Raw genomic sequence first — 72,089 nt, forward strand, 5'->3', positions numbered from 1 at the left:
AAAGAAATGATGGCCTCTTTGGTGAAGACCTCGTAATGACGCAGAACTCAAAGTGACCTCCCCTTCAACACTCCCCATCGCCAACCAACCATATCAAAATATCCTGTGTATACTGAGAGATTTGGGGCCACTGGGAAATGAGGGAGCAAATGATCAGGGAGACGGAGCAACAAGTCCAATGTCTGAATGTGTCAGAATGAACCTTCCAGTAGGCACTGTGACACTAAGTCCTGAAATCTTTCTTTATTTCTGTAATATACTGCCTTTTCTTCTTCCAACAAAATTCACACGTACACATTTACCCATGTTCTAACCCATCTGTCAGATTGCCCATTCATTATCCATTTACAAATTATTTACCTCCTCTTCATATCTTCGTTCGCTGCCCATCTTCATGTCTTCGATAAATTTAGTAAACTGTATTTTTCCATTTATCTAAAACGTTTATACAAATCGTCAATAGTTGCAGATTCAGCACTTGTCAGTGTGTCATTGCCGTCCGTTAATTTCCGTTCAACTGATGAAGATTAATTAAGGCCAATTTTGTCCCTGCTTCCGGCACAGCAAGCCATTCACCGCTTGTTAAAACATCTGTTCCAATTACACAATAACATCCTTGAATGGCTCATTCTGTTCCTGCTTCAAACACTTGATGGGCTGAATAGACTGCTTTAGGAAATGTTTATTTGTGAATGCTGCTGAACATTTTGGAACCAAATATGAACAGCCTATTTATGACTTTAAGATGGTGCGAAGGCCATTTATGCTGTAGCTGCTGATGACCCACGGTGTCTCATGGATGCCCAATTTTCATTTGCTCAGTCCTACAGACATATGCCCCACATTACAAGATGTGGTGCCATATAACACAGTGGGCGGTATCTTCACGATGACCTAAGACTTTCCCTACACCAGGACTGTGCAACGGGAGCTCTTCCAGTTACTGGCAGGGAAATATACATCTGTAACAATTAGTTTCCTGAGAATGTTTCACCTTGTTGGGTCCCTCATCACTTCCCACATTCTGAATGCTATTTATTGGATACCTCGCCCTGCTCATCACTGGATGACATGTGGAGTCACACTTGGTGATGGATATTAAAGTCCCACACCCAGGGTAATTTTCGTGTCCCTGTCACCATCACTGCTTGTTCCGTTTTGTCAACAATATCGAGGAGAACGGAATTATCACCGAGGGATGATGTGGAGAGCATTAGGTTTCTATCATCAGATTTCCTTGACAACTTTTGACCTGCTACCATGAGATTTCCTGGGTTCTTGGAATCAACGTTGAGGAACTCCAAGTTACCCCTTTCCTGACTTCATACCACCGTGATCGCGCCGCTGGTGGGTCTGTCCTTCCAGAGGGACGGGATATACCCAGGGTGGTGATGGAGATTCATGAAACATTACCCATCTGGTTGGACGTTGCTCGTGTGACGATGTCAGCTTATTCATTGACCAGTCGAAAGTGAGGACTGCAGATGCTGGCGATCAGAATCAAAATGTGTAACGCTGAAAATGCTTGAAGCAGGTCAATCAGCATCCAAGGAGGTGGAGAATAGATGTTTTGCGCACAAGAACTTCACAAAGAATATTTCTTGACCAGCCAGTGTGCAGAATAAATATAATAGTGGAGCCGAGAATAGTGACTTAAAAACGGAATGACAGTTACTATATCTTAACGTGTGCTGCGTACCCAAAACAGATTCAAGAACTCAATGCACAGATTGAGGCAAATGATGAGAGAGTGACTATTATAGTGGAAACGAGGTGTGTCGAACATTTTACAGCTGGCAATTTTATGTAGAAGTAAAACGAGGATGGGGGGTATATCTAAATAAGGAATAGCATCCATATGCTCATGAAAGCTGTTCTTAATAAATGTTTAAAGTATTGTCTTCATCTTATTGTTTTTGTGTACTAAATGACAGTTGAGTTAAGTTTGGGGAGAGATTCCCACTGTGACGCTGAATGGATCTCAGCAGACTTAACGGGCAGAAGGGTATTTGTATAACCGATGGTCCCCAGAACATTCCATACCCGACATTCCCTGGAAAAATGCCCCATCTTATGTTATTTTTGAACAGCCAGATGTCAGTTAATTGAACAAAAGATAAAAACCCGAGGGAAGCGATTCCGTTATAGGAAGAAGGAGATATTGTTCAGTAGTCCTCAAGCATTTAAACGGGTAAATACCCTTTCCCTGCGTCGACAGTTATTCATTGCAGACAATTAACTATAAATAAAACTAAAAGATAGAATTCTCCAACATCCATTTGCACTCAAGGAAGTGGGAGAGAATCCTTTAGAATGACAATGCTTTTTCACCTGGAAAGAAGTGACCTGGGTCTGCTTTAGACTGGTCGAGTGTATGGAAGTATTCCACAACCCATCTGTTCTTATGCACGTGTGTCACTGTATTTAGGGAGGCAGGTTTTCTTGCGGTTTACGTCAGATTTTATCAGAAATGCAGAAATCTCCTATTATTATTTCACCTCAATTATTCCAACACATCTCTGAATACAGTGATTCATTTGAAAATCTGATAATTTGGAGATGCCGCTGTTGGACTGGGGTGTAGAAAGTTGAAAATCACACATCAGGTTATAGTCCAACAGGTTTAATCGGAAACACACTAGCTTTCGGAGCGACGCTCCTTCATCAGGTGATTGTGGAGGGCTCAATTGTATAACAGGTTGTATAGCAAAAATTTGCAGTGTGATGTAACTGAAATTATACATTGAAAAATTGATTGTATGTTAAGCCTTTCATCTGTTAGAATACAGTTATAGTTTTCATTGTTTTCTAACAGATGAAAGGCTTAATAGACGATCAATTTTTCAATGTATAATTTCAGTTGCATCACACTGCAAATTTTTGCTATAAATTCTGTGTTACAATCGAGCCCTCCACAATCACCTGATGAAGGAGCGTCGCTTCTAAAACTAGTGAAAATCCTTTAGATTGCTCAATGAAGCTGACACTTTGCCTCCAGGCTGACCTATAATGTATTTGTTTTCCATCCTCACAGTTAACATAGTGACGATCTACATCCTGCTTTATAAAGATTGTGGATTGTCTCCATGTATCATTCGTTACCTTGGGGCCATGGCAGTGGCGGATCTACTGGTCATTATCCTCGACCTGATATTGAGACATATTCCCATCATTTTTTGGCAACAGTTTCTTTTCATGTTGTTCATTCCTTTTTGTAATATCCATGCCGTCCTGCTTCATGCAGTCACTGACTGTTCTGTCTGGTTCACCGTCACTTTCACCTTTGATCGATTTGTGGCTATTTGTTGTCAGAAGCTGAGAAGTAAGTATTGCAGTGCGAAAACGGCGGCTGTGGTTTTGGGAACAGTGACTGTGCTGAGCTGTTTAAAGAACATTTTCTGGTATTTTTTTCTGACAGCTCGATATGGGCTGGGGAACGAGCCGTGGTTTTGTGATGCAGTCTACAATTTTCTAATCTCTCATGTCTGGGTCACAATTGAGTTCGTCCACCACCTTCTAACCCCGGCTCTCCCATTTCCCCTGATTTTGCTGTTAAATGTGTTCACCGTTAGGCACATTTTAGTGACGAGCAGAGCTCGCAGGCGACTCCGAGCTCACACCAATGGGAACGCTCTGTGTGACACAGAAATGCAAAATCGCAAGAAATCCATCATATTATTGTTTGTGATCTCTGCCAATTTTATCCTGTTATGGTCAACATTAATGCTGTTTTCTATATGGAACCGAATGTATGATCTTGGGTATCGATCTGTGCATCTGGATTGGATTGTGCAGGAATTTGGCTTCATGCTGCAGCTCCTCAGTTGCTGCACAAACACCGCAATTTATGCTGTGACCCAGAGTAAGTTCAGACAGCAGCTGAATAATGTGCTGAAATATCCCTTCACCCAAATTTATCAATCAGTCAAGTTCACTCATTAATTAATCCATTTCAGTTCAATCTTTCAGCAATAAATCAGCCTTTTGCTCTGGTAACAGGCTGAAGGAAGCGCTGCTTTTTCCAACCTTATCCCACAGAATGCTGTAGGGACACATTTCAATGCTCCTCTCACAACAGGGCGAGGGAGCAAAGAAGCCATTCACTGCCTGGATCTATACCTTTAATTTGTAACAATAAAAATGTTCTTTAAAAAATTCCAAGCAACAGAGTGAATTATACGATTCTTTGTCTTTGTGTTGAATGAGCTGAGCTGGAGTGAATCAGACTCGGCCCCAAGTCATGGTTCTCACGGGACGGGACAAAATAGCAATCGAGCTCAGGAGTTGGGTTTAAGTCAATCTGTCCTTGCTTTCACTTAAGGGTCACCCTCTTTCATTCCTGCCTCAAAATCATTCATATTTCTACCCCGTTCCTCTCAGTTCCATCCGATCGCAACCGACTCTCTCTCTTTTACACTACATTCCTCACTCTCCGTCCTCGGCCCTTGCCCCCTCTCTTACATTCTCCCCTTCAAACTCTTTCGCTCTGTCATTCTCTTTCTCACATTCTCTTTCTATCAATACTCTGCCTTTCTCCTCCTTCACACTCCTAAACCCTGTGCTCTTTAACTCTCTCTGTCTTCCCACTTTCTCACTCCCCAATCGCTCAATTCATCTCCTCTCTTCTGTCTCCCTCACCTTCTCTCCTACTCAACCTGCTGTCTCTGTCTCTCTTCATTATTTCTATCTTTCTCCCATTTGCTCCCTCTCATTGTCTCTGTCTCCCATGTCACTAACTCTGTATCTCCTCTCCACCACTCGTTCCTTCCAATCTCTAGATAGAGATGAGGGTGGAGCGAGAAATAGAGAACGTCAGGCGAGGAAGAGGGAGGGAGAGAGACAATGGGTCAGACACAGGGATGTAAGGAGAGGGGTGAAAGGCGGAAGCAAGAAATAGAGACAGTATGTCAAACAGAGGAAGAGGGAATGGAGGAAGATAGAGAGATAGAGTCAGACAGAGGGCGAGGGCAAGAATGACGGAGAGAGAGTCAGTCAGGTGGATGTAGGGTGAGAGAGAGAGTCAGACAGAGAGAGAGTGAGGGAACAAAACAGCTGGAGATATATTCAAACCAGGAAACTGACACAACGAGAGAAATTGAGAGTGAGAGAGAGAGAGACAGAGTGACAGAGAGACAGTTAGAAAAAGGGTAGAAAAGTGTTTATGAGAGAGACTGTCAGACAGAGGGAGAGGGAGGGACAGGGAGTGAGAAAGTCAAAGAAAGGGAGAGGCAAGGAGCTAGATAGTGAGAGCTAGAATTATGGACAGTAAGCGAGGGAGGGATGCAGTGAGTCAGAAAAAAGGAAGGATTGAGAGAGAGGAAGAAGGCATCAGACAAAGGTAGAGGGAGGGAGCGATAGAGAGAGAGAGAGTGAGAGAGTCAGACAGTGGGAAATTGTGTGAGGGAGCAAGAGAGAGGTGTGACAGATGTAGAAGAAGACAGTGAAAGGGAGAAAGATAGAACAAGACCGAAGGAGAAGAAGGGAGGAAATGAGCGAGAGAGCAAGTTAGCGTGCAAGAGATCAAGGCAGCAAGAGTGAGAGAATCAGATAGGGGGAGACCATGCGACCAAGAGAGTGACAGAGCACGACAGAGTTAGGGGGATGCAGGAATCCAAGCGGGCAGCGAGAGAGAGAGAGACAGAGAGAAAGGAAGAGAGAGTCAGGTGGCGGGGGGGGAGGCACAAAGTGACAGGGAGGGAAAGATCGAGAGAGAGAGGGAGGGCAGAGAAAGTGACAATGGGAGACAGGAGGTGCATGTGTGAGATATGGAGAGTCAAGCAGAGGGAGAGGGAGAAAGAGAAAAATAGAGGGAGTCAGAGGAATAGGAACGGACTGAAGGTCGAGACAGTCAGGGAGAGGGAGCAAGGGAGCAAGATAGTTTCGAAGTGTCAGACAGACCGAAGGGAAGAAGGCAGAGAGAGACTGGACCAGACACACAGAGAGACTGTGTGTGCGTATGCGCATGTATGTATGTCTGGGTGTCTGTGGATGTGTGTGTGACAGAGCATGTGGATGAGGGTAGAGCAGTGGATGTAGTGTACATGGATTTTAGTAAGGCATTTGATAAGGTTCCCCATGGTAGGGTTATGCGGAAAGTCAGGAGGCATGGGATAGAGGGAAATTTGGCCAATTGGATAGAAAACTGGCTAACCGGTCGAAGTCAGAGAGTGGTAGTAGATGGTAAATATTCAGCATGGAGTCCAGTTACAAGTGGAGTTCCGCAGGGATCAGTTCTGGGTCCTCTGCTGTTTGTAATTTTTATTAATGACTTAGATGAGGGAGTCGAAGGGTGGGTCAGTAAATTTGCAGATGATACAAAGATAGGTGGAGTTGTGGACAGTGAGGAGGGCTGTTGTCGGCTGCAGAGGGACTTAGATATGATGCAGAGCTGGGCTGAGGAGTGGCAGATGGAGTTCAACCCTGCCAAGTGTGAAGTTGTCCATTTTGGAAGAACAAATAAGAATGCGGAATACAGGGTTAATGGTAGGGTTCTTGGTCAGGTGGAGGAACAGAGGGATCTTGGGGTCTATGTACATAGATCTTTGAAGGTTGCCACTCAGGTGGATAGAGTTTGTAAGAAGGCCTATGGAGTATTATCGTTCATTAGCAGAGGGATTGAATTCAAGAGTCGTGAGGTGATGTTGCAGCTGTACAGGACTTTGGTTAGACCACATTTGGAGTACTGTGTGCAGTTCTGGTCGCCTCACTTTAGGAAAGATGTGGAAGCTTTGGAGAGGGTGCAGAGAAGATTTACCAGGATGTTGCCTGGAATGGAGAGTAGGTCGTACGAGGATAGGTTGAGAGTTCTCGGCCTTTTCTCGTTGGAACGGCGAAGGATGAGGGGTGACTTGATAGAGGTTTATAAGATGATCAGAGGAATAGATAGAGTAGACAGTCAGAAACTTTTTCCCCGGGTACAACAGAGTGTTACAAGGGGACATAAATTTAAGGTGAAGGGTGGAAGGTATAGGGGAGATGTCAGGGGTGGGTTCTTCACCCAGAGAGTGGTGGGGGCATGGAATACGCTGCCCGTGGGAGTGGTAGAGTCAGATTCATTGGCGACCTTTAAGCGGCATTTGGATAGGTACATGGGTGCTTAATCTAGGATAGAAGTTCGGCACAACATTGTGGGCCGAAGGGCCTGTTCTGTGCTGTATTGTTCTATGTTCTATGTTCTATGTTCTATTAAGGGTGAAAACAGAAAAAGAGGGAGGGAGGCTAAGTGATCGTGTCATATAGAGGGACAGGGAGATGGATGAACACGGTAAGGAATAGGGAGATTGAGGAAATGTGTACGTCAGACAAAGAGAAGAAGGGAAAGACGAAGAGACAGAGAGTCAGACAGAGTGACATGGAGCTTTGGGTTGGGCCTGATCGAGAGGGGAAAAGAGAGAATCAGACAATAGGAGAGGGAGTAAGGGATGGTGTGAGAGAGATTCAGGCATCAGGCAAGGGAGGGACAATCGACTAAGAGGAAGAAAGAGAGAGTCAGACACAGGGAGAGGAAGGGAGAGAGCGAGTGAGACAGAGGGTGGGAGGGTGTGGGCGTGTGTGTGAGAGTCAGACAAAGAGAGTGAGGAAGGAGAGAAAGGAGTAAGAGAAAGACTGGCCGAAAGAGGGTGGGGGAGGAGGTAAACGTGTTATAGACAACGAGAGAGCAAAGACTGTCAAACAGAAGGAGAGGTAGGGAGGGATTGAGGGAGAGGAAGAGAGAGAGAGAGAGAGAGAGAGAGAGAGAGAGAGAGAGAGAGAGAGAGAGAGAGAGAGAGAGAGAAAGCAAGAAAGAGCAAAGGACCGAGAGAGACAGACAGACAGACAGACAGGAAATGGGATTAAAGGAGTGAGAGAAAGTGAGGGACTGAGACAAAGGGAGTGGGAGGGACGGATAAAGCTTGTGGAAGAGAAAAGGTTGGAGACAGACAGACAAACTAAGTGTGGGAGAAAGAGAGTCATACGGAGGGAGATGGAGGGAACGAAACAGAGTAAGAAAAAAAGATAGTGAGGGAGGGCCTGAGAGAGAGGACGAGTCAGGCTGAGAAAAAGTGAGAGAGTGAGAGGGAGAGACAGAAAGGGATTGTCACGAAGAGGACGGGAGGGAGTCAGACACAATGAGGAATGGGAGGGAGTGGAAACCTTAGTCAGACGGAAAGTGAAGGAGATAGAGACAGAGTCAGGTAGACAGAGATAGAGAGGTAGGGATGAAGGGAGAAGGAGACAGTCGTGCAGAGGGAGAGGGAATATGGGAGCGACAGTGTCAAACAGAGGGAGAGGGCAGGAGAGAAAAAATAATTGAGAACCAAAGAGTGAGAATGAGAGAAAACGGGTCAGACAGATGAAGAGTTAGGGAGATAGTCAGAGAGTGAGGCGAAAATTGGGAGAGGGACTTTGGGAGCAGTCGAGTCAGACTAATGGAGCAGGAGTTAAGCAGCCACTAATAGAATGGAATCGAATGTCTACATTCTAACAAACATGCCCTTCAGCTAAACTAGTCCACACCGACCCAGCAAAGAGTAACGCAAACAGACCTATCCCCCTCCCATATTATTAGATACTTACGCATGACAAATGCAGCAAACCTACACATCCCTGAACACAATGGGCAATTTAACATGACCATTTCAACTAACCTGCACATTGTTGGGAAAGGAAACCAAATTTCCCGAAGGAAATACATGAAGACATGGGAGATGATGCAAACTCCACTCAAGCAGTCGCCCAAGGCTAGATTCGATCTGAAATCCTTGGCGTTGTGAAGCTGCACTGCTAAGCCTGAGCCATCGTGTAGCAGACGGAGCGATAGAGATAGGCAGGGAGAGGGTGGAAATGACCGAGAGAGGACAAGAGGGCCTCTTGCCGCCTGTCACGCGGGAGACGGGGGTTCAATTCCACGCGGGTGAGGTTGCAGTATTTTGAGCGGGCGGCATGGTGGCACAATGGTTCATTTCCCACCTCAGGCAACTGTCTGTGTGGAGTTTGCACATCCTCCCCGTGTCTGCGTGGGTTTCCTCCGGCTGCTCTCAAAATTGCTACTCTTGCCTCTCTTTCTATCCTTTCTATAACATCAAAAATTCGGAACATGGAGCTGCCAGACTTTTTTTTCCCTCAGCCAAGTTTCTGTAATAGCTATGATATCCCACTTCATGTTCCTTTACATGTCCTGAGTTCATCATCCTTATTGGAAAGATCTCTTGCATTAAAATAAGTAGTTTTTCTTAAAGTTAGTTTGTTCTCTAATATGTTCTTGTCTGTCTTTTCTAACTGACTTGCTGTTTTCTGACTGAGAACCTGAGTCATCTCTGCTGTTTTCACTGTTATGTAGAAAGCCGTATCCCAGATTTCTAATAGTTTATCAGCTCCCAAAAGAGAACTGGCAAAAATCCCCTTATAGTTCAGGTGGAATCCATCCTTTTTCGCAAATCATTTCTGTCCCAGAAGAGATGCCAATGATCGAAGAAACTGAATGCATGCACATTGCTCCATCTCTTCAAGTAGTGATTTATCTACCTTACCGTTTTATTCCTTCCCTCATTAAAACTTGTCTTTGGAACTAAACTAGAGATTCCAACTTTTCATATTCTGTTTTTTAAACTTGTCACAAAACTCTTTAATGCCTGCTTTAAAACCTTAACCCTTTCCCTCTCTTTGTCATTCCGACCATAGTGTACAGCAACTTCCAGCTTCTTACTCTCTCCTTTGAAATAGGCTTCAAACGTTTTGACACGTCCATCAACCTAGGACTAAAATAGCGGCATAATATGCTAGATTCAAGCTCACTGCTGCAGAATGTCCCATCTGTGCCCCTCGCAGGAGAGCTTGCACAAACAGTTATTCTTTTAAATCTTGCCAAAACTATTTCACATGAGATTCATTCTTAGTGCCCAAGATCAGACGACCCGAGGCTGTCAATCATGCAAATGTTTCAGCAAGGGACCCTGCGATCTTTTTCCATTCTCCCTCACAGTCTAACAGTTTTTACAAAAAGAGAATCATTTAATGCTGGACTGTGTGATGTGAAGTCAACAAGTAGCACTGCCTTCCATCTGATACAGACCTACGTTATTGCGATGACAGAAAATTGTCTATGGGAGGTACTGGTCAAATACTTATTCCTGGACAAACTTTTGAGAAGAATAAAAATTGCAGAAACAATAACTCAATGGATTGCATTTGTCTCTTTGGGATTCGATCTGCCCGTGGTACACAAGAGCATGACTCTGCCAACCAGCATGTCCGAATGCACGTATCATCACCCCGTTCATAAGTGGAAGCCGGGGGTGGGGGGAGGAAGAGAAAAGAACTGACATGGCTATATCTTTATCCCTGTCAAATGGGAAAGCAGACCCAGCACCACTGACCCCACTGTGTCCCTGTCCCTGACCCAAGGGAGAGCAGTGCAAACCCACCGTCTCTCTGTTGCTGACCAATGGGAGAGCAGGTTGCTCCCACTTTGTCTCTGTCATTGATGCAGGGGAGAAAGATGTTCTCTCTGTGTCTCTTTGACGGACCCGGGGGGGGGGGGGCAGAGTGACCCCACTGTTTTTCTGTTACTGGATTCCATATGTGGATGTTTCAATGTGAAAAGGAGCAAAACCTGACCTTTCCGTGGGAAATAAGGCAGAGCGCATTCCTGAGGTGTCAGTGGGGGAACCTTTTGGGGTCAGTGATCATAATCCTGCTGTTGGTTGTTTGACTTAAAATCCGTTTGCTGAAACAGGATTCTGTAAAACTGAGAATAATTGGCAATGGACGAGTTAATATGAAAACAACACGGAGAGAATTCATCCAGCATTAGAAAGTAAACCTGCATCCTGCAAACAGTGACTGGAGACATGAGAGATTATCTCACTTTGTGATCTCTGTCACCATATACTTTAATGTTGTTGTTTTTGGATGACAGTTAGTGAGGGTCTCTGATTTACAACCAATCGTTTGTTTCTTCTCTGTTCTCATTTTCTTGCATCAGCCACAACCCCGTTCCTTGCAGAACTTTGGTGATTATTGTCACTTTGATAAGTTAAGTCTCTCTTGCCCTACACCCTATGACAGACTTTCTCTTCTGCTCTTCTTTCCACGTTCCAGCTGAAACACAATACAGATAGTTCCCTCTCACACAATCATACTATCAGTCACAAATATACAGAAGCACATTAGGGTCGTTGCTCGAATACGGCAGTGAACCTCTCTGTTAATTAAAGCAAACTGCTAGAAAATCTTACCTCGTCTTAAAATCTGTTAAGGTAGAAATTACAGAGAACTTCCAAATTCCACTATTCAAATAAAACGTCATTTATTTTTAAATCTAAAAGTGATCATTAAGCACAAACGATTCTCAACTCTATGTCCCCCTTTCTCTTAATTGCTTAATATCTGCTTCCAACTCGATAACAATATACTATTTCAATAAAAGACTTATTAAAATTACATCAACTTATTTTCAAAACGACAGAACCGCTGTCTTCTTTGGTGTCTGTCTTCTGGCTGCGATCTCGCTAGGTCGTCTTCTTTCTATTGTTTTGTGAATATCTTTCATATGAAAGGGGACATTTGATAGAGAGTGTTTGCTAATCTCTTGGTTCTCTCTGAATGGCAGTTACGCTCTCTCCAAATTTCAAAATGTGCACTTTTTATATGGCCAACACGGAAGGGTCTGATTGGTTTGAGGTCAGCAAAACAATAAATTCAAAATTCGATTGGATTTTAGTATCCTGGAGCATAATTTAAACTGATTGGTAAAATTAGATTTATTGTCAAAACAGCAACCAACTCACATATACAGTTTCACAGCCAATTATTGCATTTTAAAAAATTTTCCAGTGCACTCTGGAACACATAGCATTCAGATGTTGAAATCCCTCAGAGCAGAACAGCATTCACTCTATCTTAAAGGTACGGTACATGCCTTCAACTTAATAATAATCATCAACCCTATAGACTAAGACAGACACCGTGTTCAGTTCTAAACTGATCACACATTCCAGTGGCATAGTTTTAGTCTAACATTCAAACAGAGCAAGAGATAATTATTTGAATTTCTCTCGAAACTGGTGTCTAAGCAAATCCCGGTTTCCTCCCACAGTCCAAAATGTTAGGTGAATTGGCCATGTTAAATTGCCCATAGTGTTAGATGACGGGGTAAATGTTTGGGAATGGGTATGTGTGGGTTGGTATTCAGAGGGTTGGTGTGGACTTGTTGTGCCGAAGGGCCTGTTTCCACACTGTAGGTAATCTAATGTAAAGTAGACAGATGGAGAGGGAGGCAGAGAGCAAGAGAGAGAGATGCAGAGTGAGATTTAGATGGAAGAGGGCAGGGAAGGAGTAAAAGAATGCCCGACAGACAGAGAGGCAGGGTGCGAGAGATAAAAGAGTTTGGGAGGGAGGAAGACAGAGAGAGAGGGGTTCAAACAGAATGAGAGAGAGGGAGGGAAGATGGAGCATGAGAGTAGGAGAGAATGTAGATCAAGAGAGTGAAGGGTCGTGTAACAGAGAGAGCCTGACAAAGGTGAACAATAAAAATGAGGAAGCAAAAGAAACCCAGACAAACAGTGAAGAATTGAGGATCAGCAAGATGGAAAGAGAGATGGTGTTAGACAGAGGTACCGGGAGAGAAAAAGATTAAGACAAACTTAGAGGGTTTGGAAAACATGTTGCTGCTCGATATTCAAGTCGAGCAGTCGCTTAAATGATCCCTAATGACTCTGCTTCCACCACCAACGCTGGGAACATATTCCATGCATTCATACATCTCTGCATAAAGAACCTACCTCTGACGTCCCCTCTATACCTTTCTCCAAATATCATAAAACTATATCACCTTGTGCCAGTCATTCCTACTCTGGGAAATCTTCTCTGGCTATTCACTCTATCCATGCCTCTCATTACCTTTTATACCACGATTAGGCAACCTCTCTTCATCCTTCACTCCAGAGTTAAGAGTCTTAGCTTTGTCAACCTCTCTTCAAAAGGCAATCTCTCGAGTCCAGGCAGCATCCTGTTAAACCTTCATTGCACCCTCTGCAAACCCTCTGTATCTTTCCTATAGTAGGGTGAACAGAAGTGGACTCAATATTACAAGTGAGTTCTCATCAGGGACTTGACAAATGTGTTACTGGAAAAGCGCAGCAGGTCAGGCAGCATCCAAGGTGCAGGAGAATCGACGTTTCGGGTATAAGCCCTTCTTCAGAAAAGTCGATTCTCCTGGTCCTTGGATGCTGCCTGTCCTGCTACGCTTTTCCAGCAACACATTTTTCAGCTCGGATCTCCAGCGTCTGCAGTCCTCACTTTCGCCTCACCAGGGACTTGTCGAGCTGTAGCAAAACGTCAAGGCTTTTAAGCTCGATCCCATTGTTACTGAAAGACAAAATATCATATGCTTTCTTAACAACCATGTCCACTTGGGTGGCAACTTTGAGGGATCCATGTACCTGAACACCAAGATCCCTCTGTTCCTCCACACTGAGAAGAATTCTGTCTTTTAATCCTATATTCAGCATTCACGTTCGATCATTCAACATGCATCACTTCACATTTAACCAGGTTGAACTCCTTCTGCTGTGTCTCAGCCGAGCTCTGCATCCTGCTGATGTCACGGTGCAGCCTGCAATCGCCCTCAATACTAAGAGCTGCACCTCCAACCTTTGTATCATCTGCAAATTTGCGAAAGCACCGCTCAACCACCGCTTCATCCAAGTCATTAATAGAACCTGTAAAGAGCAGAGGCCAATAAGAAAGCCCGGCGGGACACTATTCAACACTGACCTCCAAGCATAATACTTTCCCTCTACAACCACTCTTTGCCTTCTGTCAGCCAACTAATTCTGAAACCAAACAGCCAAATCTCCCTGTATCCCATACCTCGTAACTATATGAATGAGCCTACCATGGGGAAGCTTATCAAAATGTCTTGCTGAACTTCATATATACCACATCCATTGCTCGACCTTCATTGACCTGTCTTGTCACTGCCTCAAAGAACTGAATAAGATTAGTGAGGCATAACCTGCCCGGCACACAGCCATGCTGACTGCCCTTAATCAAGCTATGCTTTTCCAGATAGTCATAAATACTCTGCCTCTTCCACTATCAGCTCCCCAACAGTCAGAGGGCAAATCAGAAGCAAATATTCAGTGATATCTCTAATAACTACAATGCTAAAAATGTAATAATCGTGGATTTTAAATTTCTGACCATTGACTCAGACCGCCACAGTGTTAATGGTTATTATGGTGAAGTATCTGTTGAAATGCTAAACAAAATTATTTCAGTAAAATCCCAACGTTCCGAATGGAGAAGGGGCAAAACATGACTTTCTCTTTGGAAGTAAGACAGGACAGTTGACTGAAGTATTAGTCAGCAAACAATTTGGGACGAGCCATCATAATATTATTAGTTTTAAAACAGTTATGGAAAGGAGAAGTCTTTCATAAAAGTTAAAGTTCTCAATTAGAAAAAAGGCATATTTAAAGGGTATGAAACAAAATATTTTAAAATTTGATTGAAGTAGACTGTTCCCAGGCAAAATAATGAATGACAAGTGGGAGGCCTTCAGAAATGTGACAACGTCAGTTCAGAAGGATAATGTTCCTATCAGAGTGAAAGGCAACTCTGGTAAGATTAGAGAATAATGGGTGAATAAATATGTTTAAGTTCAAGTCAAGAATAAAAACAAACATCGAGTAGACAGACAATTGGCATCAACTGAATGTCCTGAAGTGTAAAAATATTATAGGGCCGTTCATCCGAAAGAAATGAAGAAGGCAGACGATGACGTGAGACGGTTGGTCGTGTGGCAGGGCGGTCTAAGGTGCTGGATCCAGGTTCCAATCTCAAAAGGGGCGTGGGTTCGATTGCCACCACTGCCAATTCTGCTGATCAACTCAAACAGTGTAGCGTGTTAAAATGCTGTTTCGGTCCCCACTGTATTGATGTTGAAAACAAAAGGAAAATGGGCTTGCTTCCCGAGGAATTAACTGTGGTGTGGGATAGTGCCTAATATTTCAAAGTGTCTCTGCTGTCATTATCGTGTTCGCCTCCCGTGTGGTAAACCGCAAGCAGCTCTGCAGTTCCAGACAAGTTGAGCTTGTACTGGAACCGAATGGAGACAGTTATTTCATCGCTGTCGTGAAACAAAGTCCTATGGTGTCTCGACTCGTCGTTATTTGGTTTTTAAAGGTAATTATGAGGGCATGAGAGGAACTGACAAAAATGGACTGGAAGCAGAGGCTTGCGGGGAAGACAATAGAGCAAAAATGGCAGTGGTTTGTGGGTATAATTGAGGACACTGTGTTGCGGTTCATCCCCACGAAAAGAAAGATTATCCAGGGAGGGATTAGACAGCCATGGCTGTCAAAGGAAGTCAGAAATGTATTCAAGAAAAAGAGAGATCCTATAAAGTGGCCAAGAGCAGTGGGAAATCAGAAGATTGGGAAGGCCACAAAAACAAACAGAAGATAACAAAGAGAGTAATAAGAAACGTGAGGATCAAATATGAAGGTAGGCTAGACAGTAATATTAGCAATGATAATAAAAGTTTCTTTCAATACATAAGAAACAAACGACAGAGAAAAGTAGACATTGGGCCACTTCAAACTGATGCTGGAAGCCTAGTGATGGGAGATAAAGAAATAGCAGGAGAACTTAAAAAGTACTTTGCATCAGCTTTCACAGTGGATGACATGAGTAATATCCCAACAATTAAAGGGAGTCAGGGGGCTGAGTTGAGTACGGTTGTCATTACAAAAGAGATAGCGCTAGAACAGCTAAAAAGTCTTAAAATTGATTAGTCTCCTGGTCCCGATGGGATACATTCTAGAGTTCTGAGAGAGGTGACTGAGGAAATAGCGGAGGCATTAGTTGAGATCTTTCAAGAGTCACTGGAGTCATGGAAAGTCCCGGATGATTGGAAGATCCCTGTTGTAACCGCATTGTTCAAGAAAGGATCAAGACAAAAGATGGAATATTATAGGCCACTTAACCTAACCTCGGTTGTTGGTAACATTCTAGAATCCATCATTAAGGATGAGGTTTCTCAATTCTTAAAAGAGCAGAGTCTGATTAGAACAAGTCAACATGGATTTAGTAAGGGGAGGTCATGCCTGACAAACATGTTGGTATTCTTTGAAGAGGTGACAAGTAGGTTAGACCAGGGAAACCCAGTGGATGTGGTCTATGTGGACTTGCAAAAGACCTTTGATAAGGTGCCACACGGCAGTCTGCTGAGCAAGGTGAGGGACCATGGTGTTCGAGGTGAGCTACTGGGATGGATTGAGGATTGGCTGTCTGACAGAAGGCATAGAGTTGGGATAAGAGGTTCTTTTTCAGAATGGCAGCCGGTGACGAGCAGTGTCCCGCAGGGTTCAGTTTTGGGGCCACAGCTGTTTGCATTATATATTAATGATCTGGATGAAGGGACTGGTGAAATTCTAGCAAAGTTTGCAGATGTTACGAAGTTAGGTGGACAGGCAGGTAGTACTGAGGAAGTGGGGAGGCTGCAGAAGTGTCTAGACAGTTTGGGAGAGTGGCCCAGGAAATGGCTGATGGAATTCAACGTGAACAAATGCGAGGTCTTGCACGTTGGCGAAAAGAATAAAAGCACAGACTACTTTCTAAACGGTGAGAAAATTCGTAAAGCCAAAGTACAAAGGGATCTGGGAGTGCTAGTCGAGGATTCTCTAAAGGTCAACATGCAGGTTGAGTCTGTGATTAAGAAAGCGACTGCAATGTTGACACTTATCTCAAGAGGGTTGGAATATAAAAGCACCATTGTGCTACTGAGACTTTATAAAGCTCTGGTTAGGCCCCATTTGGAGTACTGTGATCAGTTTTGGTCCCCACACTTCAGGAAGGACATACTGGCACTGGAACGTGTCCAGTGGAGATTCACACGGATGATCCCTGGAATGGTACGTCTAACATATGAGGAACGGCTGAGGATCCTGGGATTGTATTCATTGGAGTTTAGAAGATTAAGGGGAGACTTAATACAGACGTACAAGATAATACATGGCTTGGAAAGGGTGGATGCTAGGAAATTGTTTCTGTTAGGTGAGGAGACTAGGACCCGTGGACACAGCCTTTAGAATTAGAGGGGGTAAATTCAGAACAGAAATACGGAGACATTTCTTCAGGCAAAGAATGGTGGGCCTGTGGAATTCATTGCCACAGAGTGCAGTGGAGGTTGGGACACTAAATGTCTTCAAGGCAGAGATTGATAGATTCTTGTTGTCTCGGGGAATTAAGGGCTACTGGGAGAATACGGGTAAGTGGAGTTGAAATGACCATCAGCCATGATTGAATGGCGGAGTGGACTCGATAAGCCGAATGGCCTTACTTCAACTCCTATGTGTTCTGGTCTTGTGGTCTTATGGCCTTGGCAGATTACGTAACGATAATCCAAAGATATCCTACAAATATTTTAAGAATCAGAGAGCAACAGGAGCGAGAGAGAATGACCGACTAAGGACCAACGACGTTGACTTTGTGTTGAAACTTCGGAGATGCCACAATTGCCAACAGTGTTCAGATATGTCTATATATGGTGCATGTGTTAGGATAAAATGTAGAATAATCGGGCAGAGGAACGAGTCCCTGTGCATAAATCTTCGGAGAGATCTTGTTATTCCAAATGCCCAGTAGGGATTCTATGAACATTAAGGTAGATAAGCCTCCAGGACCTGAAGAAGTGCATTCCAGGTGGTAGGAACTTAAGGAGAACATTGCTAATAACACCGGGCAAAAGTAATGGTATCATCTGTAAGCACTGGTGATGGACTGAAGAACTGGGGTGTGGCTAATATGCCATTGTTTAAGAAGGGACGTGAGCTGAAGCCTGGGAATTATTGAACTGCGAGTCTGACTTCGGTGGTGAGTAAGTTTTTGGAGATGATTCTGAAAGATAGCATTTTCACAGGGTGGACAGGAACGAATTAAATAAAGATAGTCAACATGGCTTTGTGCGAGGAAACGTGTGCCTCATGCACTTGATTGGATATGTTTTTGAAGGTAACCAAAACGATTGTTGAGGACAGAGCGTGGGATGATGCTTGCTTGTCTCTGCATTGTAAACTAATTACTAAAATCACATCATATGGGATTCAGGGTTAGCTTGCCGATTAGAAACGTAACTGACTTTATGGTAGAAGACAGCAGGTGATGATGGAGCTTTCTTTTCCGACTGGAGGCCTGCGACCAGATGCTCCAGAGGGAATGGTTCTGTCTCTACTTCCGTTTGTTATTTACGTAAAAGATTTGGATGACAATATATGAGGCATCGTTAGTAAGTTTGCGGATGCCACCAAAACGTGCCACGCAATTGACAACGAAGGACGTTACCGAAGATTACAAATCCAAGATTGATAAATTCCGACAATGGGCTGAGAGAAAGTGAGAACTTCAGCTGTGGCAGAACAGAGACAAAAAGAGTGGTGCTGGAAAAACACAGCCGGTCAGGCAGTATCCGAGGAGCATGAGAATCAACGTGAAGAGTTTATGCCAGAGAGGTTAACTGGCCTCTCTGGCACAAAAGTGAAAAGAACTTTGTTAATCGCTCAATGGTAACCAGCAGCAATGATCTAAATAATACATTGTGGAGATGTGTAAGTTGAAAAACTGCATACCCTACATATCGTGAAAATAAAAACAGAGCCTGCTGGAAATGCTCAGTCACTTTCTCTGATGAAAAGTCATCGACCAGTAATGTTCATTCTGTTTTTTTGTCTGTCTACGAATGCTATCTGTCCTATTGAATATTTGCAGCACTTTCTGCTTTACATCATGTAGATTTTGTGCCATGTTCATAAGTCACACAATTCAGCTGATTGAAACGGATAATCCCATAGAGATCAAGTTCTTTATAACTGATATACCACATAGGAAGTTATGTGTAAATTGCAATATAAAAATGCAATTACAAACACAAATGGAGATAAGCATTAACTAATGCAACATATTTGCATAATCCATAATCCAACAGTTATGCAAAAACAACAGAGACCTGAATGCAGAGTGAATCTGACTCTCATTTACAATACTGAAGGCACAGAAAAAGATACTATGCATCCCATTACAAGCTGTCCAGTCCAGAGAACCTCTTGTCAGCCCCAAACAATTAAACTTGTGGGCCACTCTATCCTTTGAAAATTAACAGAATAGCGGTAAGTGCACCCCCACTGATACCCCAGTCACGTGCCCTGCTTCCAATTAAACCTGTTGGACTATAACCTGGTATTGTGTGTTTTTAAACATTGTACACCCCAGTCCAACCTCGGCATCTCCAAATCATGCATGGATATACTTCCTAAATTCTCCCATCTCCTCCCAGTTTATATTTGGAAAGGTAAAAATCAACTTTTCTTACAACCCTATTATTCTTACAATCATCAGATTGATCCCTACGTATTTTCTCCTCGGTTTACTCAGTTTCCTGCTGAGCATTTGGGAGGGAAGTCTGTAGTTTAATCGCAACAATATAACCACAACATTCATTTCGTTTCAGTTCCATGCATACAACGTCATTGGATGATCCCCTAAAAGGATCCACTCCAAGAAAAGTCATGATGTTTTCCCTAATCAGGAACATCACTCCCTCTTTCCTTCACTGCCCCATTTCCTTGCATCACTGTGGCTCAGTGGTTTGCGCTGCTGCCTTACAGCACCAGCGTGGAGTTTGCACATTCTCCCCGTGTCTGTGTGCGTTTTCTTCCATAGCCCAAAGATGGGCAGGTCAGGTGAATTGGCTATGCTAAATTACCCAGAGTGATAGATGCATTCGTCAGAGGGGGGTGGGTTACTCTTCGGAAGATCAGTATGGACTGGTTGGGCCAAAGGGCCTGCTCCCACACTGTAAAGAATCTAATCTTTTGACTCGATTTTCAAGCACCTGATCAAACGCAGAACCACTAGATGCAAAATGTCACCTCTGCTTTCTCTCCACGAATGTTGCCTGACACGCTGAATTTATTCTGCAATTTTCGCTTCTGCTCCACCCAGCTGCAGCAGGATGTTATATACCAAGCTATGTGTTCATCCACTTTCTCCTGTTTTGACTGCCATGAAAGCCAATTCCTGGTATCGGCCCATTTAATTGGTTTCAATTACATCACTATCCACTTGCTCTCCCGATCGTCTTTCGCTTCTCTATATCTCTCTTGGAGACTCTCCTTCTCTCTCTCTCTCTCTCACTCTCTCTCTCTCTGTCTTGCTCGCTGTATATAAAATCTCTCAGTTTCTTGTTCTCGTTCTCCTCTCTTGCTTTCTCTTTCAACCACTTGCTGTCCCTCTCCTCTCTCACTATCTCACAGTCTCGCTCTGTTCCTCTTTCCTCTGTTGCTTTATCTCAGCCACTTACTGTCCGTCCTCTCTCTCTCTCTCCTGCCTTGCCCCTCAATCCCTCAATTTCGCCAACTTGATTTCTATACTAGTGCGAATTTCCTTCAGTTTCTCACTCTCATTCTCTGTCCCATCTGTTATGGTATTTTAATCGCATTGTCCACTGTGAAAACAGAAGGAAATTATGAATTCAGATTGCCAGACATGTCTTTGTTAGCCATTACAAATTCTTATGTTTCTAACTACAAGGAAGTTGCAATTTTCACCAGATATTTTCACCAAATAATTAGTGAACACAATTGTGTGCTCTAATGCGTCCAGATGTTGATCATAAGTCTAAATTAAATAGCCGATCAATTAAACAATGTATTTAGCTCGATCTGTACTGAAGACGTTGCAAATAACTGCAGATAAAGTTGGTATGCAAATATCTATTGGAAGGTGAGAATCAAAGTCAATTATTATTAATTCAGGAAAGTTCTCCAGAAATTCATAAAATCTGTTTCATTCGCTGGTCTTTAATCGCAACTCTAGATCGCAGAAGTGTGTGTGTGTGTGTGTGTGTGTGTGTACGCATGCGCACGGATAGGAGGGTGGTTGGGGGAAGTATTTTGGTGGAGGCAGAGATTAGGATGTGTAGGTTGTGACCTTCCCAAATTCTGTAGATTCTGAACACTGGAGCACCCGGCAGGTAAGAGAGTCAGGCTGTCAGTCTAACATTTCAAAACGGACGAATGGAGAAAAACATGAATTGCAGGCTGTTTAACATCAGTCCCAAGGAATATATAGGAGTCAATATTAAAGTACGTGAAAATGGGATTTCCCGAAGTCAACAAGGATGGATGAAAGGATAAGCATATTTTACAACGATATTGGAATTCCTTAAGATAAACTCAGAGAATAGATAAGGGAGATCGAGCAGATGTGGTGCATTTGGATTATTGGTAACAATTTGATTGAGTTCTGTATAAAGTTTTACATGGAAAAACCAAAGCAAATGGATTGGTGTAACATATGGGCATGGATTGATCATGTATTATCAAATAGGACACAGAACTTGCATTTCTTTGGATAGGAAGACATTAACTTGCGGGATGTGACTAGAATAATTCTTTGGGTTCCAGCCATTCTCCACAGCTTTTGGGATTTCCTTTCTATTCATATCATGGAAGAAAATGGAACATGTCTCCAGACTGCACTCAGTTCTCTTGTTGAGTCATGGTTTGAAAACTCAATGTCATTGGATACTTTATCACCTCCTTGACTTCATCTCTGAACTTGGATTGAGTTGCCAAATTACCAAGTGTGTGTGTGTGCAGCAACTTAAATTCACCACTATAAGGCTAGCTTTTGTAAATATAACTTTTGATTGGTTGTAATGTCCCAGGCACTATCCACGAATGGTACAATAAAAGAAATCTATAACATACACTGACCACAGAATTATGAATGTACTGTATAGCGTAAAGAGTAAAACAACAATCTTTCTGCTGCACTGCATCTCTGGGTCACTGGGAATCTCTCCTTTGTTCCGACACTTCAGTGTCTGACGGGTCTGACTTGTCAATTAGATTTGTCTGAACGTCAGCGCTTTGAACAAAGTATTAAAGCTTATGGAACCAAGGGCTGTAAAACCTATGAAATCAGTCAACTTCCCCTTCCCCCATTCCGAGCTCAATAAAATAAATTGTCTTTGGAAAATAGACCCATGCAAGATTGGCAATGACATTTCAGTTAATATAAAAAGAAGGAACTTTTAAAATAGAGCAGAATGCATGATATTGGAGAAAGACAGTTGCGTTTTTCTTGGACCAATACTTCGCTTTCAGATTCTGGGAGTGCATGGCAATGAATTGATAAAAGGAGAAAGTGACGGTGAACGAGACAGTGTAGTTCACGGCTGCACGAATCAGAACATTGTGAACGTTACACGCAGGCATAAGGTCTCCAAAAGACATGGGAAATAATAATATTTCATCTACCAAAGAATAGCCTCGGTGATTATCACAAATTAGACCCACTGACACCAAGGCACCAGGTAATGTCTCGTGCAAGTTGAGAGGCTGCACTTTCCACAGTCCAGGAACACAATTCGAAGTCAGTTACCTGTTCTAGAAATAAAGAACAGAAAGTGCAAATGACAGATTGAAACAACCTCTGAACACGAATCAAACAGAAAGCACAGTTTTTATTTTCTCTTACAACAAACAACATCTATGGGTTCGTTGGAGTATGGAGAGATTTGGACAGAATTGGGATGGAATTGGGTGGCACGGTGGCACAATGGTTAGCACTGCTGCCTCCCAAAGCCAGAGAACTCGGTTCAATTCCTGCTTCAGGCGACCCTGACAGTGTGGAGCTTGCACATTCTCCCCGTGTCTGCGTGGGATTCCTCTGAGTGCTCCGGTTTCATCCCACAGTCCAAAGATGTGCAGGTCAGGTGAATTGGCCTTACTAAGTTGGCCGTAGTGTCAGGTAAGGGGTAAATGCAGGGGTATGGGTGGCTTGTGCTTCGGCGGGGCAGTGTGGACTTGTTGGGCCGAAGGACCTGTTTCCACACTGTAAGTAATCTAATCTAATCAATGGATCAAACTCACCTCAGAATCAGACACTTTCTTATTCAGGGAGAGAAAGTGAGGACTGCAGATGCTGAAGATTCCTGATGGAGGGCTTATGCCCAAAATGTCGATTCTACAACTCCTCAGGAACTACTTGACCTGCTGTGCTGTTGGAGGATCACACTCTCGACCCCTTTCTTGTTTATGTCCACTTACTAGTGCGATTATTCTTCTCATTTTCTTTTCCTCAGTGTCACATTGCCAACAGGATTAATGCTCCTGTCCTAGATCCCAGCTCTTATAAGAAGTTCCAAAGAAGATACTGAGCTTGAATCTTTAACAGTGTATCTTTCTTCCCAGATCGTCTGAGTTTCTTCAGTTTTCTTTGTGCTTGTATAATCAGACGCAATTGTCATTCGGAAGTCGGTTCCTCCATGCACCTTGGATATGACACAGTTCCCACCTCAGATTACGGAGCTCACTCAAGTACAGGAGACCTGTCCTGTAGATTTGAAAAACAAAGATGCTCCTGAAGAGGTATATGCCATGACAGCACTTAGGTCAAAAGTAATATTTCAAATAGTACAGTTTTGTTAAATCAACTTTCTTGGACACACCTCCAGTGCAGGTTGACATCTGAATACAGTCCTTGTAATTCAGAGATAGGGACGCTACCACTGAACCTGAAGCACCCTCATAAGTCAGAATTAAAGCACAGAACTTTCTTAACATCTGCTGTAATCTGATATTATTGTTCTACTGACTCTATAAAGTGGATGACAGAACTGGATGTAACAGGGGTGGGTTCTTTACCCAGAGACTATTGGGGGCATGGAATGCGCTGCCCGTGGGAGTGGTGGAGTCAGAATCATTGGCGACCTTTAAGCGGCATTTGGATAGGTAGATGGATGGGTGCTTAATCTAGGTTAGAAGTTCGGCACAACATCGTGGGCCGAAGGGCCTGTTCTGTGCTGTATTGTTCTATGTTCTATGTTCTATCTCTCATCATGAAGTACAGAGAACAAGTCTCACCCAGATATCGAAAGCTTGAAAAGTCTAAATCATTTATCCGAAATGCTAACATGGCAACAATCATTTTGAATGAATTATTGATAATTCTAAATGCTTCAAGCATTTTGTATGTGAGGTATTCTACGTTTTCGTGCTGAAGTCAATCTCTCAATATCAAGTAATGATATTTCACATTGCTCATCTCTTTAATTTATGATATGGAGGATCACGTGGGGATTTTGAGGATGTACCGCTCTTCACATTAGTGTTTCACTCAAATGTGAACGAACAGATTATGATAATTGAAGATTATGATAATTTTTAAAATATTTTTGACAGAAATATATTTATTTCTAAATTTAAGCTTTAAAAGCTGGACAATTCTAATCACATTAATTATTGAAATGAGAACTTTCATTATACAAGCAATATTGTCTCCCTATCAAATACTCCCATCTCTAAATCTGCTGGCATTCCAAAGACATCTTTCTCTCCAGAATGCCCACTGATTGACTTGTTCCCTCAATGAGCTGGATATTTGGTTTACAATGTAAAGGCACAGAAACTTCATTAGCGCTTTTCCCACACTTACTGGTGTTAACATGAATGACTCTTCTTCTTAGCCTGGCCTGAGGTGTGGTGACCCTCAGGTGACACGAAGCATCAGTTGCCCCTCTCTGGTGAGGGAGTGGTGTGTGGCCCTTTGAGACCATACTTCCATATACATCTGCAATAATCATGAGTGAGCGATCGTTAAATACCAGTGCAAAGATAAGACTGAAACCATCCACTAAACTCTTCTGTTCAAAATGCTGATGGGTTGATCAATCTTGTCCTCCCCTAGTGGGCAAAGGCTGGGGCCTTGATAATATTTCATCAATGTGATGGATGACATGCTGCATCCCGAGTCAAGCAGTTCCTGCTGAACCACAACACTGCCATCTTCCTGACAAAGTAGAAATTTGCCCTGTTTGTCCTTATCAAGAAAAGCATGACAAAGCCAACCCGATCAATTGCCAATCGTCAGTCTACTCTCGATCATGAAACTGTGAAGGAAAGTGCCACAAAAATGCTATAAAGCAGCAATCATTCAGTAATAACCTGCTCATTGACGCCTACTTGCCGATATGCCTGCACTGCTCAGCTCCTGACCTCATTACATTCCTTGCCCAAACATGGAGTAAAAGAGCTGAAACTAGAAGTGGGTTAGTGTAACTGGGCTTAATATTACGGCTGAATTTCACTGAGTGTCACATCAAAGAGCCTGAGCAAATCTGGAGCCAATGGAAATCAAGGAAATCTGTGCTGTTTGGAGACGTACCTGGAAGAAAGAAAGAAGGTTGTAATTGTTGGCGGTCAGTCATCGTATCAGCAGAAAAATTCTGTCGGAGTTTGGGAGTTTTACCAATGTACATTCTTCCATTTTAAGATGTTATCGAATGTTTGCACAATATTCCAATCGATGTGTGATTATTCAGATACTGAAGCAGTCCATGTCCAAGTGCTGAAAGCCTGATTGATATCTAGGGCTGGGATGAAAAGTGGTAAAGAGCATTCCTTGCGACATTAATGTCAGATACTTGTCATCTCCGACAACAGAGAATCAAACACCATCTGTTGATATTCAGTGGAGATATCTTTGCTGAATCCTCAAGTGTCAATATGTTGTCGTTACCATTGAACAGAAACTGAATTGCACTGGCTATACAAATGCCCTGAAAACAGATAAGGTCAGTGGCTAGGATACCTGCGGCGAATAACTCAACTCCCGACTCTCCAAAGACTCTCCACAATGTAGAATACACTTGTCAGGACTGTGATGGACTACTCCTCACATGCTTGGAGGTGGGCAATTCCTACAATATTTTAGAGTCTTAACACCAACCATGATAAAAGAGTCCACTTGATTGACACAACTTCCACAAACATCCATGCTATTTTCACCATTGACTCTCAATTGCAGCAATGTGCAACACCTATAAGGTGCACTGCAGAAATTCACTAAAGCTCCTTTTGAGTGGGAGCAGCAGCGGAGGAAGGGCGAACCAGGAAGGGTAAAGCTAAAGAGCATGAGCAGCTGCGGAAGAGACGCTGACCAGAGGGGATGCCGGGAAGCAAATGAGTGAGTGTAAGAACATACGAAGAGAGGTTGACTGAGCTAGGACTTTTTCATTGGAAAAAAGAAGGAAGAGAGGGGACCGAATTGAGGTGTACAAGATAATGAGAGGTATAGGCAGAGTTGATAGCCAGAAACGTTTTCCCAGGGCAGAAATTGTTAACACGAGAGCTCATAGATTTAAGCTGTTTGGCGGAAAGTATACAGGGGATGTCAGAGGCGTGTTCTTTATGCAGAGAGTTGGAAGAGCATGGAATGCGTTGCCAGCAGCAGTTGTGGAAGCGAGGTCATTGGGGATATTTAAGAGACTGCTGGACATGCATATGGTCACAGAAATTTGACAGTTTGTACATTAGGTTTACCTCACATGAGGATCAATGATCAGCACAACATCGTGGGCTGAAAGGCCTGTTCTGTGCTGTACTATAACATAGAACATAGAACATAGAAAAATACAGCGCAGTACAGGCCCTTTGGCCCTCGATGTTGCGCCAATCCAAGCCCACCTAACTTACACGAGCCCACTATCCTCCATATGCCTATCCAATGCCCGTTTAAATGCCCATAAAGAGGGCATTCCATGAACTCACGACTCGCTGAGTAAAGAAACTACCCCGAACATCTGTCCTATACCTACCACCCCTCAATTTAAAGCTATGCCCCCTCATAATATCTGACTCCATACGTGGATAAGGATTCTCATGGTCAACCCTACCTAAACCCCTAATCATCTTGTACACCTCTATCAAGTCACCCCAAACCTCCTTTTCTCCAATGAAAATAGCCCCAAGTGCCTCAGTCTTTCCTCATACGATCTTCCTCCCATTCCAGGCAACATCTGGTAAAGCTCCTCTGCACCCGTTCCCGTGCCTCCACATCCTTCCTATAGTATGGCGACCAAAACTGCACACAATACTCCAGATGCGGCCGCACCAGAGTCTTATACAACTGCAACATGACCTCAGGACTCCAGAACTCAATTACTCTACCAATAAAAGCCAGTATGACATATGCCTTCTTCACATCACTATTTACCAGGGTGGCATTTTTCAAATACCTGTGTACATGGACACCAAGATCTCTCTGTTCATCCACACTACCAAATATCTGACTATTAGTCCAGTACCCCATCTTCTTGTTACTCTTACCGAAGTGACTCACTTCACACTTAGCTCCATTGAACTCCATTTGCCACCTTTCTTCCCAGCTCTGCACCTTATCTATATCCCGTTGTAACCTGCCATGTCGTTCCTCACTGTCAACAACTCCACCGACGTTCGTATCATCCGCAGACGTGCTCACCCAACCCTCTAGCCCCTCCTCCAGGTCATTTATAAAAATGACAAACAGCAATGGTCCCAAAACAGATCCTTGCGGAACTCCGCTCGTCAATGCACTCCAAGATGAACATTTACCATCAACTATTACCCTCTGTCTTCTTCCAGCCAGCCAATTCCCAACCTAAACCTCCAACTCACCCTCAATGCCATACCTCCGTATTTTTTGAAGTTTGACAAGTTTGGGGAAACGTAACAAACGCCTGACTAAAATCCTTATACACCGCATCTACCGCTTAATCCTCGTACACCTCCTTAGTCACCTTCTCAAAGAATTCAAAAAGGTTTGTGAGGCACGACCTGCCCTTCACGAAACCATGCTGACTATCCTTGATCACATTATTCCTATCCAGATGTTCATAAATCATATCCCTTACAATTCTCTCTAAGACTTTGCACACAACAGAAGTGAGACTCACCGGCCTATCATTACTAGGGTTATCCCTACTCCGCTTCTTGAACAATGAACCACATTTGCTATCCACCAGTCTTCTGCACTATTCCTGTAGACAACGACGACCTAAAAGTCAAGGCCAATGGCTCTGCAATCTCCTCCCTTGTTTCCCAGAGAATCCAAGGATAAATGCCATCAGGCCCAGGGTACTTATCTATTTTCACCCTTTCCAGAATTTCCAACACCTCTTCCCTACATACCTCAAAGCCATCCATTCTAATTAATTGTGACTCAATATTCTCATCGACAACAATGTCCTTTTCCTGAGTGAACACTGACGAAAAGTATTCATTCAGTGTCTCCCCAATCTCTTCAGCCTCCACATGCAACTTCCCACAACTATCCTTGACTGGACCTATTCCTTCCGCTGTCATTCTTTTATTCCTGACATACCTATAGAAAGCCTTTCGGTTTTGCCTAATCCTACAAACTAAGGACTTTCCATGTCCCCTCCTTGCAGCTCTTACCTCTCTCTTGAGATCCTTCTTGGGAACCTTATTACAATCAATCGCCCCTATTGAAACTTCATTCCTCATCTTTACATACGCCGACCTTCTCCATTTAACAGCGGATTCCAATTCCTTATTAAAACATGGCACCCTCACACGACCCTTTCCTCCCTGCCTGACAGGAATACCTATCAAGGAAACTCGATATTTGCTCCTTGAACAAGCTCCACATATCAATTGCGCCCTTCCCTGGAAGCCTGCTTTTCCAAGCCACGCATCCTAAGTCATGCCCCACCGCTTCATAATTTCCATGCCCCCAGCAATAACTATTGCCCTGTAGTGCACACTTATCCCTCTCCATCACTTGAGTAAAAGTCACCGAATTGTGGTCACTATCCCCAAAGTGCTCACCTACCTCCAATTCTAACACCTGGCCTGGTTTGTTCCCGAGAACCAAATCCAGTCTGGCCTCACCTCTTGTTGGCCTGTCTACATATTGTGTCAGGAAACCCTCCTGCACACATTGGACAAACACTGACCCATCTAACGAACTCAAGCTATAGCTTTCCCAGTCAATATCTGGAAAGTTAATGTCCCCCAAAACAACCACCCTATTACTTTCTCGCTTCTCCTGAATTATCCTCGCACTCCTTTCTTCTACGCCTCTAGGACTATTAGGAGGCCTGTAAAAAATTCCTAATAGGGTGACCTCACCTTTCCTATTTATAACTTCAGCCCAAATTACATCAGATGGCGAGTCTTCATCCATCGTCCTTTCCACCGCTTTATACTATCTTTTACAAACAATGCCACACCTCCCCCTCTTTTACCCCCAACTCTGACCCTACTGAAACATTTAAACTCTGGAACCTGCAACAGCCAATCCTGTCCCTGTTCTACCCATATCTCCGTAATAGCCACAACATCGAAATCCCAGCTACCAACCCACGCTGCAAGTTCACCTACCTTATTTCATATACTTCTCGCATTGAAGTATGCACACTTCAAGTGACCGTCCTGTTCACAGGCACCCTCCTTCGAGATTGATGCCATGTTCCTAACCTCCCTACACTCCAGGTCCTGCACCCTAAAGCTATAGTCAAGGTTCTCATGCCCCTGCAGAGTTAGTTTAAACCCGCTCCACTCCCCGCCAAAGAGCACGAGCAAACCTCTCCCCTCGGATACTGGTGCCCCTCAGGTTCAGGTGTAGACCATCCTGTTTATAGAGGTCCCACCTTCCCCCGAAAGAGCCCTAGTTATGCCGATACCGGAATCCCTCCCTCCTGCACCATCCCTGTAGCTAAGCATTTAACTCCTCTCTCTCCCTACTTCTCGACTCTCTATCACGTGGCACGGGTAACAAACCAGAGACAAAACTCTGTTTTTTCCTAACTCTGAGCTTCCAACCTGGCTCCCTGAAAGCCTGCCTAACATCCTCATCCCTCTGCCTATCTATGTCATTGGTGCCAATGTGGACTACGACTTCGGGCTGCTCCCTCTCCCCCTTAAGGACTAGGAAATCACGATCAGAGACATCACATACCTTTGCACCTGGGAGGCAACATACCAAACGTGAGTCTCTCTCGCCCCCACAAAACCGCCTATCTGTGCCCCTAACTATGTAGTCCCCAATAACTATTGCTCTGCTCTTCTCCACCCTTCCCTTCTGAGCAACGGGGACAGGCTCTGTGCCAGAGGCCTGAACCCAATTGCTAACGCTGGTAAGTCGTCCCCATCACAAGTATCCAAAACAGTATACTTGTTCTTGAGCAGAACGACCGCAGGGGGTCCCTGCACTGGCTGCTTCCTCCCAGACCCCTCAGTGTCACCCATCCGTCTGCGATCTTTGCAGTTACTACTTCCCTAAAGCTCCAATCTATGACCCCCTCTGCCTCCCGAATGATCCTAAGTTCATCCAACTCCAGCTCCAGCTCCCTAACGCGGTTTTGGAGGAGCTGGAGATGGGTGCACTTCCTGCAAGTGTAATGAGCAGGGACCACCATGGCATGCCTCACCTCAAACATGTTGCTAGAGGAACATTGCAATGCCTTCACTGCCATCCCTCTAAAAGAACATTTTTAAAAAAAAACTAGGTCTATATAATAGAACAAGCAAAATGCAGCACTTACCGACTTACGACAACGGGTCTTATTATGAGGTTAGAGGAGGAGGGCGGGTCGGAGGCACTACCCCTGTCGTGCCTCGGCTTCCTCTCCTGCGCGCCTTTATAGGAATAAACTACCCAGGTAAGCTTTCGCTACACCAACTTCCGGGTCCGCTCCGCGCTTTCTTAAAAAAAAACTTTCAAATTTAAGCCGTTAAACAAACATCACTGAGCCTTCAAGCAGCCACTGCCAAACGGTCCTTACTTACTCCGCTATGTTCTACGTCTATCTCTGTATTCTCCTCCCCTCTCACCAATCACTTCACAGTGCGGCACGTGGCACAGTGGTTGGCATTGCTGCCTCACAGCGCCAGAGACCCAGGTTCAATTCCCCGCTAGGGCGTGGAGTTTGCACATTCTCCCCGTGTCTTCGTGTGTTACCTCCGGATGCTCTGGTTTCCTCCGACAGTCCAAAGATGTGCAGGTTATGTGAACTGGCAATGCTAAATTGCCCGTAGTGTTAGGTGAAGGAGAATGGGTCTGGGTGGGTCGCTCTTTGAAGGGTCGGTGTGAACTTGCTGGGCCGAAGTGATAGAGAGTCGAGGAATAGGGAGAGAGAGCAGTTAAATGCGTGGCTATAGGGATGGTGGAGGAGGGAGGCATTCCGGTATCTGGATAACTGGGGTTCTTTCTGGCGAAGGTGGGACCTCTATAAACAGGATGGTCTACACCTGAACCTGAGGGGCACCAGTATCCTTGGGGGGAGGTTTGCGAGTGTTCTTGTGGGGCGTTTAAACTAACTCTGCAGGGCATGGGAACGCATACTGTACCTTTCGGGTGCAGGACCTGGAGGGTAGGGAGGTTAGGAACATGGCATCAATCTCGAAGGAGGGTGCCTGTGAACAGGACGGTCACTTGAAGTGTGCATACTTCAATGCGAGAAGTATACGAAATAAGGTAGGTGAACTTGCAGCGTGGGTTGGTCGCTGGGATTTCGATATTGTGGCTATTATGGAGACATGGGTAGAACAGGGACAGGATTGGCTGTTGCAGGTTCCAGGGTTTAAATGTTTCAGTAGGGTCAGAGTTGTGGGTAAAAGAGGGGGAGGTGTGGCATTGTTTGTAAAAGATAGTCTAAAGCGGTGGAAAGGACGATGGATGAAGACTCGCCATCTGATGTAATTTGGGCTGAGGTGAAAAATAGGAAAGGTGAGGTCACCCTGTTAGGAGTTTTCTACAGGCCTCCTAATAGTCCTCGAGAAATAGAAGAAAGGATTGCGAGGATGTTTCAGGAGAAGTGTGAAAGTAATAGGTTGGTTGATTTGGGGGACTTTAACTTTCCAGATATTGACTGGGAAAGCAATAGCTTGAGTTCGTTAGATTGGTCAGTGTTTGTCCAATGTGTGCAGGAGGGTTTCCTGACACAATATGTAGACAGGCCAACAAGAGGTGAGGCCAGACTGGATTTGGTTCTCGGTAACGAACCAGGCAAGGTGTTAGAATTAGAGGTAGGTGAGCACTTTGGGGACAGTGACGACAATTCGGTGACTTTTCCTCTAGTGATGGAGAGGGATAAGTGTGCACTGCAGAGCAATAGTTATAGCTGGGGGCAGGGAAATTATGTTTCGGTGTGGCAAGACTTAGGATGCGTGGTTTAGAAAAATAGGCTTCAAGGGAAGGGTGCAATCGATATGTGGAGCTTGTTCAAGGAGCAACTATCGAGTGTCCTTGATAAGTATGTAGCTGTCAGGCAGGGAGGAAAGGGTCGTGTGAGGGTGCCGTGGTTTAATATGGAATTGGAATCCCTTGTTAAAGAGAAGAGAGGGCGGCGTATGTAAAGATGAGTAGTGAAGGTTCAATTGGGGAGATTGAGAGTTATAAGGTAGCCAGGAAGATTCTCAAGAGAGAGCTAAGAGCAGCAAGGAGGGGACATGGAAAGTCCTTAGTTGGTAGGATCAACGGAATCACAAGGGTAGGAATAGGTCCAGTCAAGGATAGTAGTGGGAAGTTGCATGTGGTGGCTGAAGAGATTGGGGAGACACTGAATGAATATTTTTCGTCAGTGTTCACTCAGGAACAGGACAATGTTGCCTAAGCGAATATTGAGTAACAATTAATTAGAATGGATGGCTTTGAGGTATGTAGGGAAGAGGTGTTGGAAATTCTGGAAAGAGTGAAAATCGATACGTCCCCTGGCCCTGATGGATTAGGATTGATTATCCTAGGATTCTCTGGGAAACAAGGGAGGAGATTGCAGAGCCATTGGCCTTGATTTTATGTACCCGTTGTCTACAGGAATAGTGCCAGAAGACTGGAGGATGGCAAATGTGGTTCCCTTGTTCAAACAGTGTAGTAGGGATAACCCTAGTAACTATAGGCCGGTGAGTCTCACTTCTGTTTTGTGCAAAGTCTTAGAGAGAATTGTAAGGGATAGGATTTATGAACATCTGGATAGGAATAATGTGATCAAGGATAGTCAGCATGGTTTTGTGAAGGGCAGGTCGTGCCTCACAAACCTTTTTGAATTCTTTGAGAAGGTGACTAAGGAGGTGGACGAGGATAAAGCGGTAGATGCGGTGTATAAGGATTTTAGTAAGGCGTTTGTTACGTTTCCCCAAACTTATCAAACTTCAAAAAATACGGAGGTATGGCATTGAGGGTGAGTTGGAGGTTTAGGTTGGGAATTGGCTGGCTGGAAGAAGACAGAGGGTAATAGTTGATGGTATATGTTCATCTTGGAGTGCATTGACGAGCGGAGTTCCGCAAGGATCTGTTTTGGGACCATTGCTGTTTGTCATTTTTATAAATGACCTGGAGGAGGGGCTAGAGGGTTGGGTGAGCACGTTTGCGGATGATACGAACGTCGGTGGAGTTGTTGACAGTGAGGAACGATGTGGCAGGTTACAACGGGATATAGATAAGGTGCAGAGCTGGGAAGAAAGGTGGCAAATGGAGTTCAATGTAGCTAAGTGTGAAGTGAGTCACTTCGGTAAGAGTAACAAGAAGATGGGGTACTGGGCTGATAGTCAGATATTTGGTAGTGTGGATGAACAGAGAGATCTTGGTGTCCATGTGCACAGATATTTGAAAAATGCCACCCTGGTAAATAGCGATGTGAAGAAGGCATATGTCATACTGGCTTTTATTGGTAGGGTAATTGAGTTCCGGAGTCCTGAGGTCATGTTGCAGTTGTATAAGACTCTGGTGCTGTCGCATCTGGAGTATTGTGTGCAGTTTTGGTCGCCATACTATAGGAAGGATGTGGAGGCACGGGAACGGGTGCAGAGGAGCTTTACCAGATGTTGCCTGGAATGGGAGGAAGATCGTATGAGGAAAGACTGAGGCACTTGGGGCTATTTTCATTGGAGAAAAGGAGGTTTGGGGTGACTTGATAGAGGTGTACAAGATGATTAGGGGTTTAGGTAGGGTTGACCATGAGAATCCTTATCCACGTATGGAGTCAGATATTATGAGGGGGCATAGCTTTAAATTGAGGGGTGGTAGGTATAGGACAGATGTTCGGGGTAGTTTCTTTACTCAGCGAGTCGTGAGTTCATGGAATGCCCTCTTTATGGGCATTTAAACGGGCATTGGATAGGCATATGGAGGATAGTGGGCTAGTGTAAGTTAGGTGGGCTTGGATTGGCGCAACATCGAGGGCCAAAGGGCCTGTACTGCGCTGTATTTTTCTATGTTCTATGTTCTATGTTATAGTACAGCACAGAACAGGCCTTTCAGCCCACGATGTTGTGCTGATCATTGATCCTCATGTGAGGTAAACCTAATGTACAAACTGTCAAATTTCTGTGACCATATGCATGTCCAGCAGTCTCTTAAATATCCCCAATGACCTCGCTTCCACAACTGCTGCTGGCAACGCATTCCATGCTCTTCCAACTCTCTGCATAAAGAACACGCCTCTGACATCCCCTGTATACTTTCCGCCAAACAGCTTAAATCTAGTAACTATAGGCCGGTGAGTCTCACTTCTGTTTTGTGCAAAGTCTGAGAGAGAATTGTAAGGTATAGGATTTATGAACATCTGGTTAGGAATAATGTGATCAAGGATAGTCAGCATGGTTTTGTGAAGGGCAGGTCGTGCCTCACAAACCTTTTTGAATTCTTTGAGAAGGTGACTAAGGAGGTGGACGAGGATAAAGCGGTAGATGCGGTGTATAAGGATTTTAGTAAGGCGTTTGTTAAGTTTCCCCAAACTTATCAAACTTCAAAAAATACGGAGGTATGGCATTGAGGGTGAGTTGGAGGTTTAGGTTGGGAATTGGCTGGCTGGAAGAAGACAGAGGGTAATAGTTGATGGTAAATGTTCATCTTGGAGTGCATTGACGAGCGGAGTTCCGCAAGGATCTGTTTTGGGACCATTGCTGTTTGTCATTTTTATAAATGACTCAGAACAGGGGCTAGAAGTGATTAACTTTGGTAAGAGTAACAAGAAGATGGGGTACTGGGCTAATGGTCGGATACTTGGTAGTGTGGATGAGCAGAGGGATCTTGGTGTCCATGTACACAGATCTTTGAAAGTTGCCACCCTGGTAAATAGTGCTGTGAAGAAGGCATATGGCGTACTGGAAATAATTGGTGGATGAATTGAGTTCCGGAGTCCTGAGGTCATTTTGCATTTGTATAAGACTCTGGTGCGGCCGCATCTGGAGTATTGTGTGCAGTTTTGGTCGCCATACTGTAGTAAGGATGTGGAGGCACGGGAACGGGTACAGAGGAGGGTTACCAGATGTTGCCTGGTATGGGAGGAAGATCGTATGAGGAAAGGCTGAGGCACTTGGGGCTATTTTCTTTGGAGAAAAGGAGGTTTGGGGTGACTGGATAGAGGTGTACAAGATGATTCGGGGTTTAGATAGGGTTGACCATTAGAATCCTTTTTCGAATGCTCTCTTTATGGGCATTTAAATGGGTATTGGATAGGCACATGGAGGATAGTGGGCTAGTGTAGGTTAGGCAGGCTTCGGTCGGCGCAACATCGAGGGCCGAAGGGCCTGTACTGCGCTGTATTATTCTATGTTCTATGTTCTGTGTTCTGTTATCTTGTGCACAACAATTCGGTCCCCTCTCTTCCTTCTTTTTTCCAATGAAAAAGTCCGAGCTCAGTCAACCTCTCTTCGTAAGTTCTTATACTCACTACTTTCCTTCCCGGCACACCCTCTGGTCAGCGTCACATCTGCAGCTGCTCCCGCTCCTTAGCTTTCGCCCTGCCTCCGCTGCTGCTCCCACTCAAAAGGAGCTTTAGTGAATTTCTGCAGTGCACCTTATAGGTGTTGCACATTGTTGCAATTGAGAGTCAATGGTGAAAATAGCATGGATGTTTGTGGATGTTGTGTCAATCAAGTGGACTATTTTATCATGGTTGGTGTTAAGACTCTAAACTATTCTAGGAGTTGCCCTCATTCAGGCATGTCAGGAGTAGTTCATCACAGTCCTGACAGGTGTATTCTACATTGTGAAGAGTCTTTGGAGAGTCGGGAGGTGGGCTATTCGCCGCAGGTTTCCGAGCCACTGACCTCCTCTGTTTTCAGGGCATTTGTGTAGCCAGTGCAATTCAGTTTCTGTTCAATGGTAACGACAACATATTGACACTTGAGGATTCAGCAAAGATATCTCCACTGAATATCAACAGATGGTGTTTGATTCTCTGTTGTCGGAGATGACAAGTATCGAACATAAATGTCGCAAGAAATGTTCTTTGCCACTTTTCATCCCAGCCCGAGATATCAATCAGGCTTTCAGCACTTGGACATGGAAAGCTTCAGTACCTGAGTAATCCCACATCGATTGAAATATTGTGATAACATCCTTAAAATGGAAGAATGTACATTGATAAAACTCCCAAACTCCGACAGAATTTTTCTGTTGATACGATGACTGACCGCCAACAATCACAACCTTCTTTCTTTCTGCCAGGTACGTCACCAAACAGCACAGATTTCCTTGATTTCCATTGGCTCCATATTTGCTCAGGCTCCTTGATGTGACACTCAGTGACATTCAGCCGTAATATTAAGCCCAGTTACACTAACCCACTTCGAGTTTCAGCTCTTTTACTCCAAGGAATGTAATGAGGTCAGGAGCTGAGCACTGCAGGCATATCGGGAAGTAGGCGTCAATGAGCAGGTTATTGCTGAATGGTTGCTGCTTTTTCGCATTTTTGTGGCACTTTCCTTCACAGGATCGAGAGTAGACTGGCGATTGGAAATTGATCGGGTTGGCTTTGTCGTGCTTTTCTTGATAGGGATAAACAGGGCAAATCTCAGCGTTGTCAGGAAGATGGCAGTGTTGTTGTTCAGCAGGAACTGCTTGACTCGGGATGCAGCATGTCATCCATCACATTGATGAAATGTCATCAAGGCCCCAGCCTTTGCCCACTAGGGGAGGACAAGATTGATCAACTCATCAGCATTTTGAACAGAAGAGTTTCGTGGATGGTTTCAGTCTTATCTTTGCACTGGTATTAAACGATCGCTCACTCATGATTATTGCAGATGTATATGGAAGTATGGTCTCAAAGGGCCACACACCACTCCCTCACCAGAGAGGGGCAACTGATGCTTCGTGTCACCTGAGGGTCACCACAACTCAGGCCAGGCTAAGAAGAAGAGTCATTCATGTTAACACCAGTAAGTGTGGGAAAACCGCTAATGAAGTTTCTGTGCCTTTACAGTGTAAACCAAATATCCAGCTCATTGAGGGAACAAGTCAATCAGTGGGCATTCTGGAGAGAAAGATGTCTTTGGAATGCCAGCAGATTTAGAGATGGGAGTATTTGATAGGGAGACAATATTGCTTGTATAATGAAAGTTCTCATTTCAATAATTAATGTGATTAGAATTGTCCAGCTTTTAAAACTTAAATTTAGAAATAAATATATTTCTGTCAAAAATATTTTAAAAAATAAAAATGGCTTGAATTATCATAATCTATTTGTTCACATTTGAGTGAAACACTAATGTGAAGAGCGGTACATCCTCAAAATCCCCACGTGATCCTCCATATCATAAATTAAAGAGATGAGCAATGTGAAATATCATTATTTGATATTGAGAGATTGACTTCAGCACGAAAACGTAGAATACCTCACATACAAAATGCTTGAAGCATTTAGAATTATCAATAATTTATTCAAAATGATTGTTGCCATGTTAGCATTTCGGATAAATGATTTAGACTTTTCAAGCTTTCGATATCTGGGTGAGACTTGTTCTCTGTACTTCATGATGAGAGATGTAACATCCTGTTCTGTGGTCCACTTTATAGAGTCAGTCGAACAATAATATCCGATTACAGCAGATGTTAAGAAAGTTCTGTGCTTTAATTCTGACTTATGAGGATGCTTCGGGTTCAGGGAAACAGAAATCGGATTCATCCAGATCATGAATATACAATGCGAACAGCTGTGGCACCAACATTGAACCCTGTGGGACACCGCTCGTCACCGGCTGCCATTCTGAAAAAGAACCTCTTATCCCAACTCTATGCCTTCTGTCAGACAGCCAATCCTCAATCCATCCCAGTAGCTCACCTCGAACACCATGGTCCCTCACCTTGCTCAGCGGACTCCCGTGTGGCACCTTATCAAAGGCCTTTTGGAAGTCCAGATAGACCACATCCACTGGGTTTCCCTGATCTAACCTACTTGTCACCTCTTCCAAGAATACTAACAGGTTTTTCAGGCATGACCTCCCCTTACTAAATCCATGTTGACTTGTTCTGATCAGACTCTGCTCTTTTAAGCATTTAGAAACCTCATCCTTAATGGTGGATTCTAGAATTTTACCAACATCCGAGGTTAGGCTAAGTGGCCTATAATTTTCCATCTTTTGTCTTGATCATTTCTTGAACAATGGGGTTACAACAGCGATCTTCCAATCATCCGGGACTTTCCATAACTCCAGTGACACTTGAAAGATCTCAACTAATGCCTCCGCTATTTCCTCAGTCACCTCTCTCAGATCTCTAGGATGTATCCCATCGGGGCCAGGAGATTTATCAATTTTAAGACTTTTTAGCTTTTCTAGCACTATATCTTTTGTAATGACAACCGTACTCCACTCTGCCTCCTGACTCCCTTTAATTGTGGGGATATTACTCATGTCTTCCATTGTGAAAACTGATGAAAAGTACTTATTACGTTCTCCTGCTATTTCCTTATCTCCCATCACTAGGCTTCCAGCATCAGTTTGAAGTGGCTCAATGTCTACTTTTCTCCGTCGTTTGTTTCTTATGTATTGAAAGAAACTTTTATTATCATTTCTAATATTACTGTCTCGCCTACCTTCATATTTGACCCTCTCATTTCTTATTATTCTCTTTGTTATCCTCTGCTTGTTTATGTAGCCTTCCCAATCTTCTGATTTCCCACTGCCCTTGGCCACTTTATAGGATCTCTCTTTTTCTTTAATACATTTCCTGACTTCCTTTGACAGCCATGGCTGTCTAATCCCTCCCTGGATAATCTTTCTTTTCTTGGGGATGAACCGCGGTGCAGTGTCCTCAATTATACCCACAAACCACTGCCATTTTTGCTCTACTGTCTTCCACGCAAGCCTCTGTTTCCAGTCTATTTTTGTTTGTTCCTCTCTCATGCCCTCATATTTACCTTCATAAACCAAATAACGACGAGTCGAGTCACCACAGGACTTTGTTTCACAACAGCGAAAAATAACAGACTCCATTCGGTTCCAGTACAAGCTCAACTTGTCTGGAACTGCAGAGGTGCTTACAGTTTTCCACACGGGAGGCGAACACGTTCATGTCCGCAGAGACACTTTGAAATATTAGGCACAGTTAATTTCCCAGGAAGAAAGCCCATTTTTCTTTTGTTTTTAACATCAATATAGTGGGGACCGAAAAAGCACTTAGCAAGCTACACTGTTTGAGTTGATCAGCAGAAATGGCAGTGGTGGGGATCGAACCCACACCCCTTTCGAGATTGAGAACCTGGATCCAGGATCCAGAATACAGCACCTTAGACCACTCGGCCACACTGCCAACCGTCTCATGTCATCGTCTGCCTTCTTCATTTTCTTCGTATGAACGGCCCTATAATAATTTTACAATTCAAGACATTCAGTTGATGCCAATTGTCTGTCTACTCGATGTTTGTTTTTATTCTTGACTTGAACTTAAACATATTTATTCACCCATTATTCTCTAATCTTACCAGTGTTGCCTTTCACTCTGATAGGAACATTATGCTTCTGAACTGACGTTGTCACATTTTTGAAGGCCTCCCACTTGTCATTCACCATTTTGCCTGGAAACAGTCCACTTCAATTAAATTTTAAAATATTTTGTTTCATACCCTTTAAATTTGCCTTTTTTCTAATTGAGAACTTTAACTTTTATGTAAGACTTCTCCTTTCCATAACTGTTTTAAAACTAATAATATTATGATGACTAGTCCCAAATTTTTTCCCTACTAATACTTCAGTCAACTGTCCTGACTTACTTCCAAAGAGAAAGTCATGTTTTGCCCCTTCTCTAGTCGGAACGTTGGGATTTTGATGAAAGAATTTTGTTTAGCATTTTAACAGATCCTTCGCGATAATATACATTAACACTGTGGCAGTCTGTGTCAATGGTCAGAAATTAACAATCCACGATGATTACATTTTTAGTATTGTAGTTATTAGAGATATCACTGAATATTTGTTTCTGATTTGGCCTCTGACTGTTGGGGAGCTGATAGTAGAAGAGGCAGAGTATTTATGACTATCTGGAAAAGCACAGCCTGACTAAGGGCAGTCAGCATGGCTTTGTGCCGGGCAGGTTATGCCTCACTAATCTTATTCAGTTCTTTGAGGCAGTGACAAGACAGGTCAATGAAGGTCGAGCAATGGATGTGGTATATATGAAGTTCAGCAAGACATTTTGATAAGCTTCCCTATGGTAGGCTCATTCATAAAGTCAGGAGGTATGGCATACAGGGAGATTTGATTGTTTGGATTCACAATTGGTTGGCTGACAGAAGGCAGAAAGTGGTTGGAGATGGAAAGTATTATGCTTGGAGGTCAGTGTTGAGTAGTGTCCCGCCGGGCTTTGTTATTCGGCCTCTGCTCTTTACAGTTTCTATTAATGACTTGGATGAAGCGGTGGTTGAGAGGTGCTTTAGCAATTTTGCAGATGATACAAAGGTTGGAGGTGCCGTTCTTAGTATTGAGGGCTATTGCAGGCTGCACCGTGACATCGGCAGGGGGCAGAGCTCGGCTGAGACATTGCAAAAGGAGTTCAACCTGGTTAAATGTGAAGTGATGCATGTTGAAAGATCGAACGTGAATGCTGAATATTGGATTAAAAGACAGAATTCTTCGCAGTGTGGAAGAACAGAGGGATCTTGGTGTTCAGGTCCGTGGATCCCTCAAAGTTGCCACCCAACTGGACACGGTTGTTAAGAAAGCATATGATAATTTGTCTTTCAGTGACAATGGGATCGAGCTTAAAAGCCTTGATGTTTTGCTACAGCTCTACAAGTCCCTGGTGAGGAGAAAGTGAGGACTGCAGACGCTGGAGATCCGAGCTGAAAAATGTGTTGCTGGAAAAGCGTAGCAGGTCAGGCAGCATCCAAGGACCAGGAGAATCGACGTTCCTGAAGAAGGGCTTATGCCCGAAACGTCGATTCACCTGCTCCTTGGATGCTGCCTGACCTGCTGCGCTTTTCCAGTAACACATTTTTCAAGTCCCTGATGAGAACTCACTTGTAATATTGAGTCCACTTCTGTTCGCCCTACTATAGGAAAGATACAGAGGGTTTGCAGAGGGTGTCATGAAGGTTTAACAGGATGCTGCCTGGACTCGAGAGATTGCCTTATGAAGAGAGGTTGACAAAGCTAAGACTCTTCTCTCTGGAGTGATGGAGGAAGAGAGGTGGCCTGATCGTGGTATAAAAGGTAATGAGAGGCATAGATAGAGTGAATAGCCAGAGAATTTTTCCCAGAGTAGGAATGACTGGCACAAGGTGATATAGTTTTAAGATATTTGGAGAAAGGTATAGAGGGGTCGTCAGAGGTAGGTTCTTTACGCAGAGATGTATGAATGCATGGAATATGTTCCCAGCGTTGGTGGTGGAAGCAGAGTCATTAGGGATCATTTAAGCGACTGCTGGACTTGAATATCGACCAGCAACATGTTTTCCAATCCCTCTAAGGTTCTCTTAATCTTTTTTTCTCCCCGTACGTCTGTCTGACACCATCTCTCTTTCCATCTTGCTGTTCCTCAATTCTTCACTCTTTGTCTGGGTTTCTTTTGCTTCCTCATTTTCTTTGTTCACCTTTGTCTGGCTCTCTCTGTTACTCGACCTTTCACTCTCTTCATCTAAATTCTCTCCAACTCTCATGCTCCATCTCCCCTCCCTCTCTGTCATTCTGTTTGAACCCCTCTCTCTCTGTCTTCCTCCCTCCCAAACTCTTTTATCTCTCGCACCCTGCCTCTCTGTCTGTCGGGCATTCTTTTGCTCCTTCCCTGCCCTCTTCCATCTAAATCTCACTCTGCATCTCTCTCTCTCTTGCTCTCTGCCTCCCTCTCCATCTGTCTACTTTACATTAGATTACCTACAGTGTGGAAACGGGCCCTTCGGCACAACAAGTCCACACCAACCCTCTGAATACCAACCCACACATACCCATTCCCAAACATTTACCCCGTCATCTAACACTATGGGCAATTTAGCATGGCCAATTCACCTAACATTTTTGGACTGTGCGAGGAAACCGGGATTTGCTTAGACACCAGTTTCGAGAGAAACTGAAAAAATTATCTCTTGCTCTGTTTGAGTGTTAGAATAAAACTATGCCACTGGAATGCGTGATCCGAGTAGAACTGAACACGGTCTCTGTCTTAGCCTATAGGATTGATGATTAGTATTAAGTTGAAGGCATGTACCGTACCTTTCAGATAGAGTGAATGCTGTTCTGCTCTGAGGGATTTCAACATCTGACTGCTATGTGTTCCAGAGAGCACTGGAAAATTAAAAAAATGCAATAATTGGCTGTGAAACTGTATATGTGATTTGGTTGCTGTTTTGACAATAAATCTAATTTTATCAATCAGTTTAAATTATGCTGCAGAATACTAAAATCCAATCGAGTTTTGAATTTATTGTTTTGCTGACCTCAAACCAATCAGACGCTTCCGTGTTGGGGATATAGTAAGTGCACATTTTGAAATTTGGAGAGAGAGCAACTGCCATTCAGAGAGAACCAAGAGATTAGCAAGCACTCTCTATCAAATGCACCCTTTCATATGAAAGATATTCACAAAACAATAGAAAGAAGACGACCTAGCGAGATCGCAGCCAGAAGAAGACAGACACCAAAGAAGACAGTGGTTCTGTCGTTTTGAAAATAAATTGATGTAATTTTAATAAGTCTTTTATTGAAATAGTATATTGTTATCGAGTTGGAAGCAGATATTATAAAATTAAGAGAAAGGGGGATATAGAGTTGAGAATTGTGCTCAATGTTCACTTTTAGATTTAAAAATAAATGACGTTTTCTTTGAATAGTGGAATTTGGAAGTTCTCTGTAATTCATACCGTAACAGATTTTAAGACGAGGTAAGATTTTCTAGCAGTTTGCTTTAATTAACAGATAGGTTCACTGCCGTATTCGAGCAATGACCCTACTGTGTTTCTGTATCTATGTGACTGATAGTATGATTGTGTGAGAGGGAACTACCTGTATTGTGTTTCAGCTGGAAGGTGGAAAGAAGAGCAGAAGAGAAAGTCTGTAATAGGGTGGAGGGCAAGAGAGACTTAACTTATCAAAGTGACAATAATCACCAAAGTTCTGCAAGGAACGGGGTTGTGGCTGATGCAAGAAAATGAGAAAAGAGAAGAAACAAAGGATTGGTTGTAAATCAGAGACCCTCACTAACTGTCATCCAAAAACAACAATATTAAAGAAAATGGTGACAGAGATAACAAAGTGAGATAATTTCTCATGTCTCCAGTCACTGTTTGCAGGATGCATGTTTACTTTCTAATGCTGGATGAATTCTCTCCGTGTTGTTTTCATATTAACTCGTCCATTGCCAATTATTCTCAGTTTTACAGAATCCTGTTTCAGCAAACGGATTTTAAGTCAAACAACCAATTCGCTGGTTTGCTAGAAATTGTGTCCCAGCCAAGTTTCAGCGTGAAGACAAAGGGAAATGTCCTCTGGCTCTTATAACGACGTGTCCTTCCTCTTGTATCGCAAGAACTTTGCATGAAACAAATTGTCTGTCACCGTTGAACATTCTTTGTGCAGTGATGTGTCTCCTATATGTGGACTGGACTTTAAAGACTTAGTTTGTAGTGAAGTGGTGGAGGACACAGAGATAGGGAAGGGAGGGTAGTGTCTGGAGCTAGTTACAATGGTAGCGTGATGTTTTGGGGAAGGATGATGTCACAAAAACATGGAGGGGTGCAGGTCCTGGACAAAATTACATCGATAGGGAAACATGTTATGATGACCAATCATCCAGCATTCCCTACACTTACAAGCCTTGTCCCTCACCCTAACGGGAACATCCTGTGGTCTTTTTCTGTTCTCCCCTAGGTCAGTAACAAAAACACATTGGGGTCAATCTGCTCTCCTATTTCACAGGGATAGATACATAGCCATCGCAGTTTTTTTCTCCTCCTCCCCCCACCCCCGGCTTCCACTTGTGGACAGGGTGATGATACATGCATTCGGACATGCTGGTTGGCAGAGTCATGCTCTTGTGTACCACGGGCAGATCGAATCCCAAAGAGACAAATGCAATCCATTGAGTTTTTGTTTCTGCAATTTTTATTCTTTTCAAAAGTTTGTCCAGGAATAGGTATTTGACCAGTCCCTCCCATAGACAATTTTCTGTCATCGCAATAACGTAGGTCTGTATCAGATGGAAGGCAGTGCTACTTGTTAACTTCACATCACACAGTCCAGCATGAAATGATTCTCTTTTTGTGAAAAATGTTAGACTGTGAGGGAGCATGGAAAAAGATCGCAGGGTCCCTTGCTGAAACATTTGCATGATTGACAACCTCAGGTCGTCTGATCTTGGGCACTCAGAATAAATCTCATGTGAAATAATTTTGTCAAGATTTAAAAGAATAACTGTTTGTGCAAGCTCTCCTGCGAGGGGCACAGATGGGACATTCTGCAGCAGTGAGCTTGAATCTAGCATATTATGCCGCTATTTTGGTCCTAGGTTGATGGACGTGTCAAAACGTTTGAAGCATATTTTCAAAGGAGAGAGTAAGAAGTTGGAAGTTGTACACTATGGTCGGAATGACATAGTGAGGGAAAGGGTTACGGTTTTAAAGAGGGCATAAAGAGTTTTGTGACAAGTTTAAAAAATGAATATGAAAAGTTGGAATCTCTAGTTTAGTTCCAAAGACAAGTTTTAATGAGGGAAGGAATAAAACGGTAAGGTAGATAAATCACTGCTTGAAGAGTTGGAGCAATGTGCATGCATTCCGTTTCTTCGATCATTGGCATCTCTTCTGGGACAGAAATGATCTGCGAAAAAGGATGGATTCCACCTGAACTATAAGGGGAGTTTTGCTCGTTCTCTTTTGGGAGCTGATAAACTATCAGCAATCTGGGATGCAGTTTTCTACATAACAGTGAAAATAGAAAAGATGACTCCGGTTCTCAGTCAGTAAACAGCAAGTCAGTTAGAAAAGACAGACAAGAACATATTAGAGAACAAACTAACTGTAAGAAAAACTACTTATTTCAATGCAAGAGATCTTTCCGATAAGGATGATGAACTCAGGACATGTAAAGGAACATGGAAGTGGAATGTCATAGCTATTACAGAAATTTGGCTGTGGAATAAAAAAGTCTGGCAGCTCCATGTTCCGAATTTTTGATGTTATAGGAAGGATAGAAAGAGAGGCAAGAGTAGCAATTTTGAGAACATGAGGAAACCCACGCAGACACGGGGAGAGAATGTGAAAACTCCACACAGACAGTTGCCTGAGGTGAGAAATGAACCACTGTTCCACCATGCCGCTGGCTCAAAATACTGCAACCTCACCCGCGTGGAATTGAACCCCCGTCTCCCGCGTGACAGGCGGCAAGAGGCCCTCTTGTCCTCTCTCGGTCCCTTCCACCCTCTCCCTGCCTGTCTCTGTCACTCCATCTGCCACGTGATGGCTCAGGGTTTGCAGTACAGCTTCATAACGCCAAGGATTTCAGTTCGACTCCAGCCTTGGGCGACTGCTTGAGTGGAGTTTGCATCATCTCCCATGTCTTTATGTATTTCTTTCAGGAAATTTGGCTTCCTCTCGCAACTCAATAATGTGCAGGTTAGTTGAAATGGTCATGTTAAATTGCCCATTGTGTTCAGGGATGTGTAGGTTTGCTGCATTCGTCATGCGTATGTATCAAATAATATGGTCGGGGGATAGGTCTGTTGGTGTTACTCTTGGCTGGGTCGGTGTGGACTAGTTTGGCACTAGGGCCTGTTTCCAGAATGTAGACATTCGATTCCATTCCATTAGTGGCTGCTTAACTCCCGCTCCATTAGTCTGACTCTACCGCTCCCAAAGTCCCTCTCCCAATTTTCGCCTGACTCTCTGACGATCTCCTGAACTCTTCATCTGTCTGACCCGTTTTCTCTCCTTCTCATTCTTTGGTTCTCAATTATTTTTTCTCTCCTGCCCTCTGCCTCTGTCTGAAACTGTCACTCCCATATTCCCTCTCCCACTGCATGACTGTCTCCTTCTCCCTTCATCCCTCCCTCTCTATCTCTGTCTACCTGATTCTGTCTCAATCTCCTTCACTTTCCGTCTGACTAAGGTTTCCACGCCATCACATCCCTCATTGTATCTGACTCTCTCCCGCCCTCTTCTTGACAATCCCTTTCTGTCTCTCCCTCTCACTCTCTCACTATTTCTCAGCCTGGCTCGTCCTCTCTCTCAGGCCCTCCCTCACTATCTTTTTTTCCTACTCTCTCTCGTTCCCTCCATCTCCCTCTGTATGACTCGCTTTCACCCACACTTAGTCTGTCTGTCTGTCTCCATCTTTTTCTCTTCCTCAAGCCTGATCCATCCCTCCCACTCCCTTTGTCTCAGTCACTCACTTTCTCTCACTCCTTTGCTCCCTATTCCTGTCTGTCTGTCTGTCTTGGTCCTTTGCTCTTTCTTGCAGTCACTCTCTCTCTCTCTCTCTTCTTCTCCCTCAATCCCTCCCCACCTCTCCTTGTGTTTGACATTCTTTGCTCTCTCAGTCTCTGTAACATTGTTACCGCCTCCCCCACCCTCTATCGGCCATTCTTTCTTTTACTCCTTTCTCTCTTTCCTCTCTCTTTGTCTGACTCTCTCTCACACACGCGCACACACCCTCCCACCATCGGTCTCACTCGCTCTCTCCCTCCCTCTCCCTGTGTCTGACTCTCGCTTTCTTCCTCTTAGTCGATTGTCCCTCCCTTGCCTGATGCCTGAATCTCTCTCACACCATCCCTTACTCCCTCTCCTATTGTCTGATTCTCTTTATTTCCCTCTCGATCGTGCCCACCCCAAAGCTCCATGTCACTCTGTCTGACTCACTGTCTCTTCGTCTTTCCCTTCTTCTACCTGTCTGACGCACCCTGTTCCTCACTCTTCTTTTTCCTTACCGTGTTCATCCAGCTCCCTCTCCCTCTATATGACACTATCAGTTTGCCTCCCTGCCTCTTTTTCTGTTTTCACCCTTTATCTCTGTTACACACACATCCACAGACACCCAGACATACATACATGCACATATGCACACACAGTCTCTCTGTGTGTCTGGCCCAGTCTCTCTCTGCCTCCTTCCCTTCCATCTGTCTGACACTTCCAAACTATCTCGCTCCCTTGCTCCCTCTCCCTGACTACCTAACCCTAACCTTAACCCTATCGCTCCTGCCCCACTGAACTCATCTCTACCTACCTCGACAGTGTCCTATCCCCCCTCTTCCAGGAACTCCCCACAAACGTTCGAGACATCACCCACGCCCTCCACCTCCTCCAAGACTTCTGTTTCCCTGGCCCCCAACGCCCCATCTTCACCATGGATGTTCAATCCCTCTACACCTCCATCCGCCATGACCAGGGCCTCCAAGCCCTCCGTTTTTTCCTCTCCAGACGTCCCCAACAGTACTCTTCCACCGACACTCTCATACGTTTGGCCGAACTGGTCCTCAACTTTAACAATTTCTCCTTTGAATCCTTCCACTTCCTCCAGACCAAAGGGGTAGAACTGGGCACACGTATGGACCCAAGCTATGCCTGTCTCTTTGTTGGCTACGTAGAGCAGTTGATCTTCCGTAATTACACAGGCACCACTCCCCACCTCTTCCTCCGCTACATTGATTACTGCATTGGCGCCACCTCGTGCTCCTGCGAGGATGTTGAGCAATTAATTAACTTCACCAACACATTCCACCCTGACTTTAAATTTACCTGGACCATCTCTGACACCTCCCTCCCCTTCCTGGATCTCTCCATCTCCATTAATGACGACTGACTTGACACTGACGTTTTTTATAAACCCACCGACTCCCACAGCTACCTGATTACACCTCTTCCCACCCTACCTCTTGCAAAAATGCCATCCCATATTCCCAATTCCTCCGCCTCCACCGGATCTGCTCCCAGGAGGACCAGTTCCACCACAGAACACTACAGATGGCCTCGTTCTTTAGAGACCGCAATTTCCCTTCCCACGTGGTTAAAGATGCCCTCCAATGCATGTCGTCTACATCCCGCACCTCTGCCCTCAGACCCCACCCCTCTAACCGTAACAAGGACAGAACGCCCCTGGTGCTCACCTTCCATCCTACCAACCTTCGCATAAACCAAATCATCCGCCGACATTTCTGCCACCTCCAAACAGACCCCACCACCAGGGATATATTTCCCTGTCCACCCCTTTCCGCCTTCCGCAAAGACCGTTCCCTTCATGACTACCTGGTCAGGTCCACGCCCCCCTACAACACACCCTCCAATCCTGGCACTTTCCTTTGCCACTGCAGGAACTGTAAAACCTGCGCCCACACCTCCTCCCTCACCTCAATCCAAGGTCCTAAAGGAGCCTTCCACATCCATCAAAGTTTTACTTTCACATCCACTAATATCATTTTTTGTATCCGTTGCTCCCGATGTGGTCTCCTCTACATTGGGGAGACTGGGCGCCTCCTAGCAGAGCGCTTTAGGGAACATCTCCGGCACTTCCGCACCAATCAACCACACCGCCCCGTGGCCCAACATTTCAACTCCCCCTCCCACTCTGCCGAGGATATGGAGGTCCTGGGCCTTCTTCACCGCCGCTCCCTCACCACCAGACACCTGGAGGAAGAACGCCTCATCTTCCGCCTTGGAACACTTCAACCCCAGGGCATCAATGTGGACTTCAACAGTTTCCTCATTTCCCTTCCCCCACCTCACCCTAGTTCTAAACTTCAAGCTCAACAGTGTCCCCATGACTTGTTCAGACTTGTCCTACCTGCCTATCTCCTTTTCCACCTATTCATTCCACCCTCTCCTCCCTGACCTATCACCTTCATCCCCTCCCCCACTCACCCAAAGTACTCTATGCTACTTTCTCCCCACCCCCAGCCTCCTCTAGCTGATCTCTCCACGATTCAGGCTCACTGTCTTTATTCCTGATAAAGGGCTTTTGCCTGAAACGTCGATTTCGAAGCTACTTGGATGCTGCCTGAACTGCTGTGCTCTTCCAGCACCACTAATCCAGAATCTGGATTCCAGCATCTGCAGTAATTGTTTTTACCTTGTCTCTCTACCTTTAGTCGGTTCCTATCCCTCTGACTTCCTCTATTTTTCTCTTTCTCCCTCTCCCTCTGCTTGACTCTCCATATCTCACACATGCAGCTCCTCTCTCCCATTGTCAGTTTCTCTGCCCTCCCTCTCCCTCTCGATCTTTCCCTCCCTGTCACTTTGTGCCTCCCCCCACCTGACTCTCTCTTCCTTTCTCTCTCTCTCTCGCTGCCCGCTTGGATTCCTGCCTCCCATTAACTCTGTCGTGCTCACTCACTCCCCTCCCTTGATCTCTTGCACGCTAACTTGCTCTCTCGCTCATTTCCTCCCTTCTTCTCCTTCGGTCTTGTTCTATCTTTCTCCCTTTCACTGTCTTCCTCTACATCTGTCACATGTCTCTCTTGCTCCCTCAGGCAATTTCCTGCTGTCTGACTCTGACTCTCTCTCTCTCTCGCTCCCTACCTCTCCCTTTGTCTGATGCCTTCTTCCTCTCTCTCAATCCTTCCTTCTTTCTGACTCACTGCATCCCTCCCTCGCTTACTGTCCATAATTCTAGCTCTCACTATCTCGCTCCTTCCCTCTCCCTTTCTTAGACTTTCTCACTCCCTTTCCCTCCCTTTCCCTCTGACTGACAGTCTCTCTCATAAACACATTTCTTCCCTTTTTCTAACTGTCTCTCCGTCACTCTGTCTCTCTCTCTCTCTCACACACACACACACTCTCACTCTCTCTCGTTGAGTCTGTTTCCTGGTTTGAATATATCTCCAACTGTTTTGTTCCCTCACTCTGTCTCTGTCTGACACTCTCTCAACCTACATCTACCTGTCTGACTCTCTCTCTCCCTCATTCTTGCCCTCGCCCTCTGCATGACTCTCTCTCTCTCTGTCTTCCTCCATTCCCTCTTCCTCTGTTTGACAGACTGTCTCTATCTCTTGCTTCCGCCTTTCACCCCTCTCCTCCTATGTGTTTCTTTAACCCTCTCTCTCTATTTCTGATTCTCTCTGTCTCCTGCTACATCCCTGTTTCTGACCCATTGTCTCTCTCCCTCCCTCTTCCTCGGCCTGACGTTCTCTATTTCTCGATCCACTCTCATCTCTATCTTGATATTGGGTGGGAGGTTTGGTGGAGAGGAGAGAGAGCGTGAGTGATATTGGAGACAGAGACAATGAGAGGGAGCAAATGGGGGAAAGATAGAAAGAATAAAGAGAGACAGAGACAGCAGGTTGAGTAGGAGAGAAGGTGAGGGAGACAGAAGAGAGGAAATGAGTTGAGCGATTGGGGAGTGAGAAAGTGGGAAGACAGAGAGAGCTAAAGAGCACAGGGTTTAGGAGTGTAAAGGAGGAGAAAGGTAGAGTATTGATAGAAAGAGAATGAGAGCGCGAAAGAGTTTGAAGGGGAGAGTGTATAGAGAGGGGGCAAGGGTCGAGGACGGAGAGTGAGGAATGTACTGTAAAAGAGAGAGAGTCAGATGCGATCGGATGGAAATGAGAGGAACGGGGTAGAAATATGAATTATTTTGAGGCAGAGATAAAAGAGGGTGACCCTTAAGTGAAAGCAAGGACAGATTGACTTAAACCCAACTCCTGAGCTCGATTTTGTCCCGTCCGTTAGAACCATGACTTGGGGCTGTGTCTGATTCACTCCAGCTCAGCTCATTCAACACAAAGACAAAGAATCGTATAATTCACTCTGTTGCTTGGAATCTTTTAAAGAACATTTTTATTGTTACAAATTAAAGGTATAGATCCAGGCAGTGAATGTATTCTTTGCTCCCTCGCCCTGTTGTGAGAGGAGCATTGAAATGTGTCCCTGCAACATTCTGTGGGATAAGCGCTTCCTTCAGCCTGTTACCAGAGGAAAAGGCTGATTTATTGCTGAAAGATTGAACTGAAATGGATTAATTAATGAGTGAACTTCATTGATTGATAAATTTGGGTGAAGGGATATTTCAGCACATTATTCAGCTGCTGTCTGAACTTACTCTGGGTCACAGCATAAATTGCGGTGTTTGTGCAGCAACTGAGGAGCTGCAGCATGAAGCCAAATTCCTGCACAATCCAATCTAGATGCACAGACCGATACACAAGATCATACATTCGGTTCCATGTAGAAAACACCATTAATGTTGACCATAACAGGATACAATTGGCAGAGATCACAAACAATAAAATGATGGATTTCTTGCGATTTTGCATTTCTGTGTCACACAGAGCGTTCCCATTGGTGTGAGCTCGGAGTCGCCTGCAAGCTCTGCTCGTCACTAAAATGTGCCTAACGGTGAACACATTCAACAGCAAAATCAGGGGAAATGGGAGAGCCGGTGTTAGAAGGTGGTGGACGAACTCAATTGTAACCCAGACATGAGAGGTTAGAAAATTGTAGATTACATCACAAAACCACGGCTCGTTCCCCAGCCAAATCGAGCTGTAAGAAAAAAAACCAGAAAATGTTCTTTAAACAGCTCAACACAGTCACTGTTCCCAAAACCACAGCTGCCGTTTTCACACTGCAATACTTTCTTCTCAGCTTCTGGCAACAAATGGCCACAAATCGATCAAAGGTGAAAGTGACGATGAACCAGACAGAACAGTCAGTGACTGCATGAAGCAGGACGGCATGGAAATTACAAAAAGGAATGAACATCATGAAATGAAACTGTTGCCAAAAAATGATGGGAATATGTCTCAATATCAGGTCGAGGATAATGACCAGTAGATCTGCCACTGCCATAGCCCTAAGGTAACGAATGATACATGAGACAATACACAATCTTTATAAAGCAGGATGTAGATCGTCACTATGTTAATTTTTGAGGATGGAAAACAAATACATTATAGGTCAGCCTGGAGGCAAAGGGTCAGGTTCATTGAGCAACCTATAAGGTATTCACTAGCTTTCCGAGCGACGCTCCTTCATCAGGTGATTGTGGAGGGCTCGATTGTAACACAGAATTTATAGCAAAAATTTGCAGTGTGATGCAACTGAAATTATACATTCGAAAATTCATTGTCTGTTAAGCCTTTCATCTGTGAGAAAACAGTGATAGTTTCACTTCAATTTTTCAATGTATAATTTCAGTTACATCACACTGCAAATTTTTGCTATAAATTCTGTGTTACAATCGAGCCTCCACAATCACCTGATGAAGGAGCGTCGCTCCGAAAGCTAGTGTGCTTCCGATTAAATCTGTTGGACTATAACCTGGCGTTGTGTGATTTTTAACTTTGTACTCCCCAGTCCAACAGTGGCATCTCCAAATTATAAGATTTTCAAATGAGTCACTGAATTCAGAGATGTGTTGAAATAATTGAGGTGAAATAATAATAGGAGATTTCTGCATTTCTGATAAAATGTGACGTAAACCACAAGAAACCATCCCTCCCTAAATATAGTGACACACGTGCATAAGAACAGATGGGTTGTGGAATACTTCCATACACTCGACCAGTCTAAAGCAGACCCAGGTCACTTCTTTCCAGGTGAAAAATCATTGTCATTCTAAAGGATTCTCTCCCACTTCCTTGAGTGCAAATGGATGTTGGAGATTTCTACTTTTAGTTTTATTTACAGTTAATCGTCTGCAATGAATAGCTGTAGACGCAGGGAAAGGGTATTTACCCGGTTAAATGCTTGAGGACGACTGAACAATATTTCCTTCTTCCTAGAACGGAATCGCTTCCCTCGGGTTTTTATCTTTTGTTCAATTAACTGACATCTGGCTGTTCAAAAATAACGTAAGGTGGGGCATTTTTCCATGGAATGTCGGATATGGAATGTTCTGGGGACCATCGGTTATACAAATACCCTTCTGCCCGTTAAGTCTGCTGAGATCCATTCAGCGTCACAGTGGGAATCTCTCCCCAAACTTAACTCAACTGTCATTTAGTACACAAAAACAATAAGATGAAGACAATACTTTAAACATTTATTAAGAACACCTTTCATGATCATATGGATGCTATTCCTTATTCAGATATATCCCCCATCCTCGTTTTACTTCTACATAAAATTGCCAGCTGTAAAATGTTCGACATACCTCGTTTCCAATATTAGTCACTCTCTCATCATTTGCCTCAATCTGTGCATTGAGTTCTTGAATCTGTTTTGGGTACGCAGCACACGCTAAGATATAGTAACTGTCATTCCGTTTTTAAGTCACTATTCTCGGCTCCACCATTATATTTAGTCTTCACACTGGCTGGTCAAGAAATATTCTTTGTGAAGTTCTTGTGCGCAAAACATCTATTCTCCACCTCCTTGGATGCTGATTGACCTGCTTCAAGCATTTTCAGCGTTACACATTTTGATTCTGATCGCCAGCATCTGCAGTCCTCACTTTCTACTGGTCAATGAATAAGCTGACATCGTCACACGAGCAACATCGAACCAGATGGGTAATGTTTCATGAATCTCCATCACCACCCTGGGTATATCCCGTCCCTCTGGAAGGACAGACTCACCAGCGGCGCGATCACGGTGGTATGAAGTCAGGAAAGGGGTTAACTTGGAGTTCCTCAACGTTGATTCCAAGAACCCAGGAAATCTCATGGTAGCAGGTCAAAGGTTGTCAAGGAAATCTGATGATAGAAACCTAATGCTCTCCACATCATCCCTCGGTGATAAATCCGTTCTCCTCGATATTGTTGACAAAACGGAACAAGCAGTGATGGTGACAGGGACACAGAAATTACTCTGGGTGTGGGACTTTAATATCCATCACCAAGTATGACTCCACATGTCCTCCAGTGACTGAGCAGGGTGAGGTATCAAATAAGTAGCACTCAGAGTGTGGGAAGTGATGAGGGACCCAACAAGGTGAAACATTCTCAGGAAACTAATTGTTACAGATGTATACTTCCCTGCCAGTAACTAGATTGTAGAGTTGGGAACGATAGCGTCATTTAAAGTGTATCTAGACAGATAAATGAATGGGCAGGGAGAAAAGGGATACGGATCTATAGGAAATAGGCGTCATGTTTAGGTGGAGGATTGTGCAGTCTTGAGGGGGTGAAGGGACTGTTCCTGTGCTGTCATTTTCTTTGTTTTTGTTCATTGTTCTGAGAAAAAAAGTTGTTAGCTCTGGTTTGTTGCCCGTGCCACGTGCTAGCGAGACGGTAAATAGGGAAAGAGAGTAGTTGAACACATGACGACAGGGATGGTGCAGGAGGGAGTGTTTCAGGTACCTGGATAATCTGGGCTCATTCTGGGGTAGGTGGAACCCCTACAACTAGGATTGCCTACTCCTTCTCCAAAGGGGCAAAAATATCTTGGAGGTTGAAATTTACTAATGTTATTCGAGAAGATTTATATTAAATAAGGAGGGGGATGGGATTCAAAGCTGTAGTTCTATTTTTCAGGCGTTTGAATGTGGTGAGGTCAGAAAAGTAGTTTCAAGGTCGAAAGAGTTCGTCAGCAAGCAGGAAGGTCGATTGATGTGTGTCTAATTTAACGCCAGGAGCATCCAAAATAAGATGGGTGAGCTTGCCGCATGGCTTGACAGGTGGGTATGGGATGTTGTGGCCATTTCAGAGACACGGATAGAGCAGTGACAGGAATGGTTGTTGCAGGTTCCGGAATTTTGATATTTCAATGAGAAGAGACAAGATGGGAAAAAAATAGGAGGTGTGGCATTGTTAGTAAAGGACCGTATGATGGTCACATAAGAGTTTTCAGGATTCGTCAACTGAGGTAGTATGGGATGAGGCTGGAAACAGGAAAGGGTCGCTCACCTTGGTGGGGGTTTTCTGTGGGCCTCTGAATAGTTCGAAAGATATGGAGGAAAGGATAGAAAAGATCATTCTAGATCTGAGCGATGGTAACAGTGTAGTTGTTATGGGGTCTCTAACTTTCCAAATATTGACTGGAAGTGCGATAGTTTGAGTACTTTACATGAGTCAGGTTTTGCCCAATGTGTGCACGATGGTTTTCTGACAGAATTTAGACAAGCCAACAATGGAAGAGGCCACTTTGGATTTGATACTGGGAACACACATAGCCAGGTGTTAGACTTGGAGGAAGGTAAGCACTTTGGTGATAGTGACCATAATTCGGATATATTCAGTTACACCATGCTAACGGATATATATGTAACACCATACCAGAGTTACTGCTGGGGAAACGCAGTTATGATGCGTTTAGGCAAGATTTGGCATGCATAGGATGGGGAAGGAAACTGCAGGGGATGTGCGAATTGAAATGTAGAGCTTATTCAAAGAACAGCTACTGCCTGACCTTGATAGGTATGAACATGTCAGGCAAGGAGGAAATGATCGAGTGAGTGAGCCGTAATTTAATAAAGAAGTTGAACTTTTTGTCAAGAGGGAGAAGAAGCTTTATGTTAAGATGAGATGTCAAGGCTCAGTGAGGTCGCTGGAAAGTTACAATTTTACAAGTAAAGAGCTAACGAGAGAGCTAAAAGGAGCCAGGAGGGGGTATGAAAAGTCTTTGTCAGGTCGGATCAATGAAAACATTAAAGATTTCTGTATGTATGTCAGGAACAAAAGATGACTGGAGAAAGATTCTGGTCAATCAAGGATATCAGTGGAACGTTGTTCATGGAGCCTGAGGAGATGGAGAAGTGCTAAAAGACGAATTTTCATCAACGTTCAAACGAGAAAAAAATGTTGATAGGAGAATTCTGAATTACAGGCTACTAAACGAGACGTGATTGACGTTCGCAAGGAGGACTTTTTAGCAATGCTGAAAGTGTGCAAATAGATATGTCCCCTGGTTTGGATTGGATTTCTCCATGGATACTGTGAGAAGCCAGACTTTGCGGAGACTTTTGTTTTGATCTTTTTGTCATCATTGTCTATAAGTATTGGGCGAGAAGACTGGAGGATAACAAACATTGTCCCTTTGTTCAAGAAGGACAGTAGGGACAACCCTGGTATTTAAATATCAGGGCGCATTATTTCGGTTGGGGTAAATTATTGGGTAAGGTTAATAGAGGTAGGACTTATAATCATCTGGAGAGGAATAAGTTGATGTGGGATGATAAATACAGTTTTGTGAAAGGTAGGTTTTGTCGCACAAACCTTGTTGAGTTCTTTGAGAAGTTGACCAAACAGGTAGATGAGGGTAAATCTGTTGAGGTGCTGCATGTGGTTTTCAATAAGGCGTTTGATAAGTTTCCCCAAAGTAAGGTATTTCACAAAATATTGCCACAGGAGATTGAGGGTGATTTAGAGGTTTGGATCCGAAGTTGGCTAGCTGAAAGAAGGAAGTGGGTGGTAATTGATGGGAAATGATCATCCAGGCTTTCAGTTAGTTGTGATGTAACACAGGGATCTGTTTGGGGACCACTGTTGCATGTCATTATCAGAAATGACCTTGATGAGCGCGTCGAATGATGAGTTTGTAAATTTGCTAATGGCATTAAGGTCACTGGAGTTGTGAATCACGCTGAAGGATGTTGCAGGTAACAGTGGGACATAGATAAGCTGTAGAGCTGGGCTGAAATGGTGTGTAATTCAGAAAGATGTGAGGTGCTACACTTTGGAAGGAACACGATTCTTGGCAGAAGATGAGCAGAGAGAGCTCCGTGTTCATGTACATGACACCTGAAAGCTGTCACATGGGTTGATCAGCATAGTAAGAAGGCATACGGTGAGTTAGCTTTAATTGGTAGACAAAATAAGTTTCAAAGCACTAGGTCATGCTGCCACTGTACAAAACTCTGGTGCAACTGCATTTGGAGAGATGCGTACAGTTTTAGTCACAACATTAAAAGAAAGATGTGGAAACTTTGGAAGTGTATCAGAGGAAATTTACTACGTTGTTGCCTGGAAGGCAGGTCTGATGAAGAAATTTTGATCGACATAAGGCTGTTTTCATTCGAGAAAAGAAGGTTGAGACGTGACTTAATTGAAACACACAAAATAATCAGAGGATTAGACAGAGTGGACAGTAAGAGCATCTTTTTTTTCCTCAGATGGTGATGACTAGCACGAGAGGACACAGATCTAAATTGAGGTTTAGTGGATGCAGAACAGATGTCATAGGTAGTGGGTTATTCAGAAAGTACAAGAGGATTGGAAAGCAATGCCTGCAACAGTAGTAGGCAGGACAACTTCGAGGGCACGTAAATGATCATTGGTTAGACATATATATGGAAAGGAATCGTGTTGGATAGATGATATTCAGATTGGTTCCATAGGTCGGGGCAATATAGAGCACTGTCATATTCTATGTCATGTTATCTCAACTGAGACAACGTTGGAGGCCAGCATGGAGAGCTGTGAAGAGACTGCTCATGTTCTTCTCAGTAAACAGTTCTATCTGCCCAGGTTACAGTCTATTTCAAACCTTTGCCAGTATATTCAGACTGTACTTGTTCTGGATAACTGCCTCGCGTGGGGGAATGTGTGCCCATGCTGTGAGCGACAGCAAAATGGACTGACACCAATTTATGTTCCTGTGTATCTCCATTGATGAGAAATGTGCAACGTGTGGGTGGGAATGTAGATTGAAGGTGTGCGTGTGCCTGTATGTGTGTACGTGTGTGTGTGTGTGTGTGTGTGTGTGTGTGTGTGCGTGTGTGTGTGTGTGTGTGTGTGTGTGTGTGTGTGTGTGCGTGTGTGTGTATGTGTGTTTACGTGTGTGTGTGTGTGTGTGTATGTGTGTGTGCGTGTGAGTGGATCTCTGGGTGTCGGTGGGTTCATTTGTGGCACCAGAACAACCCTGAGAAGACCCAAACACACACCAACACAACCATGAGAAGGCCCAGACCTCAGAGACACAACCATGAGATGGTCTAAACTCACAATGACGCAACCCTGAGAAATGCTGGACCCACACTGAGGATGCAGGGACTCACAGAGACACAACCCTGAGAAGGCCGGTATCCACAGAGATACAATAATGAGAAGGTCTCCATGCACAGATAAACACACTGCGAATGCCCTTACCCAGAATGACGAATCACTGTAAAGGCCAGAACAGACAGAGACACAGCCCTGAAAGGCCCAGGACCAGAGAGAGAAGACCCTGTGAAGGCCGGAACCAACAGAGACACAACTCTGAGAATGTGCAGACACGCATTGCTATAACTGTGAGAAGGCATGGATCCAGAGAAACAGAACCCTGAGATGGCCTGGATCCACAGTGATGCAGCCATGTGAAGGATCTGACCTACAGAGAAGAACCCTGGATAGGTCCAGACACAGAGCCATAAAACCTTGAGAAGGCCTGAACCGACACTCAAAGATCCCCGAGAATGCCTGGATCCATAGAGACGCAACCTTGAGAAGCTTCAGACCCAAAGACACAAAACTCTTTCAAGGTAGACAATAGACAATAGACAATAGACAATAGATGCAGGAGTAGGCCATTCTGCCGTTCGAGTCTGCACCGCCATTCAATATGATCATGGCTGATCATTCCTAATCAGTATCCTGTTCCAGCCTTATCTCCATACCCCTTGACTCCACTATCTTTAAGAGCTCTATCCAATTCTTTCTTAAATGAATCCAGAGACTGGGCCTCCACTGCCCTCTGGGGCAGAGCATTCCACACAGCCACAGGTAAGAACCCACTGAGACTGAACCTTGAGATTTTTCAGGCGTAAAGAGACAATACCCTGTGAAGGCACAGACCCACAGTGACAGATAACTGGCAAGACTCAGGCCGAGAGATGCAAAACACTCTAAAGTTTAGAACGGACAGAGCCACAACTCGGAGAAGGCCCAGAACCACAGAGTGACAACCCTGAGAAGGCCTGGACCCACAGAGACACAACCCGGTGAAGGCTCAGAAACACAATGGCGCAAACATGAAAAAGGCTTTAACCCACAGATTCACAATCCTGAGAAGATCCAGACACCGAGAGCTAAGGTTAGAACCGGCAGAGCCAAAACTCTGAGAAGGCCCAGGCCCACATGGATGCAAACCCGATAAATCTGGGACACGCAGACTCACAGTCCAATGAAGGTCCATGCACACTGCAACACGGTAGGAAGGGCTAGTCTGAACTCCGATCTCCAGAACCTCCGACTCCTTCCCGACCTGGGGAAGGCCCTGCCTGTCCAGACCCCACTCAAAAACCTCCTCAAGTTGCAGAATTGCATCACAGGCTCTCCAGTACAGCACGTGTGCTGGAAACCGAAAAGTATATGGGGAAAACGCCCTGTCCTGCAAATCATACTGGAGCAAAATGGTTCCACATTCCCTCTCCTGGCAATGTCAGATCGCTCTTGCTGGGAGACAACCCAAGGGAAGCGATGGACCTGGAGAATGTCCCTGGCAATGCACTCAGATCCTTTTCGAACCTGCTGGTTGCGGATTTGACCAACATCTTCAAGCTTTCCTTCCTTCATTCCAGAGTCCCCAACGGCTTCCAGACCACCAAAATCACCATACCTGAGAAGGCACATGCAATGCCCCTTAATCCCAGCCACCCGGTAACTCTGACCTCAATGATCATGAAATGATTCGAGAGGCTGATCATGTCCCATATCCAGCCTGCCTCGATTCCTAACAACTGTGCTACTGATACATCAGGTTCACAGCAGATGCTATATCCCTCGCCCTGCACTCATCCCTGGAGCATGTGAACAACAAGGATACTGATATCTGACTCCCGCTCATTGGCTATAGCTACAACTTCATCACCATTATCCCCTCCAGAATGATTTGAAAACTATGTGACCTTAGTCTTGGGTCTGCCCTCTGTAAATGAAGCGTCAGCTTCCAAACCCACAGACCGCAATCAGTGAAGGTGGCAACTCCACCGCCTCCACAGTAATACTCGAAACTAAATCTTCCAAATGATGCGTTCTCAGCCCCTACTGTGCTCCCTCTACACCCTGTATACCCGCGACTCTTTTGCCAAGTTCCAAACAAACAACATCTGAAAAATTGCTGACAATATCATCAGAGTACGATGGCTATTTAATAACAATGAGTCAAAATACAGAAGGGACACAGGGCTTTTGGTAACATAGTGCAATGAAAACAATCTCTCCCTCAGTTTTGGTAAAACTAATGAACTGTTCACTGACTCCAGAAGGGAATGGAGGAGTACACACACCAAAATAAATCAACGGATCTGTGGTTGAGAATGTCGCCATCGTCTTCACAGACCACAGGGCCTGCTCTCTCATTAGAGAAAAGGGGCTGGTGGTGATTTAACCGAAAGGCCATCAGACCTCAGGCAAGGGAGACGTTGAGAAGGAGAGTCCTTCATGGCAACCTCAAACCAGTGATGAGTATTGAAACAAAGCAGCCAAATGAGCTGAATCCCTTTAAAGTCTGGAGAACATGAAGTTCCTCGGAGTGACGATAACCGACAATCTGTGCCACACTTCCCGCAAAAATGCGACAGTCAAAAAACTGCAATATTACCTCTTCTTCCTCAGTCATAATTGAAAGTATGCTGTCCGTATGCATACTGGCCTGGTAAGACAAATGGTCTGCCCCGGACCATAAGAACCTATATAAAGTGGTGTACACCGTAACGGAGGCCAAACTCCCATACATGGTGTCCGTTTACACTGCTCTCTGCTGCAGAACAGCTGCGAACAAAATCAACACTCCTCAACACCCCCGTACTGTTCTCCTGCGGTTTTTATCGTCAGGCAGAGAGATGCAGAAGCCTGAACACATAATGTAACAGAAGGTTATGAGAGAAGAAAGAGAGACAGAAAGAGGATGAGAGATGGTAGAAAAGGAGAGAGAAATTTCTTGGATGAGAAAGAAAGAGATAAGAAATGTTGGGAGAAAGGGAGAGAGAGAGGAGAGAGAAAGAGAGAGAGAAATTTTAACTTGAGAATTTGCGAATTGGTCAGCAAAGTCAAGATAACATGTTCGAATTTAAAAGAGAATACAGTGATATATACAAATATTTCAAAACGTTGCCACATTTTCATGAGAAAGATGTAGAAGGCTTTTTCTCGTTGAAAATTTAGCTAGGCAGATGGAGTGGTCCAAAGATTTATGGATAATGTTAGTTCAGACTACATTATTAGGTGGCGATGGTGAGGTATTTGTCATATTGTTAGATGAGGTGTCAATCGATTATGAACAGGTTAAGCAGGAAATTTTTAGAGCTTCTGAATTGATACCAGAAGCATATAGACAGTGGTTCAGAATCACACAGAAGGAACCAGATCAGACTTCTGTTGAATTCGAAAGAATTAAACAATCAATTTGATCGATGAGCGTGTACTAAATAGGACATTTGAGGCTTTAAGGTAGATTATTCTGCTGGAGGATTTTAAAAACTCAATTCTAGAGATGGCCAGAATTCGCAAAGAGGAACAGAAAGATCTGGAAGTGAGAAGGGCAATAGATTTAGCAGATGAGTACTTGTTGGTGCATAAGACAAGCTTCTGGCCAGAATTTAGTCCTGTAAGGGATAGAAGTTGGAAGAAGGGGAGATGCTACAATACTAAACCAACAGTCGAGTGCACTGGTAAGATCTTACAACAGGATAAAAAAGAAACCGAAGAGAGATGGAAAGGATGTGAAAGGCCTCTGGTGTTTCCACTGGGGTATTGTGGGACACGTAAAGACACACTGCTGGTCATTGAAGAAAGGCCTTGTGGGAAAAGATGTGGTAAAAGGAGCGAAGCCAGTGGCATCATTGAAGGTAGCAGGTGAGACCCCAAGAAGAGCCAAGGATCTGCAGAAGACTGCACAGCCGAGGCAGTGGCTGGGTATGGAGTTAGAACCAATCTCTCTAAAGAATGCGCTTCTGTGAGAAACGTTTACTCAGAAAGAACAGGGGGAGAATGAAAACAAGTTATAATGTTGAGAGACACAGCATCTAACCAGTCGCTGATAGGAAGGTATGAGCGAGTATGTACTCTTTATGATGTGTTACCCGAGAGTGTGGCAATTTGTGGGATAGATGGACAGAAATTAAGCGGTTTCCTATGTTCTATTGCAAACCGAAGACTAGGGAAGTTTCAGTGGCAGTGATTGACACAGTGTCAATCCTAGGAATTCAGTTTGTTCTTGGGAATTGTTTGGCAGGATCCAAGGTGGGAGTGAAACCTCTTGTTTTGCAGAAGCCCAAGGAAAACCAAGAAACGGATGAGTTAAAACTGAAAAATTATGGTAATTTCCCAGACTGTAACCAGATACCGCTACCATAAGTCACAGCATGAAGAGAAAAATAAAGACAAACATGAAGAAGTCGAAGTTCAGTTCGCAGGTACCCTGTTTGATGTAATGATGCAGGAAATACCTGAACAGGCAGAGTGTAGACCGAAGTATTTAGTTCTGAAAGGCAAAGAGACTGGCAAAGCAAGACAAAACATGAAAGTTGTATATAGCGTGTACTCTTAAACATAGGCAGACAGTATTATCTGAAAGTTGGATTGCTCAGATGGAAACGGAGGCCACGGCAGGAGTGCAGAGGAGAATTGGCATGAAATGCAACAGATTGTGTTTCTGGTAGCATACAGAGAGGAGATATTATGGGTAGCACATGAATTACCTGCAGATAGTCACCACTGTCTCAAAAATTCAGACTAAGGTAAAAAAATATTTTTATTGGCCTGCAATGCACAAGGAGGTGGTTAAACTTTGCCGTCCGTGTTATACGAGCCAAATCATAGGTAATCCACAGGTGGTAATGAAACCAACATCGTTGTTGCCAATTCTGTGAGAATCGAAAGTTTTCCGAAGGTGTAACGTGTTAGTGCTGTGAACAATGAAAGGAGATCTTTCAAAGCCAGGCTTAGTGGCCCCTATTAATTGGGGAAAAAGTTGAGTCCGGTGAACTTGTTCGAAAAGATGCCAGGTGGAAAGGGAAGATCTTGGAATATCATGCGAACATGTTGAAACCCTATTACACCATCTGAAAATAACTGGATAAACAGGTGTTAGTTGCTGCCATTCAGGTTGAGGAATCAAATCCAGATGGAATGGATTTTGAGGTGCCTAAAAATAGATTAAAAGTGAAGAAGTCCTTGAGGAATGGAATAGATTAGTGAGCTCTCTGTATCAGGCGTACAGAACGGAGTTGAAAGATTTGTTCATGCAGTACAAAGACATACATAAGAATCAGATGGGAGGACTAGTATTATTGTACATAAAGTAGACGTAGGAAATACTGCTCCGATGAAACAATACCTCTATTGGATTAATCCTCTCAAATCCAGACAGTTCCAGATGGACAAAGCTTGGGAGGAGATTTGTAGCTCGGGTGCTCGTTGTTGTGGTTGTGTTCGCTGAGCTGGGAATTTGTGTTGCAGATGCTTTGTCCGCAGTCTAGGTGACATCCTCAGTGCTTGGGAGCCTCCTACGAAGCTACATAAATCCTAAGTATAAAATCTGCTGAATATTCAGTTCCCAATGTTGTTTTTCCTGTCCCCATTTCTCTCCAAGGCCATTGAATCGTGTCTACTAATCTGAATGTATACTTTGAATTTCTCAGACCTTTTGCGAATGTTAAACATATTCAGAGAAAGAGCCTTTCATTCAGCTGTTTATGACATTATTCATTGATCTATTATCACCTTTATTCCTCATTTTGAGCGTTCAGAAAATAGTTTGACACCGTCCTAATCACAGAATAAGACGGGATGTGTAATGTTTCATGTCCCACCGGCAAGGCAGTCACACCAGTTCTGCTGGCACTTTGGTAGACAGTCAGGGAAGCAAGTCCCAGAGGCTGGAGTGGGAAGGCGAGTCCTGGACGGAATTTCTGGAATTGAGGCTGAAGTGGGGCAGTAAATCCTGGGGAGGGATCCCAGATGAGAGTTTGGTGCAGTGAGTTGAACTCCCGAGGGGAGTCTCGGACCAGAGGCTGGCGCAGGGAGGAAAGGCTTTCGAACTTTGTAGCTCTTTGTGGTCTGGAAACTCGGCCCCATCATAATTTGGAGACTCAGCCTGTGCCATTTGGAGACTGTGTCCAGACCGCCCTGCAGACAGGGACCTATGCAATCTGGAGATTCGGGCAGATGGTGTCTGGAGACTGAGCCTGATGGTGTCTGGAGCCTTGAACCGATACCGTCTGAGGTCTCGCCCGAGACGTCTGGAAACGGTATCCTGTCTGATCTGGAGACTTGGCCCCGTGCGTTTTGGAGAATAGGTGCTGGCATAGACTGGTTTGAAAGGACTGCAAATCGAATCAATTCCTTCTTTTCTTTCTATTCCTATGCTGGACTTTCATTTCTTATTCTCTAACTTTTTTTCCCAAATGCTTCAGAAACCTTGTTTCGGTTCCTTATACCTAAGATGGTACCACAACCGAGGACATTACAAATCTTCTACTGCATTTATTAGAGTATATGTGACAATAAAGCAAATTCAATTAAAAGTAAATATTAAAAATCACGCGACACCAATACTGAGACAATATGTTTATTTGTATGTATAAGCTTTTGGAGCAGTTCTCCTTCGTCAGGTTGTTGAAGGAGTAGGTTTATACAGCACAGAAAAGATAGTAGAAAAGTGTGGTGCTGGTAAAGCTCAACATGCCAACCACCATCCACGGAGAAGGATGTTTTGAGCATGTGCTTTTCATCAGGAATGAGGGGGGTGCCGAAAGGAGCTGAGACACAAATGCGAAAGGGTGTGGCTGAGGAGAAAGTAGCTGTGAATGCAATACGTAGACGAAGGTGTGAGAGGATAGATTGGTGGGGAGGATGGAGCAGATAGCAATTCCAAACTAAAGCATCCCAGATGAAATCCTTCTTCGAGGACGGCAGTTTAAGCTCCCAAGTGGTCAATGGCGGACTCCAGCGCATTTCCTCCACTTCCAGCATCTCCAGCCTTGAACACCATCCCTCCAGTCAGAATAAGGACCGAAACCTTCTGTCCTCACCTTCTCAACTCCCACAAACAACCTCCAGATACAACGCATCATCCGCTGCCATTTCCCCACATACAAAGCGACACCACCACCAGTGAGATACTTCCCAGCCCATCCTCATCTGCATTTCACAGAGACCGTTCCCTCCGCAACTCCCTTTTTAGGTCCTCTCCCCTCACCAACCACCTTTTCACTCCTGCTGCCTTCCCTTGTCATCACACAAGATGCAAAATGTGAGGCCACTCTCCTCCTTGCCTCTCTCCAAGGCTGCAATGCATCCTTCGACATTTACCTATAGCTCCACACACTTCATCTCCTGCATTCCTTGCTCATATTGTTGTCTCCTCGACATTGGGGAGACCCAACACCAACTTGCAAACCATTTCAAGGAAACGTTTCTGGGAGAACACATCAAACAATCCAACCGCACTGTGGCCAAACAATTCAACTCTCCCTCCCACTCTGTCAAGGGCATGCCAATCCTTTGCCTCCTTCAATGACAGACATTGGCATTCCGACATCTGGAGGATGAACCCCTCACCTTTCGCCTTGGAACCTTCCAACAAGACTGGATCAATGCCAATTTCACCAGTTTCCTCCTCCAAACCTTATCCCAGATCTAATCCTCCAACTTGGCACTATCCTCTGAGTCTGTCCTAACTGTCCATCTTCCATCCCATCTATCCAGTCCATCATCCACTCCGAAGTATTACCCTCAACCTTAATCTAAATATCGCATTACCAGCTACCTTCCCCAAGCACCACCAACTCCCATTTATCTCTCAGCCCCCTGGGGCACATCCTAGTTCCTGATTAAGATTTCAAGCTCGAACCATCGATTCTCCTCCTCCTTTTTGTTGCCTAACCGGCTGTGCTTTTTTTAGACTCTGAGCTCCAACATCTGCCGTCCTCACTATCTCCACAGAATTTCAAACTTGGATTGCTGTTCATTATTTTGAGATCACTCAATTTCGATTAATATTTTTGATGTCTTTTATCAACAAAACTGCTGGTTGTGCAGTAGCGCGAAGCAGCCAGCAGAGGGGATCACTGCATCACTTTAAACACAGGGAGAAGAGAGACAGACGGAAAGATAGAGAGAATGAGGGGAGACAATTTGATTCGTATTTCAATGGATTCACTTCAAAAACAACAGAAATCCAAATGCTCAGAGATTCAGATGCAGAGATTCGAACTTTGACACACTGAAACTTTGTCACAGTGTCAGGCACTGAACCTGATCCTGTGGCAAAGAAGGGAAGGGGGCAGAATACAAAAAATACTGGTGGTAGGGGACTCGTAGTTAGGGGAATCTACAGGAGATTTTGTGGTCAGGATCGTGATTCCCGGAAGGTATGTTGTCTTCCTGGTGTCAGGGTCCAAGATGTCTCCGATCGGGTGTATAAGGTTCTAAAAGGGGAGGGCGAACAGTCAGAAATCGTGTTACATATTGGGACTAATAATATAGCCAGAAAAAGGATTGAGGATATAAAACGTGATTTCAGGGAGTTAGGATGGAAGGTGCAAAGCAGGACGAACAGAGTAGTGTTGTCTAGTTTACTACCAGTGCCACAAGATAGCGAGGTGAGAAACAGGGAGCGGGCGCAGCTCAACATGTGGCTGCGCAGCTGGTATAGGAGAGAAGACTTCAGATGTTGATAATTGGGATGCATTCTGAGGAAAGTTGGACCTGCACAAGAAGGACGGCTTGCATCTGAACTGGAAGGGAACCAGTGTCCCGGGTGGAAGGTTTGCTCGAGTAGATTGAGACAGTTTAAACTTGTATGGCAGGGGCCTGGGAACCTGAGGTGTATACTGGAGAAGTGGGTTGATGCAGATGAGGCAATAGCAAGAGGTCGAACAGCTCGTGGGAAGGATTTTCCAGGGAAGGAACCAAGGGATCAGTTAAAGTGTGTTTGCTTTAATGCAAGGAGTATCAGGAATAAAAGTGATGAACTCAGAGCATGGATCAGTACCTGGTGCTATGGTGTTGTGGCCGTAACAAAGACCTGAGTTTTTCAGGGGCAGGAATGGTTGCTGGATGTTCCACGGTTTAGAGTATTTAAAAAGAATAGAGAGTGGGGAAAAACGAGGGGGTGTAGCACTACGAATCAGAGAGGGTATCACAGCTATAGAAACTTCCATTGTCGAGGTAGATCTGCCTACCAAGTCTGTATGGGTGGAAATTAGGAACTGCAAGGGAGCAGTCACCTCGTTAGGGGTTTACTGCAGGCACCCCAATAGCAGCAGTGTGATTGAAGAAAGCATAAGTCGGCAGATTTTGGAAAAGTGTGGACGTTGTAGGATTGTTGCAATGGGTGACTTTAAAACTTTCCAATATTGATTGGAACCTCCTACGAGCAGAAGATTTGAATGGAGCTGTTTTTGTAAGGTGTGTTCAGGAGGGTTTCCTAACTCAGGACGTTGACAGGCCGACGAGGAGAGAGGCCATTCTACACTTGGTGCTCGGATACGAGCCGGGGCAGGTATCAGATCTTGTGGTGGGAGAGCATTTTGGTGTTAGTGACCACAACTGCCTCACATTCTACATAGCTATGGAGAAGGAGAGGATTAGGCAAGATGGTAGGATATTTAATTGGCGAAGAGGAAACTATGATGCGATTAGACATGAGTTAGGAAGCATGGACTGGGAACAATTGTTCCATGGTAAAGGCACTATAGACATGTGGAGACTGGTTAAGGAACAGTTGTTGTGAGTGATGAATAAATATGTCCCTCTGAGACAGGCAAGAAGGGGTAAGATAAAGGAATCTTGGATGACAAGAGCGGTGGAGCTTCTCGTCAAAAGCAAGAAGGTAGCTTACATAAGGTGGAGGAAGATAGGGTCAAGCTCAGCTCTACAGGATTACAGGCAGGCAAGGAAGAAGCTTACAAATGGTCTGAGAAGAGCCAGGAGGGGGCAAGAGAAAGGTTGGGCAGAACGGATTAGGGAGAACACAAAGGCATTTTACACTTATGTGAGGAATAAGAGAATGGTCAAAGAAAGAGTAGGGCTGATCACGGATAGCATAGTGAACTTGTGTGTGGAGTCTGAGGAGGTAGGGGAAGCCCTAAGTGAGTTTTGTGCTTCTGTCTTTACGAAAGAAACGAATTTTTTAGTGAATGAAACCTTTGAAGAGCAGGTGTACATGCTGGAATGGATAGACATAGAGGAAGCTGAATTGCTGAAAATTTTGTCAAACATTATGATTGACAAGTCGCCAGATTTGTCCTCGGCTGCTTTGTGAAATGCGAAATGCAATTGTTTCACCACTTGCGAAGACCTTTGCATCCTCACTCTCCACTGAAATCGTACCTGAGGACTGGAGAGAGGCAAATGTAATTCCTCTTTTCAAGAAAGGAAATAAGGAAATCCCCGACAATTACAGACCAGTAAGTCTCACGTCTGTCGGCTGCAATGTGTTAGAAAAGATTCTGAGGGATAGGATTTATGACCATCTGGCAGAGCATGGCTTGATTAAATGAAGTCAAGACGGCTTTGTGAGGGACAAGGTCATGCCTCACAAACCTTATCGAGGTCTCTCAGGATGTCACTAGACAGGTTGATGAGAGTTGAGCTGTGGCTGTGGTGTATATGGACTTCAGCAAGGCATTTGATAAGGTTCCCCATGGTAGGCTCATTCAGAAGGTCATGAGGAATGGGATTTAGGCGAACTTAGCTGTCAGTATACAGAATTGCCTGGCCAACAGAAGACAGCGAGTGGTAGTAGAAGGAAAATAGACAATAGGTGCAGGAGTAGGCCATTCTGCTCTTCGAGCCTGTACCACCATTCAATATGATCATGGTTGATCATCCTTAATCAGTATCATGCTCCTGCCTTATCTCCATAATCCTTGTTTCCACTATCCTTGAGAGCTCTATCGAACTCTTTCTTAAATGAATCCAGAGACTGGGCCTCCACTGCCCTCTGGTGCAGACCATTCCACACCGCCACCACTCTCTGTGTGAAGAAGTTTCTCCTCATCTCTGTCCTAAATGGTCTACCCCGTATTTTCAAGCCATGTCCTCTGGTTCGGCACTCACCCATCAGCAGAATCATGTTTCCTGCCTCCAGAGTGTCCAACCCTTTAATAATCTTATATGTCTCAATTAGATTCCTTTCTCAGTCTTCTAAACTCAAGGGTATACAAGCCCAGTCGCTCCAGTCTGTCAGCGTAAGGTAGTCCCGCCATATTAGGAATTGACCTCTTGAAACTACGCTGCACTCTCTCAATAGCCAGAATGACTTTCCTCAAATTTGGAGACCAGAGCTGCACACAATACTCCAGGTGTGGTCTCACCAGGGCCCTGTACCGCTGCAGAAGATCCTTTTTGCTTCTATACTCAATCCCTCTTGTTGTGAAGGCCAGCATGCTATTAGCCTTCTTCACTACCTGCTGTACCTTCATGCTTATCTTCATTGACTGGTGTACAAGAACACCCAGAGATTTTTGCACTGCCACTTTACCTAAATTGATTCCATTTAGGTCGTAATCTGCCTTTGTGTTCTTGCCACCAAAGTGGACAACCATACATTTATCCACATTAAACTGCATCTGCCATGCACCTGACCACTCACCTAACCTGTCCCGGTCACCCTGTAATCTCCTAACATGATCATCACATTTTACCCTGCCACCCAGCTTAGTATCATCAGCAAATTTGCTAATGTTATTAATAATACCATCTTCTATATCATTAATATATATTGTAAAAAGCTGCAGTCCCAGCACTGATCCCGGCAGTACCCCACTGGTCATGGTCTGCCATTCTGAAATGGAGCCATTTATCACTACTCTTTGTTTCCTGTAAGCCAACCAACTTTCAGTCCAAGTAAGTACTTTGCCCCCAATACCATGCACCCTAATTTTGCTCACTAACCTCCCATGTGGGACTTTATCAAAAGCTTTCTGAAAGTCCAGGCACAGTACATCTACTGGATCTCCTTCGTCGATGTTCAGAGTTACATCCTCAAAAAAAAACAGAAGATTAGTCAAGCATGATTTCCCCTTCATAAATCATTCCTTTTACTACTATCCAGATGTGTCGTAATTTTGTCCTTTATGATATTCTGCCTGGAAGTCTGTGGTGAGTGGTGTTCCACAGAACTCTGTCGTTGGGCATCTCCTGTTTGTAATTTTTATGAATGACTTGGATGAGGGAATTGAAGGATGTGTCAACAAGATTGCTGACGACACAAAAGTTGGAGGTGTCGTTGACAGTATAGAGGGCTGTTGTAGGCTGCAGCGGGTCAATAACAGGATGCAGAGATGGTCTGAAAGGTGGCAGATGGAGTTCAACCTGGATAAATGCGAGGTGATGCATTTTGGAAGTTCGAATTTGAAAGCTGAGTACAGCATTAAGGATAGGATTCTTGGCAGTGTGGTGGAACAGAGGGATCTTGGTGTGCAGGTACATAAATCCCTTAAAATGACCACCAAAATGGACGAGGTTGTTAAGCAAGCATTAGGTATTTTGGCTTTCTTTAACAGGGGGATTGAGTTTAAGAATCGTGGGATCTTATTGCAGCTCTATAAAACATTGGTTAGACCACACTTGGAATACTGCATCCAGTTCTGGTCGCCCTATTATAGGAAAGATGTGGATGCTTTGTACAGGATTCAGAGGAGGTTTACCAGGATGGTGCGTGTACTGGAGAGGTTAGCTGATGAAGAGAGGTTGACTGAGCTCGTTGGAGAAAAGGAGGAGGAGAGGGGACCTAATTGAGGTATACATCCAATGGAAATCATGAGGACAGAACGGGAGCTTGATATAGCTTTGGAAAATAGGATTAAGTAGAATTGCAAGTGAATCTACAAGTATAGTAGTGACAAAAGAGTAACTGGGGAGAGACTAGGACACCTTAAAAATCATTGTGCCAACTATGCGGGGACCCACAGTCAATAAATTAGGTATACTTGGTTTTAGTCACATGCATTGTCCGGTTTCCTGATGAAAGGCTTATGCCCAATACGTCGATTATCATGTTCCTCGGATGCTGCCTGACCTGCTGTGCGTTCCCAGCACCACACTCTCGACCCTAAGCACCAGCATCTGCAGTCTTCACTTTCTTCTAAGTCTCATGTTCTCACACAATACAGTCAAAAGCTTACAAGTCGAGAAATTTGACGCAATCAAAAGTACAAAGGTACCCGCACAAATTCCATAACACTCGACCCACTCCCACCATCCAGTGCAAAATCATGTCATGCACCCAAAAGATAAAATTGGGAAAACAAAAAAGCGCATTTGAACTTCAACAACACAGTCCATTTGCACATGGTCATGCTGGGTTCACACTCCTCACAAGGTATGTCCCTCACTTACAATGGTGTCTTCAAGAGTGTTGCTGCCAGATGGGTGAGATCGGTCAAGGATATATCATGTCAGTATTTGGTGTGGAGAAGGGCACGGATGTTGGGTAACTCGGGGAAATACCTACATGTAATGTTGCTTTGAAATGAAACCAAATTACAGAAGACTTAGTTCTGGAGGCCTTGACATGCATAACGAGAAATAAATACCCATGACATGTTGAAGTGCATCCCAAGTCATTTTGGGAAGTAGGGGAAGAAATTGCGGTGCCCTTAGCTTACCTATTTCTATCATTCCTCCGAGTCCTGTGAAAGAGTGACTGGACTGAAAAGTTATTTCTCATTTTACTGCACAGACGCTGGCAGACCTGCTGAGCTTTCCAAGCAACCTTGTGTTATTGATTCTGATACACAACATCACAAGTTCGTTCGGTTTTTGTTTGTACGACCGACAGGCAGGTGTGTGGTAATGGAGGACTGGAAGACGTCTGATGATATGGCATTATTTTTAAATAGGTTACAAGGAAAATATAGGGAACAATAGATCGTTATGTCTGAAGTCAGGGGTGTGCAAGTTTCTGGAGGAGAATCTGAGAGACAGGATTTATATGCATTCAGAATGGCAAGAACTGATTTCGACAGTGAACATGGCTTTGTGCATGAGAAAACGTGGCTTACAAATTTCACTTACAATTTTCTTGCTGTGAGCAAGAAGATAGATGAAGACAAAGAGAATCCATTGTCTCCGTAGACCTTTGTAACGTTCAGCAAGGTTCCATATGATAGACTGGTTAATAAGTTTAAATCTCAGAGGATCAGGGAGAGCGAGCCAATTAAATATAAAATTTGAGACAAAGAGTAGTGGGAGAGATTTGCTGCTCCAATAGGAGGCCTCTGACCAGTTGTGTGCCACAAGGATCGGTG

The sequence above is a fragment of the Chiloscyllium punctatum genome, chromosome 42 (assembly GCF_047496795.1).
Source record: "Chiloscyllium punctatum isolate Juve2018m chromosome 42, sChiPun1.3, whole genome shotgun sequence".
NCBI classification, from domain to species: Eukaryota; Metazoa; Chordata; class Chondrichthyes; order Orectolobiformes; family Hemiscylliidae; genus Chiloscyllium; species Chiloscyllium punctatum.